Below are 54989 nucleotides of genomic sequence, written 5' to 3'. Positions count from 1 at the left end.
AGAAATGAAATGTTTCAAAGTGGAAATGTAATTTTAAAATTGTCTGTTCACATTTCCTACCATATAGCGAACACCGGACGAACTAAATATAAAAAATGATGTTTAACCAGCAGTTAACCTTTTTCTTAAATCACCGCTAACAGCTAGGCTCACAAAGAGGAAATATCTCGAAAACTTATGATCCGATTTTGATTATCTTTGTTTTAAAATTCAGCTTACAAAACACACAATCAAAAATATATAAACATGTGTTCACGACTTTATTTAATGGTTTAGGATCTTTAGCGTAAAATACTATATAATGCCTTTCTAAAATGCCGAAATTATCACCTTTGATCACGAATAACCGTTAGGGCGTAATTTTATTTAAATGTGTAAAATATACCAAATTAAAATACAGTTCCTGCAGAGTAAAATGGTGCTTTCTAAATTGAAATATCTTTATTGGTTTACCAGATAAGGATGAAATAGAAAACCAGGCGCGCATGGGATGGCGGCCATTTTTGACCGCCATTTTGAGGATGAAGCTCATATGGGATATTTTGGGACTTTTGAGATTTTATTGTATTTGGCACAAAGAGCAAATCCTAAAAATTTCAGCTTCCCGAGAAAATTAGGTTTTCGCGATCCAGTAGTAGATATATTTCCTTTTTTTGAAGTCGGTTAAAAACGGCTAAAAGATACAAAACTAAGATATTACAGAAAATAAGAGGCTCAAAAAATCTGGTGAAACTACATATAAAGCAAATTAAGGATGCATACAATTTCTTACATTTGCAAAAATAAGATCCAATACAAAATTGAAGCTTAAAATAGTTTCGTAGTCTTTATGAGAAAAGTGAACGCAAGTATGTAAAATACATAATTAAATAAAGCGACGCAAAAGTCGGGAATTGAAACCATGGAAATCGACAATGCTAGTAGGAATAAAAACGCAAAACTGTAACAGTCTTCTAATGAAGCTTTCTGTTTGTTTCAGTCAGCTAAATAGCGACAGAAGAGAAATAGTGAGAAATCCAATTTCAACATACATGATGATGGCTCTGACAACAGCAAATAAATTATTTCGTTGGGTACTTCAGTATCTGTGGTAATAATACACAAATAACATAAACGATGGATTTGATACTAGCTCTCCTTCAAGTCCAACGCCACACCGCAATACTGTACGTAACCCTCTTACCAAATTCTGAGAAATAGGAAGTGTATTAGACGCAAAACATAGAGGCAAACATCTGCATCTGTTTTCATAAGAGGTATCCGTTGTTGAAGAGTTGCGAGAAAGGAACTACAAATCACATGCGCAATACCTTCAGTACTTTCAAAACTTTTTTGTCACAGAAGGTGAGAATATATTTGATATAAAGTTCTTTAGTGATGAGGCATTTCCATATAATATCTGGCTATGCTACAACATGAGGTTATAAATACACACGCTACATAAATGCTACTACGCATGCTACTACTGCTACATAAATGTAACAATTCATTGGATATTTTATTGAGAATGAGTGCACAATGCCCAGGTATTCATAGCATTACTCGAGTGTGGTTTTGAGAACCTCATTATCTCCTGACATCTAGCCTGTACGGTTCCCTGACCTCACTTCACCAGACATTTCCTATGGGATTATCTGAGGGGGTTGTGGGTTCCTGTCACCACGGCATGGCGCGTCCTCAGGTTGCGGATCGAGGAGAAGGCCTCTAGATATAGAGGTTAGCTGCGAATATACTGAATAAGCAGTCGCGGACAGACGACTAGGAGTGGTCCTCCAGCTTGGGGGTTTGGGTAAGGCTAACACCCTCATCCTGTAAAAAAAGGTACTTGTTCAGAAACATTCACAAAAGCCTCGGACAAGGACTGATAACTTGGCACGACATCAGCAAAAGAAAATGGACATGAGATTTGGAACATGGAATATTAGGAGTCTTTATAGGGCAGGCGCGTTAAAATCTGTAACGAGTGAGTTAGAGAAATACAGGATGGACTTAGTAGGAGTTCAGGAAGTTAGGTGGGAAGGAAATGGATCTGAGAATTCCGGAAATTTTACGTTCTTTTACGGGGAAGGAAATAAAAATCACCAGTTAGGAACAGGGATTTTCGTTCACAAACGAATATTACCAGCAATTAAACGGGTTGAATTTGTTACTGACAGACTTTCTTTTATTACTCTTAAGGGACGGTGGTGTGATATTATCGTTTTAAATGTACATGCTCCAACTGAAGATAAGGGTGACGATATAAAAGATAGTTTTTACGAAGAAGTGGAACGGATATTTGACCAACTCCCGCAATACCATATGAAGATTCTATTAGGGGATTTCAATGCGAAGGTAGGACGAGAGGATATTTTCAAACCGATTATAGGGAACGAAAGTTTGCATAAGGAAAGTAATGATAACGGTGTTAGACTCGTGAACTTTGCAACATCCAAAAACCTAATCGTGAAGAGTACAAAATTCCCACATCGCGACGTTCATAAATATACTTGGACATCACCAGACGGAAAAACACATAATCAAATTGATCACGTTTTAGTAAATAGAAGAAGACAATCTAGCATAATTGACCTCCGGTCGTTTAGAGGGGCTGATTGTGACACTGATCACTACTTGGTAGCAGCGATAATACGGGAGAGATTATCGTTGAATAAAGGTAATACTCAATGTCCGAAAACGGAGAGATTTAATTTTAAAAAATTAGAAGAGAGCCAGGTAAGAGAGGAATACCAGATTGAAGTATCGAATAGATTCTCGGTTTTAGAAGACTCGGAGTGCACTAGTGTTGAGGATACTTGGATTCAAATTAGAGATAGCATTAAAAGTTCAGCAATAGAAAAATTGGGACACGCGGAAATACGTAGGAACAAACCATGGTTCGACCAAGAATGCATTAAACTAGCAGAGAAGAGAAAACAGGCAAAATTACGGTGGCTACAAAATCCGAATGAAATAATTACACAAAATTTCGCAGATATCAGGCGGGAAACTTCCAAAACTTTTAAAACAAAGAAACGGTATTTTTTCAAAGCTAAAATTAAGGAACTTGAAGATAATAGTAAAAATAAAAATATTCGGGACATGTATAAGGGGATCAGCGAATTTAAGAAAGGCTATCAACCTCGTGCTTATATATTAAAGAAATCTGACGGGACAGTTCTCACTGATACGGATAGCCTCTTAAATAGATGGAAAGATTTCTTTGACGATTTGCTGAACACGCAGCCAAAAACTAATGTGCGTGGAGAAAAGGAGATACACACCGCAGAACCGTATATTCCAGAACCCAATCGAATAGAAGTGGAAGCCGCTATAAAGAAATTAAAGAAACACAAATCTCCGGGTGTAGATGAAATTCCGGCTGAGTTAATTTTAGCTGGAGGCGAAAAATTGTGGAACAAGATACACAAACTCATTCTCCTTATCTGGAACAAGGAAGAATTGCCACAAGAGTGGAAAGAGTCAATCATTGTTCCAATTCACAAGAAAGGCGACAAAACTGACTGTAATAATTATCGAGGCATTTCTCTTCTGTCAACATCCTATAAAATCCTTTCAAATATTCTGTTATCAAGATTGACCCCATACGCAGATGAAATTATTGGAGATTATCAGTGCGGATTTAGACGAAATCGATCAACTATCGACCAAATATTTACCATTCGCCAAATACTCGAAAAGAAGTGGGAATACAATACCCCGGTACATCAACTATTTATTGATTTTAGAAAGGCTTACGACTCGGTTAGGAGAGAAACATTATACAACGTTCTTACAGAGCTTGGAATACCGAGAAAGCTAATTAGATTAATTAAGATATCTTTAAGTGAATCCCAAAGTAAAGTCCGGGTAGGAAAATTTTTGTCCACGAGCTTCCACGTCGAAAATGGCCTGAAACAAGGAGATGCGTTGTCGCCATTATTATTTAACTTTGTGCTGGAATACGCCATAAAGAAAATCAAAGATAGCAACCAGGGCCTAGAGTTGAACGGCATTTACCAGGTTATGGCCATATGCTGATGATGTAAATTTAATAGGGAATGATAGGAGAACAGTAGAAATAAATGCAGAGATATTATTAAACGCTTGCAGGGACATGGGTTTAGAAGTAAATGCAGAGAAAACTAAATACATGGAAGTGCGTCGGGACCGTAATACGGCAAATTGTGGAGGCGTTAAAATATTAAATAATACTTTTGATAAAGTGGATACTTTCAAATATTTAGGATCAATATTAACAGATGAAAATCATATTCACGAAGAAATTAAATGTCGACTAAAAGCAGGGAATTCGTGTTATTATTCGGTTCAAAATCTCTTGTCGTCGCGAATTCTGTCGAGGAATTTGAAGCTTAAAATATATAAAACGATAATCATGCCTGTTGTTCTGTATGGTTGCGAAACATGGCCGCTTACTCTGAGGGAAGAACATAGACTGAAAGTATTTGAGAACAGGATCCTGAGAAGAATATTCGGACCCAAGAGGAACGAGAATGGGGAATGGCGAAAGCTTCATAACGAGGAACTACATAGTTTATACGGTTTACCCAACATTGTTAGGGTCGTCAAGTCTAGGAGGCTTAGGTGGGCAGGTCATGTAGCTAGAATGGAAGAAAGTAGAAACGCTTTCAAAGTCTTGACTGGTAGACCCATAGGAAAACGACCATTAGGAAGACCTAGGCGCAGATGGGAGGATAATATTAAGATGGATCTCGCAGAGATAGGAATACAAAGTAGAAACTGGATCCAATTAGCTAAGGATAGAAGTCAGTGGAGAGCTATTGTGAACGCGGCACTGAACCTCCGGGTTCCATAGGCCATAGAGTTAGTTAGTTTTTATCTGAGGGGGTATATTTATGAGTACAATCCAAAGAGATTGTGTTACTTTAGTTGGCCATGTTTGATGTAATATCATCTTCGATGTTTGTAATATGGTCCACCATGCCAAGTTTAATGAAAATTTAATCAATTTAATTTTCTACAATTATTCTTAATGTAATGTAATGTAATGTAATATTATTAAATAACTTACCTTTTACATAAAACAAAGAATATGAGGCATAAATACACTTAAAAGCTTTGGAATATCCAAAACCGATACTTACATTAATATCTCATAACGCTGCAACAAAATCTTTACTGCAGGGTAGAAGTTTTAGTGATAATTTCATGAGAGTGCAACGATAAGAAAGACAATTATAAGTACATCAAAATTCAAAATATAACAAATATATTTACTCTCCGTGATGCTAGGTGATATTCTAGTATTATGCTTACAACAGATTACTTAAAATTTCTTTGACAAAATAATTGCTTTTAAGTCAACTGATCATTAGGTAAATGATAATAAAAACATTAAGAATAATAACTACATAAATGTGATATACTTAAAAATGTTTTATTTCTTTTGAACATGAGTGAAAATGATTACAATAATTTACATTGATTGATGTTTCTAGGAGACAATATTTTCAACTCCATTTTGAAACAAAATAAGAAGTATTGTCTTAGGACATACTTTCATGATTTGTACTATCATTTAATTGTTTAGATGAGGCTTCAACAAGACGAAGAACTTCTAAGATCCTGAAAAGAATACGAGTAAATATATTTAGTATTAATAAATGTTACATTCATATTGACATTTTATTGAGAAAAATGCTACTTAGGATAAGAATACGGTAGTCTTAACCTTTCCCCACTTTTCGAAAAATAGCCCTTAATTTTACAATGGCACCTACCTAAATCGTTTTATTGAGTCAAAAACAATATATTAACTTCATTTAGAGCAATTGTCTAATTCTCATTCCTGGTCTAATGGCTGTCACGCATTTCTCGAATGCACGAGACCGCGGGTTCGATTCTCGGTGGCAGAACATCGAATCCACTACATTGATATTTTGTCCTATATAGCCTAGGTGGTGACAATACATCTACGAAAATACAAATTAAGCAATCAATGGAAATTGTGGGGAAAAGTCGTTTCCCCACACGCTTTCAAATTAATTTTATCAAAGACAAGCCCAATCTAGAAGTAGCTTTATGGTACATAAAATTTGAAGATCTACTCCGCCCCCATTTCGTGGAAAGCGTTAGCCAATCAAAAATATTATATGAAAAGAAAATAGTTTGTTATTTCCTCCTCCAATTATTGTAGTATTTGTTACCTAACGGTATTCCTTAATTAATCATTCTCGGAATTCTATGAATATCGGTAAAAGGTCAGTAAAACGAAAGTGACTAGGTAAGTTTTGGATTGCAGAGACAATGAAAGTTTCATTACTACAATTGCACGCGTAACACTAGATACGGAATTTCAGTTTGTGAAGACCTAGGTAAAAGAGTAATGTAATATAATTAAACTTTAAAAGAAATATCTCACAGCAAATGCTGTACGATAGAAGAATAAATACAAGATCGACATACCTTTTAATCTTTACATAGTGCAGTAGCTTGTGTCTACGTTTGCTGGCCAATCGCAGATATTTTGGTATGGATTAAACACAAGACCAGCAGAGCATTGAACAACAGTTGGGTTACCTTCGACGCACCAGATGTACTGTGGAAAGAGATAAATATGACAATTATAGTTACTGAAATATATATTCTGCTTCTTTTCTTTTTAAAAAATTTTCCAAAGTGTGTTTATTTTGGAATAAGCATAAATCTCTCTTAGCTGCTTTAGTTGCTAGTGCATGGGTTATTGGTGCATAAGATCCTGAGTTCAATTTCCGAGGGTCAAGCCTTACAATTTGAACGCAGAACAATGGTTCGGATTCCATCTCAAACTTTACATTCACATCTCACATAGCTCGATGCTCAGAAGAGACTTACTTAAATAAACAAAAAAAATATTGCGTGCGAAAACTAATATTCTATAATGTTTCAGCTTACATCATATGTTTAATGATACATTTTTGTTGTTTTATTTATAGGTGATCATAATGTATGAGAAAATGTATACTTCAGGATCTTAGGGTGCCTAATTTATTTATTACGTGTTTGTGAAAAGTGTCCTTTACTTTTAAATTATCTATAATATACGAAAAATAACATTCCAATTACTTTGACTTGTAAATTGGATTTTTTGTTTACTTATAAAGAGCGTTGAACCCAGCAATTTATAAATTTCTACTTGTTCAGGAAACATGAAACATGCATATACATGAACATTTCTGTATTTAACGTGCTTCTTAAAGACGTTGAATTTCTGTATAAAGTTACAAACATATGCCTAGAATAATAGAGCACTTATCCTGCCTGGGTTGCCAAATTAATTGAAGTAAATAATAAACCTAAACTCTTCGACATTATAGCTCAACTATGACGACCAGACTAATTGCTAGATGATGTTTGGCATGGTGGAAAGACTACAAGGTGGTTGCATGCGCATGTCGCCTGGAGCGCTGTCGTGGCTGTGACGTCATCTGGTTTGCAAGAGACAACGGGAAACGGCGCGGCTTTAAGTGACAAGTGGAAATTCTTTGTTACTTTGTTCTTTTAAATGATATCGAGAATGCCTAACTGTGCAGTGTACGGCTGCAGTAATTATTACAGAAAAACTAAGGGAACTAATATAAAATACTTTAGCTTTCCTCAAAAAGACGGGGAATGTGTCCAGAAATGGATTTTAGCTTGCAGGCGACAGAAAAAAATAAACCTAAAATATGGTAAGTTTTACATAAAAGTAATAAATAAATGCAATGTTAAATGAAATTATAAAAAAGCTATTTCATTACGGTATGTAGTTTCTTTTTAGTATTAATAGTATGTAATAATAGTATATAAGGCTACAGTAGCTTGTGTTGATTCTGCATACAAAAATCCAATAGTACGATTTATAAAGACGAACTTTGAGGCAAGACCCAGATTCAAAATCATGAGGGAGGGGAACCGCCAGAGGTGATCATTTCTATCATCATTTCCTTCTACATAAGATATTGAAATAAAATTCTCCCCACAGAGGCAGGCATGTAACTCGAGAACGGAGGCACAATGATCTAGGAGGCTTACCTCCATCGAGTTACCCAAATGGAGAGCATTGAACGCGTTAAAGTAGTTCAGGTCCCATTTCGTTCTGAAGGTCTGCATTCCCTGTAGCCTCGGTGCTAAAACGGGACGTTGCACTTCAAATTAACTAACGAATGGAAGGTTCGTAATAACGATTAACGGTTACAAAGATATGTTACAATGTATTAGATCAAGAGAACGAAGTATCCACCTAACATGCCAGGGCGACATTGTCGGGACATTTTTACACTCAGATTTTGAAATTGTTGTTCATTTTAATCATAACTTTGGATAATTTACTTTGGATACATATTTAGGGGTTCCCTCCAAAATTACAAAATTAAGAATGATTGCAGTAAATTTTAAAATATGATAGATTCTCAACCAATCAAGGAAGCACAGTGGCTCAGTGGCAGAAGGCTCACCTCTGGTGCAAGGGGTACTGGTGCGCTTCTTGGTCAAGTGAGTTTCTGGTGGACAACATCGTGTCCGTGAGTTTCTCCGGGTACTCCCGCATTCTCATTCTACCAAATTCCACAAAATCACTCACTTGCATTTATCTTTTGTCTTCTTTACCCACGGGACAGAAAAGAGAAAACTTATCAAGAAACTTAAGAAAATTATGTAATTTTATGGTTCATATGTTTTCTAGTCTAGCTGTAACACCCCTACATCGTCTTCACCTACGCCTAGTACTTTGTTTCTTGCTTGAAATAGTCATGTTGCAATTTCTTTGTTTGAGGTGCTTTGTATATACATATTTATTTCTATATATTTTTAGAACACAATAGTATATGTAACGTTTTATTTCGTACAAATGTTTAATAATACAGTTTGTTATGGCGTAAATTTTGATACTAATATTCAGAGAACTGTCAGTTTCACCAAACCTTTTGTTCAGATACAAATTCTATAAATAAACGATCAGCGATTTCAAATAAGATGATTTTTTTTTATAAATCAAAAATAAAAACGATGTTTAAAACATTAAAAACGATGTTTAAAATATTAAATACGTGCGTCCTTGCTCAATAAAGTTTTTAATGTCCCCTGAGATTCTGACGAAACTTACATGGAAGCAATCTCTTTAAAAAAAAAAAAAAAAAAAAAAGGAAAACTGTCCAAGCCTAAGGAAAATATCCGTACGAGCATTTCTGTTTACGAAAACCATGAATTCTCTCTTGAGATATTCTCAAAATTTATGTGGGGTCATCAGTAAAGAGTTCTCTTTCAAGTAAAATAATAATAATAGTAACTCAAAACCGATCAATGTGTTACGAAAATATACTTGAGCATACATAAATATATAATAATGAAATGCATTAACGACACACTGTATTATAGATTATTCAGGCTTATACGTAGTCGAGTGTATTACTTCAGATGTTTAAAAATTAAAGAAAGAAAGAAAGAAAAGAAAAAGCAGAAAATGTAGTGACTAATATTGGCTTGTTCAAGCTTCAAAGTTGTTTAATAAATTTATGAACTGATATTGCTGTTTCTTTTGTTATTGTAAATATCTTCCTTTGAATTCACTTAGCTTAAGCAATGTTTACATTACGTTTATATAGTTATTGTTTGTACTAAAATTTTTACTTCGTTGAAGATCACTATAAATAGAAGAGAAGTTTGCGTGTAAGATACCAGCGAGCAGGCGCTTTTTAAAAGTTTATCTGACTCTCGCTGGCCACGTCTGAGACCAAGATGACGTCATGCGCCAGAGCGACAAGAATGTAGCACTGCATTGCATCCACCTTGTAATCTTTCCACCACGATGTTTATTTTTATCGCCGTTATTACTAAGTTCCTAACCTGAAGTTCGTTATATCTTGATTGAAGTAGATTTTTATTTGTTTCACAGCACTGAATTTAATTTGAAAAATCTCTATAATGAGTTCAACTCTAAACCACACGCTTACTAGCTATCCGACTGTCTGAGCATGTAAATCATAAATAAATAAATAATAGTATTATGACAATTTTGTTCCTTATATATCCCGTTTTCTCTACAATTCTTATACACAAAACTGTATATTAACTGTATTCGAACATATTCAATGCTAAACTTACTGATTGTATCTAAATGAGTGGAATATCTCTAATTTTAAAAATTAATCTACATCGGTGTCAACTTAGATTACTATTTTTTTTTATTTCAATAGTTCAGATGATTTATTTCAAGATCGATTTAGGTATATAGGTGAAAAGTTTGTCAATGACTATGTTACTTACTTCATTGCACTTAGCTGTAGGGAAGAAGTTGCCTTTGCTGCAATCTGCGTCATCAGGATCTACAGGGATAATGGGGCCACGTGTGGTTGTTGGAACGTTGGGGTCAGGTGTTGTTTTAGGCGAAGTTGGCGGAGGTTTCCACCAGGTAGGCTGAAAGAGAAAAAGTAGTATAAATAAAGCAAAGTTCACAAATTTCTTAAATTATATTAAGTAACAGAAAATAATGAAGAATCACCAATAAAGCAAAGAAGAACGTAGTTTCAACGCCATTTGGCCATGTATTGTTGAGGAAAATTGCGTTTACCGACAATCTAGAAAATTAATAATGGTAATTTATATTATTTTCTCGTTTTCTTCATTATAAAACATATGTATCTGACACTGTTTATCATTTTTAAGGATCTGGCTTCTTTGCACTGACTATCTAAATACCTTAAATCGGTTTATTGACATGTACAGTACAAGTGAATAAGTAGATAAAGATGTTACAATTACTCAATTCTTGTGTACATGGCATTCTTAATTATAATTTTAATTTTATCCACTTGGTCAAAGCTTCTTTGGTTTCAATTTTTCCCATACCCCATTTAGAAATTCAAGTGGGAAGACTACCACCCAACTCTTCTTTACTGGTTTCGTAGCCTTGGTCATTTCCTCTAGATCTCCTTTTGTGTATCATCAAGACCTAGTCTTACCACAAAACACACAGAAAACAAAAAAAATGTATCTGCTTATATATATTTTTTCAATTTTTTCAATTGAAAAAATTTTATATTGTGTAAGTTACTAATCATGATGTATTATGGTATTGAAGCTGGCTAAATATGTTTCATGATATAGTGGTATACCCAGTAAGTTTTTGTATAGGGTTGATTGGTTAATTATTACGCGTTACATACTTTGTAATAATGTTAGCTCTGCGTTTGTAACATAATGTGTTCTCAGAATTTGTGTATAGTTTCCACGAATTATCTGTTATATCTTACTAATCTTCTCTTGGACCTTTCGATTTTCGGATGCTTCATACATTATTTGTTAGACTGTATTTACCATCAATGTTAGGTTTATGTCACTTGATAATAACTTTGTGAACTATAATGTATTTGTTGCAAAATTTCCAATGTTTAATAAACAGAATTAGCTAATTTTTGACAACTTTTTTTTGCTTTGTACACTATCTTAAGTAAATATGTTTTAGTCAGTAAGCTGTTACTAACTCCAAAGTCTTAACTTTAATACTATTGTAAGGCAAATTATATTATATTTATATTTATTTTACATTGTAGATACATGGAGGTACGTACATTCCGCTTTCTATTTTAGAAGAAGCTTGAAACAGACTATCTGCCGGTACGTTCTCAAGATTACTTTCGGCCACCAAAATGAACTATCCCCCTGTATAATCTGTAAAAAATACCTCATCTTCGCCACTATATATTTACTACGCCACTATCAGCAGTTTTTACATTTACTTTTGAGTTTAACTTATGTTTGACAACAGTCTGCGGCCAGTTCTTGAATCAGTTCGCGTGTTTACCTGTTTATCTATATTAGCAAAGAACACTAACTTCGTAAGAAGACTGACCTCTCCATGAAGAGGAACATCTGCTAGTTTCCTGATCTTGTAAATAATACAGAATAATGCGTCAAAGAATACGATTTGTTAATCTACAGTTAACATTGCTTCTGTTAATGTTCCCTAGTGCCTACAGGTCTGTTCGTTAAACAAAATATACTATGCGTGCTCTACGATTTCAGTTAAAATTTGAAATCCAATAGAATTGAAGTAAATAATGTTGTTGATAGGCACTTACTTTTGGAGTTGTAGTGACTGGAGGAGAGACAGGGACTTGGTAGTCCTTGAGTTCATTGTAGATGACTTGCATCAGAGGATGGTTGCCTTGACCACATCGGTTGTTGAAGTCATCGTTGTCAATGGCCCACACCATGGCTCCCAGGTATTTCTTTTCTTTGATAAAGTCCATCTTGATCTTTACACTGTCTTGATCTTCATAGCCAACCCATTGGTCGCCTGTCAACGAAAAAGAATACACTGAGAAAAATGCATAATCCAGTCGGCATGTAAATGCTGTTTTTACCAGGTTACGCGCGTCACCACATTAAGTAATGCTGTTTCATCCGTAGTACGATCTACACCACCGTCCAGCGAAAATTTTGTATTGTGGGACCACCATTTCAAATCTAGAATTAACGCCATATCCATTCCGACGGTGGTAACTTACGTATATAATGTTGTTACCACCTTCCTACGAGTGTCCCCTCTTGGTTCTTTCTAAATCTGTGACTCCCTACCTTACGAGAGTAATAGTTTTTAACACGAAATCAATCATGTGAATAAAATTATCCAATCACAGCGAGTCTAGTTCGACGCCGAACTCCAGACTTGGCATGGTGTTCCCACCTGCTGTACTTTTATACATGAAATTACATTATTTAAGGAGCGCATCCGCGTAAATACGATGTATCCATAATGAAATCCTAGTCCTTTTTTTCTCAGTGTAGCATAAATTATTGTTATAACAAGTATCCGTATCACACGCTTATCTCAACCCAGGTAGCCTAGTGACTAGATCGCTCGTGTTTAGTGCATATGGCACTAGATTCGAATGCCCTATGAACATTATGGAACTTTGGATTCCATCACAATATGTGCCTCTATGTTTCAGATGGTCTTGCTGGTGGGAGAGCTAAACTTTAACAAGCAAACATTTATCTTTATAATTACATTATAATATTTCAATGCTAAAACACAAATGCATGCAGATAAGCTCTCTCCTAATAAAATAGATTGAATTTTCCCTTTCATGTAGGAGACTCACAATGGTAACTTGTGTGGTTCAGATATCACGATATAAACTGTAGATATACACCTCATAAAGCTTGGATGCTAATTATGGATGCTTAACTCCAAACAGCTGCATGTAAACGTGAAACGTAAGTGTAGTACATGTAGCATAAATTTGGGTATCAACCAAACGGAGATAGTGCCAAAAGGGGAACTCAGAGAAATTGGTTGATATTTAAAAGGGGAACTCAGAGAAATCTGACAATCCGGATTCAAGTGCAATTTATACTTGAAAAGAAGCTTTAAGATCACTTCATGCTCCCAATACCCTACAAATATTCCTCTTTTAACATCAATCAATGGCGGTCCTCAGAGGTCTTTTTAAGAAAGTAAAATATAATACAGTAATAGTAAACAGGATTGTAGATTAAAAAATCAGAAATAAAGTAGTTCATTTATACTAGAAAGATCGTTCTTAAGAGTAACTTTGTTGATGTAGAATAATTCTTGTGAACTATAGTAATTGATAATATGGAATAAAGTAGACTACATCGTGAGATTGATATCTTAAAAATTAGATCAATAATGACAAAAGAAAGGTTTTCAGTACAACGGGAACAGCTTCCTATATTTGTGACATATTTATTGCTGTCACTTTGTTTCTTTTCCCCTTCTCTCAAAATAAACTAGTAGGAGCAGCCATTCTACAAATGCGTTTTTCTTCTAATTATATATCAAATGCGTTTTGTCTTGTCTCAATGAAACACAAGACACAATGCATTCTACCTAGTCTTACCAGAAATACTGCCCCAAAGTTTTAAGTACATTGACCCAAAATTATTAGAGATATTTTAACATCCTAATAACATGAGTTACATAGATGCATTATGAACCAAAATCACAAATAATTATTCAAAATGACCACCATTAGCATGCACACAGTCGTTATGTCTTTGTGGTCACTCATTAATTGCATTTCGCAACACATTAACTGGAAAATCTGAAACTGTTTTTCCGAAGAGAACGCTTTAAACTTTCAATATTGGGATATCTCTTCTTGCATGCCATCTTCTAAAGCTTGGACCACAATTTGTACTCCAAAGGGTTTAGGTTCGGATTTGCAGAAAGTCAATCTGAAGTGAAATGAAGTCCGTAACATTTGCTGGGTTTTCCGTGCCTTGTGTGCTGGGCTGAGTCCTGCTGGAAGCTCCAGTTCTGACCATGCAAGAGGGTGTTGGTGAGATTCTTGACTAGTCTCTCAAGCACTGTCTCCTGTACATTTTGGCTGACGTTTTGACCTCCTTTTCACAGAAATGGAGGTCCGTTGTGCCCTCGTATCTCACACCCACCATACCATCACTGAGGCAGGATGCTTAACCTTCTGGATCGATTAATCCTTTCCACCAGCTTTTCTGGAGAATGTGGCATATATCTTGTCAGTTTGGGCATTGACAGCCTCCTCAACACTGAAAATCTTTTCATCAGTAATGGTTCCCATTTCCTATGTGACGCTTAAGTAAGCGCTTTGCTTCTAGGAGTCTCTGGCTCTTCAGTTCATTTGTCACCCTCAAAAATTAGGACGGTATTTATGGTAAGAATAGATACATATGAAATCTGACACAATAATTTACTTTTCGTTTGTTGCAAGTTTTGAAAGATACGTTTCCCTTTAACCTTTCTTAAACACTTTGAATATCATATCGTCAAGTCTTTGAATATCGACTTGAAATCAACTATATTCTGGAACATAAAGAGAAACAAACTTTACAGTACACTTTTTGATCTGAAACACCTTTTGTTAAACTACATAGTTGTTGAATATGTAATTGTATATTATTCACTTAGTATAAAAATATCTTTTAAAAAATGCCTATAAATTTCTTGTAATTAACACTTACCTTTAGCTGCAAAAGGAACCATACCAACATCGTCGTATCGAAGGGTCCAATTTTCTTCATTTTTCAAAGCATAGCAAATCTGTAAGAAGAACATAGGAATATATAGCATATAGCATATGTATGAGAGATTGATAAATTGATGACAAATTGACAATTGAGAGATTGCATAAAATTTCAAATGATCGGGATTAGCGAATTTGTAATTTCTTGCTAGTATGATTTTCATTACTAGTACATTCGGAACCTCAGAACTTTGTTAAAAATACTGTTTTAATACAGAATTTATAAAGAAACTATAATTAATATGCCACTAGATTGAAATATTAGCAGTGTTCCCAGACATTACAGCGAATTCACATGGTGATAGTTACTAAACTAAATAGTAGTTACTAAACTAAATAGTCCATTCCATATGGAAAGAAAAACTATATTTTCTAATAATTCTAATTATTATATATCAATTTGAACACAGTGTGATAAGCACATCATTTGATAATTTGTATGTACTTTTGTTCACAAAAACCTGAGCATCAAGTATTCTGTGGCCATAGTCTCGGAACCATTTGTAAACAAGTTATTTCAAAAAAGGAAACAATTTGACTTCAAATGAAGATCTCTGTGGCCAAAGATCAGATTTATTTTGTTGAATTTCGTCTATGCTTTGAAAAAAACTGTAGGTTTACAAATAGGGGATGGTGGCGAGTTGTTTAGTGTGATTCAGATTCATAGAAGAAGAAGAAGAAATCCATCAATGAGACTGAAATTTAAAACAGTAGAAGATAATGATAAATGCTCATCTGTTTCAAAAAAGAGGCAAAAATTGATTAATGTGATTCAGATTCATAAAAGGAGATAGGTATTGATGGATGTCAATCAGGTTCAAAGAAGAGGAACAAATTGATTAATATGATTCAGATTCATAAAAGGAGAAATGCATTGATGAATGTCAGTCTGTTTCAAAAGAAAAACCCTGAAATTGACTAATGTGATTCAGATTAATAAACTGGGAAATGTATTAATGAAGGTCAATCTGTTTCAAAAAAGAAGTAGAAATTGATTAATGTGATTCAGATTCATAAAAGGGAGAAATGTACTGATGAATGTCAACCACATTCAAAGAAGAGGAAGAAATTGACGAATATGAATCATATTGATAGAAGATAAGGACAATAGATGAATCTGAATCACACTTAAACAAGACAAAGATCCTTCTGGTGCACTTACCTCCATGTAGGTCAAAGTACCCCAAGCCTGTGAGATAGGTCCTGGTTTTCCACCACCATTTCCTTCATCCTGCCATTTTCTGATTGGAGCACCCAATTCAATGTTGTCAGCATTTCCCAAAGTGTATGTACGTCCGTAGAAAGCAATTCCTACGACCAATTTATCAGCTGGACAGCCGAAATCTTGCCACAGTTGCATGCCGTCATTCTGTCAAGGAAGAAAAAAATGAAGTGTCGAATATTATATCAAGACATATATATATATATATATATATATATATATATATATATATATATAAGTACAGTAGCGACTTTGAAAGATGTTATGATGAGAATGTGCGTTAGTGTTAGAAGTAGGCTATGAATGTCGTCATTAGTAGAAGACAAGCAACAATAGACAAAATCTGCTATTCTCTGTTCCATCTTACTTCTAAACTACTATAAACAAAGCCGTGTGCAGTTAAAGGACGCTTATTTGTTGCTGAATTACTGACGCATGTATTCTAATGAAAAGTAGTTCATCACCATATGCACATATTTATTTTTGTCTATCTTTCTGTAAGCGTAAGAGCGAAGCATCACTAGTCACTAAGGTTTATAAACAACAAATGCTACAAACAGTTTTGTTTACTTCCGTTTAGAAGAAAGAGGGTATAAAGAATAGTTAATAATGATTTTTATTACATATACAGTATGCTTTCAGAATTTTGAAAAAGGATAATCACATTAACAAACTAACCCTAGTTTAAAAAAGAAGTTAGTCCCCATTTTCTCGGAAACTGAGATTTACACACATTCATATCACTTTATTCAATTCAATGAGTCCCATCATTGATATATGTCTCATGATTTTTTACATGCTAGAACTTACGATTTGGAGTGGCTATTGTTGAAGAGACATGCGCAGCACCAGACGATCTGATGCTGGTAATATTTGTAAAACAAAACTTAAAGACATATCACATATAGTGATGCATCATCAACATTTTTCCATTCTTAACTTACTTACACAAGCAGTACCCTACTTGTGCATAAATTATTTATAAATGCTCACATGAAATTTTCAAAGCTTTAGTCGGCCTAAAATAAACAACGTTTTTTTTTTCTGCAGACTTAAAAATTATGTAAATTTGTGTTACATAGCTTGATATTACTTACCACATTTAGAAATTCGTAGGCATATTGATCCAATCCTGGTCGTTTGTACAGTGGAGTGTGTACATCAGCGAATCCAGTCCAGGCGCCACGTAGATCGTATGTCATGGCATGAATAGCGTCCAAAAGCCTAAAAGAAATTATCAAAATGCATAAATGTTATTCAAAGAACTGCATTCAACTCTCAGAAGTTGAAGTTATCAGAATGTATAAATACAAAGCTAAGAAATGAATTCAATTTCCTGGAACTGAAGTTGAAGTTATCAAAATGTGTAAATACAATACTAAAAACTGAATTCAACGAGATTGCTTTTAGTTACGTGATATGTAATTAACTCCTTGATTTTGATTGACGTTATTAATACTACCGTATATACAGGGTGTTTCAAAACAACACCGAGAAAGTTTGGGAGGTGATTCCTGACACCAAGATAAGACAAAAAGTATAGACCAACTTGGGTGCACAAATGCTTCCTTTCGGAGTTATAGGCTGCCGAAAACATGAAAAACTGAACTTTAAAGGTCCCTACCGTAGTCGGGTCAAGACTTCACTTAGAAACTAGTATGTGCCCTATCCAAATATCCACGTATCAGAATCCTCTGGTACTTCCGCAACAATTTTTATAGTGGTAGTTAATGAGTACTTCAGATTATATGCCTGTAGCAAACCTCCCTCTATAAAACTTGTTGCGTGAGTACCTTAGGATTCTGGAGCATGTATTTTTGGATAGCACACATATTAGTTCCTAAGTGAAGTCTTTACCCGACTACGGTAGGTCCCATAGTTTTGGAGCTATGGACCTTTAAAGTTCAGTTTTTCATGTTTTCGACAGCCTATTACTCCGAAAGGAAGCATTTGTGCACCCAGGATGGTCTATACTTTTTGTCTTATCTTGGTGTCAGGAATCATCTCCCAAACATTTTCGATGTTGTTTTCAAACACCCTGTATTTCTGAACCCAAGACTAGCTCTTTTATTATTTTTGTTTAGCTCAATTTCGTGAACAAAAATACAGTCATCTTGCTTTCGCGATATTATTATGATGTGGAGTTTTTCTTTATTGAATAGAAGCAGGACCTTCCATTAAACTCTAACTCTACCCACTTCCTAGCCTTTCGCTTTAGCCTTGAATGTTCGTAGATTCAATAATTCTTTCCAGAGAGAACTAAGAAGAGAGGTTGGTTTCTGATTTGATTTTTGGTATCCCCGGTCAAGTAAATTTGTGGTGGACAACATCGTGTCAGTGTTTTTTTTAGGATACTTCCGTTTCCTTCCACTTTCTCATTCCACCAATTCCTCTATCATCATTTATTTTTCTTAATCATCGTCTCCCTTATCCTAAAGGGCATAATCAAGGGACATTAAAATGAAAAATTTTATTTGATTTTTTTAAATTTTTAGTATAGTTTCAGGGTGGTTCGCATAGGGTGGATCATGGGGGTCCGGACCTACCTCCCAAAATCTCGAATTTTCTGGAAATGTAGTCTAATTTTAGGGCTGATTTTACAAATTTTAATATAATTTGTCCTTATATTGAATTTAGATCACTTCCGAAAAAAGACTTGGACCCCTCCCGAAATATATTCCTGCGTACGTGCCTGTGTAGCTTTAAAATGTTCTGAAAATATACCCAGTATGTGCTGTAGATGTATTTTTTTTAGTAATCCTTTGTTAAAAATATGAGGGTCGTCTTGGATTCAGAAATATAGTAGTAGTTATTTTATTTCTAGACCAGAGTACAATATTTTGTACTTCTATCAGTTCTTTAATTTGTATTATGATGAGGATCAAACCAGAAAATTCTGTGATCTATGATGCATTAAACATGAATGTACATCAAGGACTTCCAAAACTTACATATAAAATACACCTAAGCCCAGTTTATTAGAAATAAGTCATTAAATTAAGTCTTTATTGGTAATTTTACAATAGACACTCAAATTGCTTTGGATCAGTTTTGTACCGTAATTCGTTCGCGGGAAATAAAACTGACATTGCCCACTTGGAAAACCTTGACTCAGCATTTCTACCCATTTATTTAAATAAATCTGTGTAGTAATTACTTTCGATTATGCGTTATTTAATTCTCGAGACTTTTTTCGCAAAATAACTAGTAAGCCAAAAATTTTGTTTTATAGGTCAATATCTTTGTACGTAGCTTACTCTAAATAGAAACAACCCTACTGTTATTGTTCGAAGTTTTAAATGTGGAATTAGTAATTCCGAATATATCGGAGCATCTATGTTTCAAATGTGGTACTTTTTCTTCAGGTACAATACATAGTAATTTACCACTCTTATATTATCGTTTGTTATCAGATAAGAGATATGTAATGTAAGTTTCAACTCCTCTAAACCTTTAAAGAATACATTTTTACTTACTGACAAAGTTCGGGAACATGATATCCGTCCTGCAGCCGAAATTTAGCCACTGGCACGGCAGCTGTGAGCTCCCAACCTTTACCCTTCGCGTCGAATGCCTCTCTCAGTTCTTGGACAAGGGATAGATAGTTGTCTCTATCAGCCATACTACCTCCTCTGTCCTGGGCTCCAGGATATTCCCAGTCAAGGTCAAAGCCATCGAAATTGTATTGGTCCAAAAACTCTGGAAATTATTTAAATAAATTTATATGTTTACGTAGTTTTATATACTAATCAATCTTAATATGTATTACAAAATGTTTAGTGGTATACGTTCAAACACTGATGTACTGAGTGAGCTCGAAACTCCTGCAATTATTTCTGCATTAGCGATTGTTTTCTTACTGCACCTTGCCTGGCATGTTTTCTGTGCATATTAATATAATTCCATATTCTTTTACTTTAATGCTCGTACGTTTTCTTTATTCATTTTCTTTTTGCGCCATATAAAATTTTCAGTTTCTTCTGCCGTAACCTAAACCAATAATGTATTTAAGATTTCATCTTTTTGTTGGTAATTTGAAGTGGTATTTCTTTCATGGCATTTCCTGATGCAATACATGATAGTAACCAAATACTGATGCCTTCGTTAAACCACCTTACCAACCAATTAATCAATTTTATATTAAAGTGAGTTTCTTCTCTAGTAACTGTATTTCTTGGAGTTTTTCAGTTGTTGTACGATTTGCTTACAAAACTCCAAACTTCGATATATTACACAAATTAACTTATTAAACTCTCAAATTTTACACAAATCGCTAAATCAATATCATATGCATAGCAATAGTTTCTCTTTACAACTGTTTTAATCGGCATGAAATGATATGTTCTTGAAAATGATCCATTTTTTTTGGCAATTTCTAAAATTTAGTAGGGTGGGCCAATGTACTCCTCCCGAAATTTAAGATGTAAGCGAAGGCTTCCATATCTTATGAAAGGGGATGAACCCCTTTACACACATATATAACCATATAAGGTAATAAACCCTCATGAAAGAGGATAAATTAGGTCAAAAACCTCAAACATTTGAATTTTTGGCAATTTTTTATTCATGAAAGGGAACAAAATGGACAGCCCAAATTTACAGAGGTGCATACCCCAGTCCTATGCTACCATACCAAAATTTTAGTTTCTTTAATTTCCAAAATTTAAGGGAGGTGGTCCTAGGTACCCCAGCCAAAGTGGACCAAGGAACCCCTACATGGCATTGACTCCTATAACTTCATACCACGTGATCAGGTCATGTGACGTTCCTCAGCCAATCAGAGCCGAGTGCGATCAGCTGGCCCACTTACTACTTTTAGCAATGCTTTGTCCTTACAACTGTTCTAATTGGGATAAAACTACCTCCTTATTTCAGTTTACGATAACGTTATCTCCTATTAATCTTTTTGTTATTAATTATATGTGTTTGTCCTTTCTTTTTTCTTTATTCAGTGGTATGTTGTATGCCTTCCTAAATGAGTTTATATAACCATATATAGTTTCTTACCTACGACACTTTTCACAAAGGTATCTCGCCTCTCCTTGGAAGAGACCAATTCTGAATATTTCTTTCCTCCTTCAGCCCATCCACCAACGGCAATGGTTGTCTTAAGGCCTGGAAACTTCTTCTTGAGGCCAGTGAATTGAGAATAACCACCTGGTTTACCACCTTGATCCAAGTCACGCTTACAAGATAAAATAAAAATAACAATATTATTTTTTCTTATCTTAAAATACTTGCTATTGCAGATAAAACGCATTGATCTCAACGTTAGTTCTTATCTCCTTCATTTTGATGCAGTACTTTAATATTATACTAAATAAAGAAAAATTTCTTACGATGTGTCCAAAATTGAACCTTGAATCTGAGGATAACGTATATATTCCCTGAAAGGGTTTATAAAGCGAGTTCCAAAACAGGTTTCAATTCCTTGCCTGTAAGTGACCCCACTCTTCAGGCTGGGCACTTGACCTATGTGCCCTATACAGTGGAGTCTCGTTAATTCGAACTTGTATAATTCGAAATATTGGATAATTCGAACAGAAGTCCATTCCCCTTGAAAACTGTATTGAAAACAAAAGTAAAAATTCGTGGATAAATCGAACTTTTGAACCTAAGTTTTGGATAATTCGAAGTAAATACAGTTGAAAATTTTTAATGTTGAACAGATGTAAACAGAGAAATACAGTTTTAACGTGTTTTCAGTTATCCAGATGCAGCCATAGGGAAGAGTAATACAAATGATAAATAGAAAATCTATGTAATGATAAAGATGAAGGTGAGTTGGGGAAGAAGTAAAGATAGAGAACGTGTGCCAATCTCATCTTGTTTCAGAATTGGTTGAAAATTTAAGATGAATTATTGATAAAGTCAACTAAATGTTATTAATACTGTATTCCATGCAATACATGAAATTCAAGATTTATTGACCGTACAGAAACAATCAAATTTAAACAAATGAGGTTTACGACTTCTTTAAAGTGAGAACAGAATATTCAAATTATTACTGGTATTTAATTGTTTGGGCTATTCAATGTATGTTGTAGTGTTGTACGTAAATATATTTTCCATTGTACACGTAGTTTTAATTATGTGGAGTCAATGTCGTTTGTTAGTTTGCGGTATTCGATCATGCAAATAATAACCTGCTTTAAAGGTAAGGTCTACACCATATGAATATGTTTTTGATGCACAGTACTTTGATTCGTTTGTTGTTATATATGTGAAAATGAATGTTGTTGGATAATTCGAATTTTGGATAATTCGAAGTTTTTTCGTGTCTCCTTGGACTTCGAATTAAAAAGAGTCCACTGTATATCAAAGTACTTTGCATGACTACTAGTAGATTAAGAATATAATATACACTACCCAATTATATCCTGTATCAAGGTAATAAAACCAAATAGCGATTATTTCTCTATAAATATTCTATATTACTGAACCTCACTATCACAACGTAGAGTGATCGTGAGGCAGTGTGAGTTATGTGGTCCTCACACCTTAAAAACAAAGGCCAAATCCTGGCAGCACCATCTTGCCAGGACCGTGACATGTCAGTTACATAGCTCTCACACATAGCCAAAAACAAAAGCCAAGCTCCGGAAAACAACATCCAGCTGGAGCTCTCTTCCCTCTCATTACCCTGGCCTTGTCGTGACTAGAGGGCTTCAACCCTGGACGGTGACCAATCCGGTTTATATAGCTACAAAGAAAGAGCTGTTCGGATTGAGTAAATGAGCTCAAATTGCCACCACGACTAGTTTTCTCCTAATTAGTGTCTTAAACTCTACTCAAAGTTTTTGTACCGTGTGGCCTACCAAATAACTCGTCTAGATGAGCAGTTGACGAATATATAATGAACGTACTGATCTGACAACGTATGTAGGTGAAATCGAGGAAAATATAGAAATTAAAATACACTGAATGTGTCTAACCATAACAATGAGTCACATTAGTTGTGATACCAAATGACTTACTGTCAACTTTATAGGTCCACTAATATAGGATATTTATAGTGAATAAATTTTTTTTTGTTTTATTACCTTGGTATATGATATAATTAGATAGTGCATATTATATTCTTAATCTAATAGTCATGCGGAACACTTTGATATATAGGATATATAGGCCAAGTTGTCCTACATATTTCCAACCTTGAAGGGGCGGGGTCACTTTCGGGCAAGGAATTGAAACCTGTTGTGCAACTTGCACGACAAACCGTTTCAGGACATGTATAGGTTGTCCCCAGATTCACGGTTCAACCATGAACTCATCCCTGGTTAGAATTATTGATTCGCTCATCTCATCCCAGCTGAAATATGTAGTTTAAGTCATTCCTTAGCTTATTATTACAAAGAACTGTCTTTTCCTAAGATAATGCAACACTAAAGAGTTCTCATTTGCTAGCAGCGCTTAAAGGAAATTTTAACTGTCGACTTCAAACTACTTTATGGAAATCAGTATTTAAACCGGAAGTACTAATAAATTTCAAGCACTTCCGGTTTCAGTAGAGTGTTGCACGTGATGATGATATGTTCTTTTAAGATGCTAAATCGGGTGCAGAAAACCACTTGTCACTATGTTACCGTTTCTGTTCTATAACGATCAACATTGAAATCGGAAATAGTTGTTTTCTAGCACTTCTGGTTTGAATAGATGGTTAACGGAATAGATAAAACCTATAGATTGCAAGAAACAGCATCTTGATATCACTGTTTTTGCACTGATATCTCTCAAGAGACGGACGGACGAACATACAGTATAAGACATCCATATTTATGTACTGCATAGTTTGAATGTCTATTAATATTCTGGTAGAATTGAGTTAGCACATAATAGGATCCTATGGCTTTCTTTCCTTTCTGCAACGATGAACCTTAAGTCATAGAATAAAACAAAAATTGATTCGAAATTCTTTTTCTCGGATCACCTTACACATTTTTGGCTTACGTTATCTATCTTTCAACTGTTTTTATTTATTTATTTAAAATAACTGAACATCTATATATCTGAAATATTATGTGTCTGTACATAAAACCATTAGTTTAATCATACCACAGTAAGGGTTTGTCTTCTTGACTATAAGAAGTCAAATTGCCTTATAGCGAAGGAATATTGACTAGCGGATATTTATGAAGTAAAAACTGTAATAATTTAGTTCTTGTATAAATGGCATAGATCGCTAACATTAATTCTTTATCTATTGGATATTCAATGCTCCTGTGGAAAACAACTGGCTACCCTACCTCTGAGCTAGGACTTGGTGAACTTGTCTTACCCACGCAGGATGAATGGCCTAGAATTTTCCATCGGACAAGAAAATTTTACAATAAAAAGGCAATACAATTTACGGATAACGTCCTTAAGTTCTAAAGAATGGAAGTCCTGGACAAAATATAAGCATGAGTGCTAAATTTAAGGTTTCTGTGGTTTAGAAATTCTGTGCTTTAAGACTTTTATATCTAAATGATAATAAGGAACTGCATAATTTATACCGTTTACCTAACATTGTTAGGATCATCAAGTCTAGGAGGCTCAGGTGGCCAGAATGGAAGAAAGTGGGAACACTTTCAAAGTTTTAACTGGAAGTTCAATCAGAAAACGACCATTGGGAAGACCTAGGCGCACATGGGAAGACAATATTAAAATGTAGCTCGTAGAAATAGGAATACAAAGTAGATATTGGATCCAGTTGGCTAAGGAATAAAGGGAAGATTTTTTGTGGACATGGCGTTGAACCTCCGAGTTCCATAGGTCATAGAGTTAGTTAGCTTTAGTATCTAAGTGATCCTGCGAATTGTGTATCTAGATGATTATTAGTATTTCTGCGCTTTAGGTCTTAGGCAGTTTAAGACTTATGCAGCAAGAAGAATATTAGAACATTTCTCTTCATCATTTTTAGAACTTGTGCGCGCACAGTTTAGAGCTTGTACACTTTAGAACTTCTGCTTCATCTCCCAATTTACATCTACTTACCTCAGGATCCAAAACCATCACCTCCCACGTGACATTGCTAACTCCAACAAAGGAGTAGATGACATGATTGCAGAGATCTCCTGGAATGTTGTCCACGTCATAGATTCCTTCTTCTGGCCTATAAACAGCCCAGTTGCTGAAGTAACAAGTTCTACGCGCTGTCCGATCTCCGACAGCTGGAATATATATATTTAAATTCGTTATAGTATTAAGTGATATATCTACTATCGTGTAATTCAGTCAAGTGAAGGTATTAAGTGGAACAAACCGATTGTAGTAATAATAATACCAAAGAAAATATCCAATTCATAAAAAGTGGAACAAACCGATTGTAGTAATAATAATACCAAAGAAATTATCCAATTCATAATATGTTTTACAATTATGATCTGACAATGAGTATTTCAGTTTTAGATAATATATCCTAAACTAGAACTTGAGCGAATCATTTCCAAGAAATAAACACTGTGCTAATTCAAATAAAGTGAATGAATCTCTGAAAATAATCGGATCAGCTTAAATTGCTTATTTAACGGATAGTTCAAAAGAGCTCGACAGAAGAAAATATGTTCTGTGTTTTTTGAATGCTGAAAGCAGATACGTATATAATAAGAATATTGATTCGTTAGTGTAATGAAAGTTTAAAGGCCCTTTGCAACACTAAGGTTATTTGAGCCATGATACTGGAATATTTAGGCATAACGTGGAATCCGAAGCTTATGAAGTCTTAACGAGAATCGAACCCAGATCTCTAAGACGTTAACAATAGCCACGACAAATCTAACAACATAGATCTATTGTTTACTAATTATTATCTGTATTAAGTAGGGTACTTTTGATGATGGCCCAAACTTAACAGTGAACTTAGCTTTCACTCCGTGGATACGTCTCTGTTGTCCATGATTCTCACTACGATGAGACACGATGCCTCAGTGGTAGGGGATTTACCTCTGGTGCTTAGGGTCTGTGGTTCGATCCTGACTCAAATAAATTTGTAGTGGACAACATCGTGTTCGTGGATTTCCTCGGGGATACTCTCTTCTCCTCTCACATTCTTATTCTACTATACTAATTCTTCTATCATCATTCACTTGCATTGATCATCCGTCCCCCTTAGCAATAACAGCATAATCATGATACGTTAAACTGAAAGGCGAATGATTTCATTTTCAATTCTTGTTACGAGAAATTGATGGTACCAGTTGTTGATTTTCTGCCCACAAGAGTGATAAGACATACCAGAAACAGATTTGTTCCTCCAATTAGTTACGGTACAAAAACGTTACATGCTTGAATAATGTCACTGCCTCATAACGAAAATGTGTGTTATGTCTTGTACCCACCGAAATTAAATAACCAATAATTTTGTTACAGAAAGCTATTTTCGTTACGTTACAGTTACGTTAAGTTATCCATCCCTGAAATAAACTAGAGTTGTTTACTAACCTTCACTTGTAGCGGTGTTGGGCACAATGGCAGCGACAGTCAGCGATAGAAGAGTCGCCAAAACAACGATGGAAAGAGTAGACTTCATTTTGCGTCGGTTGTTCTGAAAAACAAGAATCACTTTATGTTAATACATTTCTGACATCCATACTCAGTTTATTTGTAACGCAAAACCTTGTACTGAGCCCCATTCCGTAAGTATAAACTTATGTTGGAGGTTTCCATCTTCTCATTTCTGACTAACTTTTTGCTGTCAATTTACAGTAGGAGGTCGATAATCCGAACGTCAAAAATCCGAAATGTTAAAAATCAGAACGCGGTCCCAAGAAGTTATATATCTATATATCTATATCTATATCTATATCTATATCTATATCTATATCTATCTATCTATCTATCTATCTATCTATCTATCTATCTATATATATATATATATATATATATATATATATATATATATATATATATATATATATATATATATATATATATATATATATATATATCGGGTGTTGCAAAATAAGTGTTACAACTCTTGGGAGGTGACTCTTGCCACTGAGACAAGAAAAAAAGTTCTCTTGAACTTTCGGCTATCGGACATAGTTTCGGATCTACAAAGTGCCGAAAGCATGGGAAAATGACTTTCGGATGCCAATAGTTCGGAAACTATTCAACGTAAAGAGGGCGGGTAAAAAATTCACTGAAGAAGTCATACCTGCTGTGTTGAATTTTGCATGTTTCACAATCCTATCACACACGCGCAAGGGATTCCCCAAAGGAACGTAGGGAGTCCCGGATAATCTGCCAAATGAAAATTGGTCTAAATGGATATGAATTGATAGGGTTTCTATCAGGTAACAATAATTCGTTTATATTAAGTCGATATCTGGAACAAATACAAAATGGCGGACACCTTCATGCCCGTTGTGTGTGGTTGCGTAATCACCAGATACGGATGCTGACCAACAGTGACGTTCTGAGTATTAAGTGTAGCCAATTTGTACTCAAATGATCCAGAAAGACATCTGGAGTGTCGGTAGAGTACAACAGATGAAGCAGGGTGATTCATATGTGTGGAAACACTTAATGAAAAATGCCCAGATATGCACTCATACTCAGTAAACGTAAGTTGAAAGTGTCGGAAATGTAATGGAATAGCATCAAGAACATGAAAGCCATTGCCAATTCACCAATAATATTCCATCAATCCGATGCAATATGATGTGCACGGTTGCATACCGATAAGGATGCAACAACTGAGGCCAAGTTGAAATTGTGCAAGGGGATTCACTAAGAAAGTGTGTAAATTAAACGAATGTCACTAGTGGGATTGCATGATCGATATTGAAATGTGGCCAATGTGTGTGTAGATAACATGTAGCTAATGGATAAATGTCAACGTGTCTCACTACTGCTGGAACACCGTCCCATGTGCGAAAACTAGGAAAATAACGTTGTACTTTCTGCTATTACATCTGGTGTACTTTTTGGTAGAACGTAACTAGAACACGATTGCATCAATGTCCCTCTTTGTTTGGAACCTTGTCCCACAGTCGACACATATGAAAAGAAATCTCTTAATTCATGGTTCAAATTTTGATAGAGCGTGTTAATAACAAACTTGTATCATGTCCCACGTCTTCTGGGACATACGACGTACTCGAAATGTAGAGAAAAACCTCAAGAAATTCACATCTTACACACAGTGCTCATGCCAAGACAAAGACGAAAATGAACCAATTTGGCACATGTAACACTACTGCTAGAATATCACACATATGGAAAATAAAACGACATGAGAAATAGGAAGAAACGTCTCAAAGCTCTGATTGTTTACAGCTGTGCAGTAGGAGTAACAAAATGGAACAGACAAGCATGTCGGGAGGCTGTACAAGAGCGCTTGCTAAACAAAGTGGGTCTCCTCAAAGAAATGAATACAGAGAAAGTGAAGCTCCCACGAAGCCTCAGGGCTAGAGCGCTTGCTTTCACTCGCGTGCTCGCAGTTTCCAATCTTACTGGGAGCCCACGTCCTTAGATTCAGATCCGAGTAGTTATTTTCCTATTTTTCGCATGTGGGACGGTGTCCCAGCAGTACTGGGATATGTTGACATTTGTCCATTAGCTACATATCGATATCAACACACACATTGGCCACATTTCAATATCGATCATGCGATCCCACTAGTGATTCATTTAGTTTATCCAGTTTCTTGCACAATTTCAACTTGGCCTCAGTTGTTGTATCCTTATTGGTATGCAACCTTGCGCATCATATTGCATCCGTTTGAGGGAATATAATTGGCGAATTGGCAATGACTCTCATGTTCTTGACGCTAATCCTTACATTTCCGACGCTTTGAACTCACGTTTACTGAGTATGAGTGCATATCTGGACACTTTTCGTCGTTTCCAGAAATGTGAATCACCCAGCTTCATCTGTTGTGCTCTACCGACACTCCAGATGTCTTTCTGGATCATTTGAGTACAAATTCGTTACACTTAATACTCAGAACGTCACTGTTGGTCAGCATCCGTATCTGGTGATTATGCAACCACACACAACGGGCATGAAGGTGTCCGCCATTTTGTATTTGTTCCAGATATCGACTTAATATAAACGAATTATTGTTACCTGATAGAAACCCTATCAATTCATATTCATTTAGACCAATTTTCATTTGGCAGATTATCCGGGACTCCCTACGTTTCTTTGGGGAATCCCTTGCGCGTGTGTGATAGGATTGTGAAACATGCAAAATTCAATACAGCAGGTATGACTTCTTCAGTGAATTTTTTACCCGCCCTCTTTACGTTGAATAGTTTCCGAACTATTGGCGTCCGAAAGTCATTTTCCCACGCTTTCGGCACCTTGTAGATCCGAAACTATGTCCGATAGCCGAAAGTTCAAGAGAACTTTTTTTCTTGTCTTAGTGGCAAGAGTCACCTCCCAAGAGTTGTAACACTTATTTTGCAACACCCGATATATATATATATATATATATATATATATATATATATATATATATATATATATATATATATATTGTCTTAGCGCTAGCGATAAACAAACAATAAGGTTGTCCGTCGGCATTGTGTGAAGTCAGTGATTTTACAAAAGCTCATTCATATGTAATTGTTTGTCATATACGTTTTTATATTTATTTCCCCTTTGGCCTATACAAGTTAAGTTTCAAGTGTGAGTTACAAGAACAGTGTAATTTAGTGTACGAGCAGGTTCTTCAGAAACATTAAATGTAAGTGGCCTTACGTACGGTATTGTAATTACTGTATGTACTGTATAACGACTGTATCGGTAAAAGAGCATACCGTACAGTATATTTAAGCCTAAATAACATTTTCTTGGTCATTTTCGAAAATCTGAACAATTTGAAAATCCGAACTAGCTGTGGTCCCAATTAGTTCGGATTTTCGACTTCCTACTGTATTTTATATCTTACACGTATATTTCAGTTTGTCTTGTAAGGAAGAAATATCACCTAACTCTAACCTCACTGGTTTACCTATTTCCGTGAATAAATCAGTCAACCTTCCCCGTATTTTTCAGTCGGTATGTCTCTCATTTTGTCAAAAGTGTATTTCCTTTCTTCCCGTTTACATCCACTTATTTTCACTACTTGAAACTCTAAACCTGCAATATGAGCGGGAAAATTTGCACTAGGGTATTGCGGAACTGTATCATTGTCATAAATTGGTAATTGAAAATGATTGAGTTTGTAGCATATTTAGAGTATGCGATAATAATAATAATATTATTATTAATAATACTAAATCCATGGTTTTCGTTCCCTTTTGAATGGTAGATACACACAAACATGACAGCATATAATATAAATACACATCATTCAGGGGCGGAAAGTTTCGAGGGGCGGTAAAATCTGCCATATCTATACTATTTAAAAAATATATTTCTTGTTGGAAATATACATCATGATGATGGTAGTTAAATTTACTAAGCTGACTTTTTATTTGAATACTACATTCATAAATCATGTTTAGGTTTTCATTATTTTGTCACATGGACAGTGGTAAAGCAAATGGTCAAAGAAATCTCAGCATAGATTGCTTGATTGTTGACAAATTCAAGAACTCAATTCTCGAACAGTATCGGACACCTGTTCTATTTAGTTAATCGCAGTTGTCATATGAAAACTAGTCTTGTCTTTGTCACAAACAAGTGCCTTATCATTGAAAGTGGAAACAAGTTCTTTTCTTAATTTTTTAACACATGTAGGAGAAAAATCAAGACATAAAGATAAAATAGCTAGTTGCACTGGAATTGCAAATTAATAGCCCCTATATTGAGATTGAAACTCGATATTGAATTTTCACCTCCGGTGCTTGGGGTCCCTGGTTCGATCCCAGCTCGCGCCGTGTGGACTTTGTGGTGGACAAACACCGTGCTCGTGGGTTTTCTCGGGGTTCTCCCGTTTCCTCCCACTTTCTTCATTCCACCATTTCACTCATTTCTCATTATCACCGTCTCCTTTAGCCTAACCGGCATAATCGTGGGACGTAAAACTCAAAGATTTCATTTCGATATTGAATTTTATAGAAAAGGATTACAATCTTTCCACTGCAAGTGTGTTTGCTTAATCTTTCACTAACATAATGGATTATTATTTAAAGAAAAAACAGACACAATGAGTTTGTATTTCTAGTGTTTAGGCCCTTCTGAATGCGAGTGCTCTTTCCCTCGCCCTCATTATTCATACTTAAAATAATGTCTTTTAAGATTTTTTTTGGAGAAAGGGGGTGGCAAATTATGCCATTGCGCGGGCGGCAAGTTGCTTAGGGCCGGCCCTGGGTGCTATTCGGTACTATTCATTAAGTGAGCCAAAGCTTGCTCTATTTTGGTACAAAATGACACTAAAATTAGCTGTGTAAGTAGTTTGTATAAATTTGTATGAATTTACAAAGATATGAAATCCTTTTTTGAAGCGCCCTACAGTTGTACGCACTCTACTTCCTTTTAAATAGGTACATTCACAATTGAATTTACTATTTTTAATATATATAATTATACCGTCTAATGAATTTGTATATAGTAATAGAGTACTACTTACGTGGAGCCTGTCTCCTAGTGACTCCAGTGAAAGGTAGACTAACAGTACGTAACGAACACTTTTTATACCGTCTTTATCTAAAAATCTCAATCACTTAGGTGCATTTCAACAAGGTGAATGTTATCTTGAGAGCTCTTAAGATCTACAAGTGTCAGTTGATGTTATAAAAGACCTAATTTTACTCTGATTTTCAAAAGATGTTTTCTTGATTTTTGCGTAGCGTCAATAGTATATAACCTTATCAGGTATCAATGTCAGATTGATAGATATTGAATTATAATTATATTACCTCAATGTCTTTCTTTTCTTCTCTTGTTCAAAAAGGTAAAGTAGGTACTCCACATTATTATTATTCTATTAGAGAAAATTTTTCCAATTGTAGTTCGTCTTTCGGATAAACAAAAACAAGAAATGAAATCATCAACTCAAACAAGTTTAGTTTTAGTTGCTACATGTTAAATTAGATCATGTAAAAGTAATCTTAATTATAATTACAAGTTGAGTCATATACATTAACTCGTAATCAGTTTGTTAAATACATTTTGGCCTTGAGATTTTTCAGTTCAAATTCCAAGGACATTTTGTTAATCACCTTTGATATTATTTTGACGTGATCCTTTAATTGAGCACATTAATGTAAGACGTTCAAATTCACTCATTTTGCCTTCCTTGGTCTACTTCAGTTATTAACAGCCATTGTAAGGTTCTATCAGGCCTCCGACATGATTCGAAATCTGGCAAAAGAAAAGAAGAGAAGGGTTACTTCCAAAGAATTGTATTAGAAAGAGATTGGCAAATGTTGCTGTAACTTCACTTGTATGTACTCCTGCTCCTTTTTAAAGGTACATTCACAATTGAAATTATTTTAAAAAATATATCGTCTAATAAATTTGTATATGGTAATAGAGTACTACTTATACTGAGCCTGTCTCCTGAGAATCAGTGTATCCCAGTTTTCATCAGGTTATGAGAAACTTAAGACATTAATAGGACTTACAATTACAAACGTTCTGAAAAAAATGTACCATTGTCATCATCATCATCATAGGTATTCCGCCATTATTGCCATTGTTCGTCAGGTCATTTGCTGCAACTGAGAAGCTTCTATGCTCCACAATCTTTCGATAGCCTATTCATCTTCACGTAAGATTTTTCTGTTTTGATATCGTCGATCTATGTAGCTTCCTTCTTCAGCTCCCTCTTTTTCCTGCATCCGTACTCTCTATAACGTCCCTTATGATACCGTTTCTTCTTATCCAATGTCCCAACCAGTTTCTCTTCCTCTTCTTAATAATGTCTAACATTGTTCCTTTCTGCCCTACTGTTTCTAATACCATCTCATTCGTTTTCCGCTCGACCCAACTAATTCTCTCCATTCTTCTCCACACCCACATTTCGAAGGCTTCCAGTCGTTTCTCATCATTTTTGTGTAATGTCCATGTTTCTGACCCATACAGCACAATACTCCACAGGAAACATTTTATGAGGTTTCTCTTTTTTAACTCTTTATTCAAGCTCCCACAAAATAGTTCTTTCTATCTCCTAAAGGTTTCTTTCGCAATTCCTATTCTTGCTTTTATTTCACGTTCATATTTTATATCATTACTAATAATACTACCCAGGTATTTAAAACTAGTCACTTGTTCTGTTTTCTACCCTCCTACTTCTATATTTGACGCCGATCCCTTCGTTCCAATGACCATGGTTTTTGACTTCCTAACATTTATTTTCATCCCATATTCTTTACAGCCCTTCCTCAAGTTTTCTAACATCTTATTGATTTTGTCTTCAGATTCTGCAACAAGCGCCATACCACCTGCAAACAGTATACGTCTAATCACTCTACCTTCTACTGAAATGCCGTCTTGATTTTGTAAACTCTTTTTCACTATCTCTTCTAGATACATATTAAATAATGTGGGCTAGAGAAAAGCATTCCTCTCAAAAATTCCCTTCCAATTGCACTCTTCTCTGTCATTTCCTCCCCTATTCTAACACTTACTTGTTGGTTCTTCTCTGTCATTTCCTCCCCTATTCTAACACTTACTTGTTGGTTCATATATAAGTTTCTTATGAGTCTTTGATCATTCCATTCCAACCCAATATTCTTTAGAACTTCCAACAACAATTCCGAATTCACGCGGTCAAGAGCCTTTTCTATATCAATAAATACAACATACACCTCTTTCCCTTTTTCTATAAACCTTTCACAGATCACTCTTAATAATCCAATTGCATCTCTTGTACCCTTACCTCTCCTGAACCCAAACTGTTTCTCCTCAACTTTTACATTTGTTCTTCCATATAACCTTCTGTTCAAAATTCGAAGCAAAACTTTTGCTGCATGGAAATATGCGACTAATAGTTCTATAATCCACACATCTCTTTGGGTTCGATTTCTTAGTCATCGGTATCATGATCATCTTCAGAAAGTATTTTGGCCACTCTCCTGTCTCATATATTTCATTGCAGTGTCGGAACAATTCTTTCTTTCCCTTGTCTCCCGTATTCGTAATGAATTCGAATGATATACTATCTATCCCGCTTGCCTTTCCATTCTTAATCTCGGATATAGCTTTGTCAAACTCATCCCGAAGAATACTAAACCCTTTATCGTTCTCGCTTACTTCATTTTCTACTTCAACCTCTATACTACACTGTTTATCCCTACTCTCATATAATTCCTCAACATATTCTTTCCATCTTCTTAAGACTTCACTTCTATCGCTGACTACCTTCCCATTCTCATTTTCTGCTGACATCGTAATACCCGCTTGCCTTCTCTGCAGTTCCACAGATTTTACCTCCTCGTACATTTTCTCATATTTCCCAATATCTTTCTAATTCTTCTATGTCCTCGCATTTTCTTTTGTAAATGTACCATTGTTGTTTTCAATAAATTATTTGGTCTCATAAAGTTTTTTTTTTCTTTTGCCCTCCCCTTAAAGAAGTTTCTCCATCACTAGTCTACTTTATAAATGTCGTTGAAAATCCCTTCATTACTATCCTTACTACTTCATTATTATATTCGTCGACTACATAGAGACAAGAGGGCAATATAACCCAAAAAACTCATAGCTATGAACATTTCTCTCAAAAACCCCTCTAAGACAGCTCGTCAATGAGGAAAATGGCCTATGTATTGTAAGTATGTTTCTTTAGATAAGTATCCAATGTTATTCTCTGTCAATAGCTATTCTTTGAGGCCAAGGGAGCATCCACAGGGAGAATCCACCAGGTGCGGACCCCACTTCCCCACACACACACACCAAACTTTCTAACCCCACATATACCACATTCGTACACTTTCTCAATAAAACTATACTTGTTTAACAGGGAAATGATTGATGAAGCATGAAAATTTGATTTTTCACTTCATCTGTATTCTTTCTCTTATAAAAACAATCTAGTTCTATCATTATTTTTCTTGAAAATATAGGTGGAAGTATTTTACAATTACTTATCGTCTTTCCGGGTGCAGAATAATACCCATTGAATACTACATAGACATAGTGGCTTGTACTATTGGACCTACCCCTCTCAAAGCTTGGAGCCTCCCAAGAAAAATTCCTGCATGCGCGCCTATTTGAGGCTAAGTTAAGATATATTTATTGGAGTAGTCTGTGTCTTCATAGCCTCTGCATAGGATATAAAGGATATAAAGGAAAAGTCAGATGTCATAAGTGCCTGTCATTCATGTTCCAAGGTATCCCTGCCAAATTTCAGGGACTGCTTCTTTTTAGGACCCATTTGTGCCTCTACAAATTTGAAAAGTGTGTGGCTGTAGAGCTCCAAGTCACTATGGAAAATTGTTCGTAGTTTATAGCTTTGTTTAAATATAATAAATAGCATCATAAAGATGTATTTTTGGTCATATACAGGGTTTTCCGGCAAAAAAACATTGCAATAAGTGATCTAGACTTCAATATAAAAAGAAAGCTTGTCTAGAACTATGGGTCAGAAAAGCCTAATTGCAAACATGGAATTAATTTAAGATAATTTGTGAAACTAGTCGTAGGTTGGCTACACTGAATAAAACAATTATATACTTCACACTGCAAAGTTTACTATGGAGCACTCTATTAGAATGTAAAAGTGTTCCAGACGGTTTACCTTTTTGCAACGATGTATAACAATGAAAAAGTATGAAGTTCGGCGATTTATTCCCGAAACACACTGTATATGCATTGTCTACCTATCTATATAAATTAAAATGAAAGTGACTAGGTTTGTGACTTAATAACTCTTGAACCACACGACCGATCTCGATCAAATTTTCAACATAGATTTTTTTTTTTAATGTTTTTTGTCATTTCACTTTGACAGTGCAAGTTAGGGGATGGGGAGTTGGGGAGACACATAAAAGTGATCAAAAATGACCGATATTAGTACCTAATCCATAGTTTTCGGAGTCGTTGAGATGAACAGTGACACTTTCGATGCCGTTTAAATCCAAACTCAGCCTCGCAACTTGGAGAGGGGGAGGTGGAGATACATAAAAGTGATCGAAAACGACCGATATCAGAGAGCGCTTTAGTAATGGTAAGAAGTGACTGAGACTGACTAACGTTACATATTACTAATTTTTCTTATTTTAACCCAGCGAAGTGGGTAATGAACGCTAGTTTTTAATAATACTCTGCATTTTTTATATATATTAATACATCGTTTACTTAGGCTAAGTAGTCTTTCTACAGCTTCTATATACAATACGCTCCTGTTATATATTTGGTTTGCCTATAACCAATTCTTTAGGATTCTTCTTGGTGTCTCCGTCAATCATTATGTCCTCCTTGTTTCTTTCGTTTCCCTTAGATTTTCATCAACATTATTTTCCTGCAATCACAGTTTATAGGGACCGAAGTGTTGTAATTTATACAACCAACCCTCCTTAATTTGAACTTGGATAATTCGAAATATTGAATATAATTCGAACAAAAAAGTTCATTCCTATCAAGAACGCTTATAAATAGTGTCTAATGAAGCCAAGTGGTTAGTTAGCGAAGCTCTCACTATAATAAATTGGTTTTCTATGATCAGTGATTAGTTTATTTAAAATTATAAGCCTAATATGTTTACTAATATGTGGCCAAATTAACATTGGCCAAGCTAACATTGAAAAAAAAATCATAATCTTTGATCTCTGTTTGTTGCACGAAGATGTGATTGATTGAAATTTAATTGGTGTTCATTCCGGTCCCAATAATATCTCGAACAAATGCGACTTGTGACAATTTCGATTACCGGTATGTGGAATCTTTAGATAATTAATTGCAATCATTTTCTTTCGAAGTTTGTAGACGTCCCATAGTAAGCTCGACATTCACATATGAAGTCATGTCGGTTTCTTGTTGCATGACTTTGGGAAGAAATTTCCTCCCAGTCCTACGACTGCTTAGCAATTCATTTTAGCGTTTATTCTAGCAATAGAATTAACTTAATATCTTGCAAAAATTGGGATAGTTTTGGAACTGAGGTGCCAACACAAAGTTATCCTAATCTAACTGAAAATAACGTAACCTAAACTAGCATAACCTAACCTCAGCTAATATAACCTAACCTAACCTAATCTGAATCAACAAAAAGTACAGAAAATATGCCAAGAAAATAAGAAATTTTAACTCAAAAAAATTTGTCCCCCCTCCCCCAAATCCAAAAATATGCTCAAAAATAAATAATATAAACTTGGTAGTATTTACTCTTTTGTTGATAGATAAATTGTTTTGTTTCACCGTCAAAGCTATTTGCAGTAAATTTTAATATCTTACCTTACCGATCAATTCCTTTAGTAATAAGTATATTTTATATAGGTCTCTGCTTAAATATTGAAATTGTCCAGATCTTTTACGTTCGGAAATTCCTCTCCAGCTCCTTAATTATATTGAAATTTATCTTTACGATGAACTAACTACTTTGTTGAAAGTGTTTCTTTCTTTCTTTCTTTCTTCTTCACTATTAATAGTGTTTCCATAAGTTCCCATATATCTTCTTCAGTTGAAGGAATATTTCGAGCAATACACATAATAATCGTCTATAAATATTACTTTTCTATATAAAGATATCTTCTTCAACATGATTGAATACACTTAGATTTATTTTATTTTATTTTATTTTATTTTATTTTATTTTATTTTATTTTATTTTTTATATTCCTTCTTATGTTTCTACCCAATTTTCTGTTTGTTTCTTTTCTTTTTTCTTTTTTTTAATAAACTTATGCCATTATGTTAGAGATGCAAGGGCTAGGAAAAAACCCGGCTTTTTTGGAAAAAAAACTCGGTTTTTTCTGCTTCGCTTTTTTGCTTGGGAAATTTTGGGCTTTTTTCAAAATACTGCTTTAAATTGATAAAACAGACTTTGTATCGCTTCTCTATAACACAAAAAATTATTTAATTAGTGGTTGATGCTGATAATAATATAAAACATCGAAAATAAACTATGAATTTCGAAAAAAGTATTTCAAATAATTTTTCTTCAACATATTTACATTATGAATTCCACAGGATTAACCAATGTATATAATAAGAATTTTTTAACCTCCTATATACAAAAAGTAAGCAGAGTTGGCAAGAACCGTGGTTGTTTTTGAAAATGCCAAAAATCCGTTTTTGGGGGGATGTTTAAACCAGGCTTTTTTGGTTTAAACACGGCTTTTTTGATTTAGATTTTTTGCTTTATGTATTTATATTACATATTCACAGAAATAAGTTTGTTCCGCCTTGGTGTTATTATGCAACAGCGGGGTTATGCCGGAAGAACTCCCATAAGCTTAAAGAAGTCCGGTCAGTAAATTTTTTAAATTGAGAATCTCCCACCCTAGCGATTGGGAAAATCCCGTCATTACTTCAAATGTAAGACAATAACGGGAAAATCCTGTTATTGCTTTGCATGTAAAATTTAAAGGTCAACGTACCATAATCAGTACGCTAAAACTGAGGTATTAAATTACAAATTTAGTCCGTAGATATCATTGAAAGTCCAATCCAAGCTAATGTTAGAAGCTACGTAGGCAATCGATAAATTTTTCCAATTTCTATCAATATTTAAGCAATCTCGGCTTCTTTATAAAACAACACGCATTTAGGAATGCAGAAATATACAATTTGGTTTGTTTCGTATATTTAGGCTTAACATCCTTACGAAATACCGAGGTTATCAAGAAGACTTTCGCTTAAACTGACATCCGAACCGCTACTTGGGTTACGCATGAAAGAAGATTTGTGGTTCGACCGAGAATTGAACATGCGACACCTTGATTAAAAGGTGAAGGGGAAATAAAACTATTGCAGGTGGTTTGATATCTGGAAACGTCACCATGAAGTTCACACGATTCGCATTTTTCATTCTTTTTATTTTTGTGGTTTAAACCAGTTATTAAAAAAAAGTTGGTGTAAACCAGCCAACCCTAAAAGTAAACACTTCTTTTAAAAGAATATACAAATAACTAGCAAAATAGTATGTAGTATTTTTACTTCAAAATATTCCATACCCTCTTTTTGAAACAAAATAAAATTAAAATAAAACATAAGAGAAATACTTAGATTTATATGATACACTTAAAGGCTGCACATCTAGAGCTTTTGGTTCTGTATATTCTTGAAATTCTACAGTTAAGTTTTATAGAACCACCATCACAGTTTACCCAATCCTCAAGTTTTCTGAATTTTTAACAAGAGGGATTCAACATATCATTACGGAACTACCCCCCCCCAAAAAAAAAAGGACTACGGAATATATTTAAGTTAAGCTAAATACAACTGCACAACAAACGTGACTGAGTGATTAGCTTTTGCGCTTCTATCGGGAAGTCCGGGATTCAACCAGCATTCGACCATTCTGACAAAGCTTTTCTTCATTCCATCTGTGAATGTAGAAATAGTGCGTATACTGTGAGTTGGGCGATTTCCTTTCTTATTGTTTTTAAATCGTTATTATTACTAATTACCAGCAGTGATGGTTTTGCGAAGGTTAGGGGGGCGGTCTTTCGGACTGAAGCCCGTTCCCCAAAGTTACGGAATGTCTGCAACAAACGAAATATCTATTATTTATGCCTTTACTCATAAACTTTAAGCTCCCGTCAAATAAAAATTACGAATGTTTAAAAAAACTAAACATTAATAAGAAAAACCCTTCCCAAAATACTTTCTAAATCCGCCACTGATTCTCAGTATAAAATGATTTTTAAAGCTGTATCCGGAAGATTATTGCTAAACATATAAACGAAACGAAATATTAGATATGCCTGTACTCATAAACTTCAAGCACCTCCCAAATAAAATTAGGACTTTTTAGGAAACGAAACAATCAGAAAAGCCCCTCCTAAAGTACTTTTCTAAATCCGCTACTGATTATTTGTATAAAGTGGTATTCAAGGTTGTGTCCGGAAAATTATTGCTAAATCACTTCACAGCTACAGTATAACAGAAATGTGGAAGTACGGTTTGACGGATATATTGAAAAACGTACGCTTTGACCGATAAATAGAAAAATGGGCAAGTTTAACTTTTGCGCTAGAAGCTAGAGTACTAAAAGCTCTTAGAAATGAAACACGGATGACAAACTAGAGAAGAAAAAAGATGTCGATAACTCAAAAGTTAAAATAAAGTTAAATAGCCTCTAAAATTACCCTCAAATACTACATTCTTCATGTTAAGTTTAATTCGTAAAACATGTGCTCCATCCATCTTGATGGTGAATTTTAGAGCGAAATATCACATTCAGGTCATGGAATTCTTATCTAACTATAGAATATACTATAAAAAGGCTATTTAGATAGAAAAATCATGAAGTTGAAAAAAGCCAAAATTTCCAAAATTCTCGTTTTTTTCCCAAAAAAGCCGGCTTTTTATGTGAAAAAAACCATCGATTCAAAAAAGCCGGCTTTTTTGCATCTCTACATTATGTAAAATAAATTTAATCATATACCTAATTGCCTTAAAATTATATGTTATCATGATATATTTATAGGAAAAGGGACCCATACCTAGAATGTTATTTAGGGCCATATGCATAGTTATTCTGCGGGCTACTTAGGGGCTACGTACGGGACACGTTATAATTTGCGTTGCAGAGTTCTCCCGCAGGGTCAAACAAGCCCGCAACCTCCCCGTAAGTCAAGGGAAAGGCTAGGGGTGCTTCAACGCACCCTTTGCTAGCCCGTAGCAGTTTCTGTTGCTGTATAAAATGCATATGCTCCGTGCTGACAAAATATTTGAGTATGTTAATGAGTTTACCGAATTCGTTGAGTTGATTAAGCTATAATAAATGACATATTTTGATGCCAACCAGTTTAAAAATATATACCAATTCCTGAAAGAAGATTACAGGATATTTTGCTTTCGCTCGTACAAATATTGAATACAAGGTCATAGAATGGACTAACAACTTCTACCTGAAATAAAATAAACGAGAGATACTTGTTGTTACAGTATTGGTACTGAAGTAAATTTTAGATGCTAGCGGCTGCATCCACTTCCATTTTAGATTCGATTGTAGAATAGCTTCAGAATTGATTCTAGGGGTCCAGTGGTGATTTCAAGGATCGGCCGGGGGAGGGGAAGAAATTTTTCCCCGAGAACCATGACATTCCCTCAGGACCACATAGCCTATCGTGCTCAATGTGAATTCTCAGTATTTTCGTTACTAATACATTTCATCCGCAGTATATTGAAATCGCCACAAAAAAAAAAAAAAAAAAAGGAATCATCACTGATGGGGAAAATTGACTCAATAGTTACACATATTTCATCGTGAAAATGTTATTCTAATGTGTTTTACATCCTTCTCCCTGTTGGTGTTTTCCTACATTTCTCAGTTAGCATAGGTAAACTTGAGGAGCGCTAACTTCCCTTTTTTTTTCACTAATGATCTAACGTCTTCTGCATTCTTGGTTTCTTACCTGACCACCAGCTGCGTACACATTTATAATATGCTTGCAAACTTATATATTATAAATAAATAAGTGCGAAAAACCATGCCCAGCACAGGATAAGTTTGCATTTATTCCGATTCCAAGCTGGGCACAATTTCAGGGATCACGCATGATTTTGTCCGCGGAAGCAGGCACATTAGTGTTGGTGATATGCGTATAAGGAAAGACAAGTGGAAATCATCGAACTCCTGTTTATCAACGCGCTGTAATTGCTCAAAGTATGCATCGGTTCACGTGATTATGGAAACAGTGTTAAGAAGTATGGCTCATAATTATGCAATTATAATGGAAAACTAGGTTCTAGTGACCACCTACTACAGATAGATGCATATTTTTTATACTAATTTGATCATTATTCGATTAAACAGTTCTATCAAATTTTGACACATTTCTTACATTTTCAGGTTAGGTTAGAGCTTTGTATTTCTTTTAGCAAAGTATGTCTATATGAAGAGCTCCATTACTACTTGCAGATTAACTTCAGGAGGGCTCAGTATAAATACAGTGTGGGCGTATAACATAAAAACTACAGTACATAAGATACGAATCAATCTGTGCTATGTCGCTAAAAGCACGAATGCTTCCTAACTGAGTTATGGTAGGAGCGCATCAGGCGACTCCGAGTGATAGTGAGCGAGTGGGTCCATAGGGAGCAGGCGCGTCAGCGATGGGGGTACACGTATATACGAGGATAGTGGAAGAGCACACTTACACATACAATACTTTCATTATCACTTAAATCATTTCAATATGCTGCCATTGTTGGTAATTATTTATATTTACTCTTTCATTCCTTCACGAAAAATGTAGGGCTTCACATCGTATTTTACCTATAAATTTTCTATTTCGTAAAAGTATCTGCTCGAGTGAACCCCTAATTCGTTTACACACCATCGCAAACGCCCGTTCCCTACGGATGGACCTCGACTGTAGCTCTCCAGCTTCACCTTGGCATTAAACCGTAGTAGATGTAAAAAAATGCTTGTAATAAGCAGCTTGCAAAGTTTGGTGCGTGGTTTTGAGACGTCTGGCTTTCACTATATGTATGTATGTCTTATACAATTGTACGCAATTAGATGATAACACTCTAGGAATAAGTAGATAAGAAGTTTTACGCTATTTGCATGGAATATCCCCCAAACATACTGTATTTAGAGACATAACTTTTATGTTCTCCTAAGGTTAACTTTTACTGGCAAATTGTTTAGAAAATACATTCACAAAAATATTATGATCTGATTTTGTCCAAAAAAATTACATTGTATATGTAATTTATTTCTAGTGGGATCTCTATTGTAAAGCTACAGCCTCACACGTTTTCTAGCTACATATCCATATTTCTTTTTGCGAGTTAACAGACTTTACCTGAAAATTAAAAAAGAAATGTATTGCTAATCTACACCGATATTTTTCCGCTTTTCTATATCACTTTATAACTATTTTCAAGTTAACAGACTTTGTATGAAAATTAAAAAAAAAGAAAGAACTGTATTCCTAATCTACACCATTATTTTTCCGCCTTGGCAAGAACAAAGTTCAGAACATTTATTTCATTTTTTTGATATAGCATACGTTGTATCCATGCAGTTGCTGCTTCGATGTTAATTCTTTATCATAGTAGAATTGAGTTTCGGACAATGTTGCCAACAAGTTGATACAAAAAGTCGCTAAAGAGAAGATGAAATGACTCCAATTTTGGGTGAAAAGTCGCTAAAAAATATTCGTGGAATTTTGCCTCTTTATATATATATATATATATATATATATATATATATATATATATATATATGAGGCGTATAGTTTCTAAATCCGCCATCTCCAATTTTCAAAAAAAATGAGGTAAGTAGATTTACTGGTATTCCTTTCCATGCCCTACATGATGGTGAAAAGAGTTGTTTGAAATGTCGCCACCTCCACCCTCAATTACTGCTTTAAAGTTCAGGGTATTCTTCAAAAGCCGCCATCTACACTCAGCAGTGTGTTTGTAAACCCCATCATCTCGATTCTATTCTATTCTATGCTATGAATTGAAGACCGACGTTAATGAAAAAAAGTTGCAAGATGTTGTTCAACTCCTAACGAAACACTTCGGGGAGAATTGGCGTGCTAATTCAAACTTAGCCATTTATGTTGATGCTGAAAAGAGACTGACTGCTTCAACAGAAGAAAGTGTAGATGAAGATTAGGCTGAATGCCAGTGTTTCGAACATGATTCTGATGAGAACTATATCTGAAAACAGTGTAAAGATCACTTTCAATCCTTTTCTTGTTGGTAAAGGTGGCATTTATTCCGAAGTTCCCATCCTGTTATGTCAGGCTATGTTAGGTTAGGTTAGGTCCCAATGGGTTAGATTAGGTTAGTGAGGTGAGGTTAAGTAAGCTTATGTTATGTTAGGAGACGATATTTCTAAACGGGCTGGGAACTTCGGAACTTGACCCGTAAATGTAGCTAACGTACTATGATTATAGCTTCATTTCTTTTTTACTTGTTTGTGCACATTATAATGTCACCCAACAAGTTAATATCGTTGTTTAGATTCAGTTTATCTCCATCTACTGCTCTGTTCTGAAATAGTTATCAGAAATTATAATAGTAATGACTTGGAAGCAAATAAACCCCAAAAAACTTAAGTACGTTTGTTTCAAAGTCCTCCATCTCCAAAAGTTGTTTTCAAAATCCGCCATCTCCAAACTGCTATCTGCAATAACCGAGAAATGAGATGAGAGAGATTTTTGTCATTTGGTAGTTATAATGAATGTCCAGAAAGCAATAAAGTATTTATAAAAAGAAAATTTTATCTCACATAATCTCTGAGTTATCAGTTTTTCCTGTTTTTCTCGAAACCGTTTATGAAGGAGATGGCGGATTTAGAAACCAGTGGTGCCCACCCCCCCTTATGTCCATGACGCACCCCCCCCCAATTGTCTATCCGTAGGTGTTCTTCCATGAAAAAATCTTCTTTTCGATTAATTTTACCCCCCCCCCATCAAACATATTTATATAGATTTTTAACCCCCCCCTAATATTTCAATGACGCAGTTTGCGTCATAGCCCCCCCCCTTGTGGGCACCCCTGTAGAAACTATACGCCTCATATAGTGTGTGTAAGATACGTGATCAATTCAAGCCATAGTACTACCTACGCTACAAGAACGTATATGAAAGACTCATATATCTTTTTTTAACTTTATGATCATTTTTCCTTCAACGAAATCAAAAGTGACTTTAGAGAAACGAACAAAAAGGTCTAAAAAAAAAAAACTTACTTCATTTCTACTCACACTTCTACAGATAATCTGTTTGCTATCGGTAATGTATCATTTGTGCCTCTAAACGGAAGCTCTGTAAACCAAAGGACATTAAAAGCTGGAGTTGGTCCCCGTTAGAAGGTAAGAGATAGCAGCAATCAAAGCGGGAATATAGAGATAAATGTTATGTACTTTCCCAGCTCGTCAACATCTGCACTGATTCAAATAAGGAAAAGGAAAATAAACATATCTGAACTGATTCGAGCTAATAGTACTTATTTTAGGACAACTTGTTCGTAGACAAAAGTCGCTAGATTTGTAAGTAAGTCGCCAAATCGTCATTCCAAAATCACCAAAAAAGTCGCTAATCGGAAAAATTATTTTTTGTCGCTATCCTGGAAGGCGAATCCCCTAGATTTAGCGACTTTTCCCCCAAATTGGCAACACTGGTTTCGGAGTTCTACCTTCAACTTTTTTTTGACAAAATTTTAGCCTCGCTCGAGGTGTACTAGACCAATCAGCTCTCAGTGTTAACCGTACCTGAAGGATCACTTTGGAAGCTTTATGCATTGCACAGTCAAGGAGAAGGTTGAGGAAGCCCACAGGTACGGTTCGTCTAGGGGACCCTTACGTGGTCGACTATGCATATGGCCCTTAATTTCTGAAGAAAGAGGCTTCTATTTGATTGTAAAAAATTGCATTCAAATAGAATATGATCCAGTGTACCTATACCCTTATCGCACCAACAATGGTATCTTTTTTTTAAATTTGAAATAACTTGGCTAGAGTAAGTGCAGTACCAAAAAGTATTCTATAATATATTACTATTTCTTTTCATGACCAACTGTGTATAAAATCTCTGGGTTTACGGGTGTGATTTCCAATTGTTTCCCAATAAAGGTGTCCTGGACCAGATTTGTTATTTTGTTGCCAACGTGATTTAGCAATTGAAAAATGTCGATCAAGAATGTAAAAATAATTTTGGTAAGGATTTTTTATATAACTTGGTTTTCCTTCTTTACATGCACTCTTTGCAGCGATATCAATAAGGTCCCCATGTTCTAGGTCTATGTGAGAGCGAAGAAAATAAAAATGTATAGAGAATTCTTTTTCTTTCAGCTTTTGAAATAAATGTTTTATATTTAGGATTAACCATGTTACGCTTGCATTCCAATTAATGCTCTTTAAATGCTTGTAGTACACTGAGGGAATCTGTACAGATGCAAGATAGAATTAGGTTTTGTTGTTTTATATATAATAAGGCTTGGCGGATGGCAAAAGCTTTTGCTTCAAAAATAGATAATGATAAAGGTAGTTTATATCTTAAAATTATGTTTTGTGATGGAATGAATATTGCAGCTCCCACTGAAGAATCTAGATATTTAGATGCGTCTGTATAAATCAAAACTGTATTAGGTAGTAATTTTTGAATTTGTTCTGTCCAAATGTTTTTGTATATTTTGTTTCGTAATACTGGATTATCTATTTTAAAGAAATTTGGGTAATAGTATACATGAGAACCCCCTGTCTTCCGTGCGCGAGGATACTTCATATTATATATTTATACGTTACCAAATTAAATCACTGCGTTGTCTTCATTATATGTGCTTAACATTCTATTTTTACTTTCTAGAATAAATTTTGTTGATTTCGATTCGAAAAATGTTAAATATTTTTAAATTTATATCATGATGCAGACCAAAATCCTTGTTGCATATAATGTAATGCGCTATAGCATATAAAGTACAAGGGCAAATAGGTACGTTCTTTTTTATTTTCGTATCAGTGGATAAGTAAATGAAAGTGGGTTTGTTACCCCCTTTCTAAGTTCGTAGATACTCAATGAATAATCCCTAAAAGTATGAGCGTCCAGCTTCTTCTGGAACTCAGACGGTCTTACGTATACTATATCCGAAATTTGGAATATTAGTTTGAATACTGACTAGATTCGTTGTATACTGCCATGTAAAACAAGGAATAAGAGGTACTTTATGGATGAAAGGTTTTAGATATTTTAAACTACTATATGCTTGATGATTGTTGAAAGTGGAAAGATTGCAACATATTCTACAGTTTAGTTGTCTTCCTTCTTTCGTTTCAGAATGAGCTTGTGTTCAGAAGCCGTAGCAGTTTCTGCCTACTTCATTAATTATGCATAACTACCTACAATTAGAAACTTGAAAACAAAGAATAAATAAATAATATCAACAGAATCAACAAAATAAATTATTTATCTAAAATATAACTTATTTTAAGTAAATCAGCTGATAAATAAAATTAGAAATATATTCAACGACATTTATGATAGCTATACATTCTGCTGAGTGTGCGGTATCTCACTGAAAATTAATCTTATGTATATGATTGTGACAACTGGGACCAACTCGTTAATCATCTTATATGTTTGTATCAAATTCAGGATTAGTATTTTATAGTTAGGCTAAAAACTACCGAAGACAGTTGAGTGGGAACATTACCTACAGAAAGGTATAGAACAAGCTGATACATAGCTAAGAGAAATACGGCAGCACAATATTTGTAGACTGAAATCCATGCTAAGTGTCCAAATGAAAATGTTGAGTGAAAATACCAGCTCTTACTTTAGTACTGGTGGAACGTATACCCACGCGCATTCTTCTGGCGATTATTTGAACTACTTCCACCAAGAATGTTATAAATAGAGGATCTGCCCATATGTACATTCATCCTCTTAAATCGATGAAGCCAAAAAACAACCGAGCATAGACACGTCTGATTGGCTACTCTCGTTTCCGCCATCGTCTGATTGGCTACTTTCGTTTCCGCCATGATTGTTGGCTCAAAACATTGCGATCCTATTGGGCGGAGTGGGCAGAATAGGGGTGGTGAAACTCTGACGTATGGCTTCAAGATTTTGTTGTAGGGGCAGATCCTCTATTTTATAAGATCCTTGACTTCTACAGTGAATACTAGATAGCCCGTTGTTCAGTGAACAGTGTTAGGCACATAGGCCATATCTTGAAATTAAATCGAACTTCTCTATTTTTGGCACTTAGCACGGATTTTATTTTCAGTCTACGTTTGTTATGTATTTTGCTTATGTCCTTTGTGAGTCCCAGGTATGTGATATGCTTATGCCCAGATGTTCAAAGCAGACTTTGAAACAGCCATCATATTAGCATTAAGAGAAGTGTTTCAGTTAATGAATATAGAACGGCTGCTTTCTTCACATGAAGATGTGATGACGGAGAACGATGCACAACGTAGGCGTTGTCCTTAAATATAATAGTTGAGGCCCGGATGTGTATGTAAAAACATATTTCTTTTTCGAACTTGTACAAGCCCAAAACAAAGCTTATTATCCGAATTAAGAGTCTGCAAGTGTAAATTACAAATTTTATTTCACATAAAAATACATATTTTCTGAAAAAAAGTTATGTAAATAAATATTTTGGACATTTTTGTAATACTCGTAAATACATATTTTTAATAATTTTCCGTTGTTTTACCCTAAATTTCACAACAAATTTTTCTTTTCTTTCTCTCGAAAAGGAATAAGGACAAGAATAGGCTACATAATGACATCATGATATGACTCCTGTATATAAACAATTCCGAGCTCCGAAATTCTCTTACCAAATATACGAACTTAACTCCTCCAGATGAGTCAACGCTTCCGAAAAACTATCTACCCAAGTGCTATGAAGAAACATTAATACACATTTGCTCCGTATGTAAAAATCGGAAAATTTTGGGTGAGCATTGATGCAACTAGTGATTCTGTAAGTGTTAGAAAAGTGGAAAATGTTATAGTAGGTGTATTGGTACTGAAAAATTACGAAACAACTTCCAAACATTTCCTGCTAGACTTTAAAGAACTTCCAGTCACGAATCATGTGACAATTGTCAGGCTGTTCAATGAATCTTTACACATTTGTGGCCGAATGGTGTGAAATATGACAATGTTTTCCTTTTCCTGATGGTGCTTCTTATATGAGGAAAGCTGGTGAAGCTCTTTCTGTGTGCTACCTTAATATGACTCAATTGACGTGTGTCGTACATACCCTACATCTATTGTGTGAAAAAATCCGAACGCTTTATCCTAAAGTAGACAAGTTAATACACTATTAAAAATACTTTCTTAAATCTGAGAAACTGTTTCCTATCTGTGCACCGAGAATATCTTTTCTTAGAAACAAGAGTTTGAAACTCTCATTAATGAAAAATTAAGAAAAGTAAATGAGGTTGTATAAAGCGAAATGAGAAAGGCATTTCACAAGCCCCTGGGAAATTGACCACCGTGCACCGTGAGCCCACGGTCTTTTACGACCTCCATTTTAGGGGTGTATTCATTCTCTTTTATGACCACTTTTAAGGGGGTGTATTCGTTCTCTTTTACGAGCCCATTTTAGGGGGTGAACTCATTCCCTTTTATGAGCATATTTTCCAACACGAACACACAGCAGAACAGATAACAGATAAGAATATGAAACATAGAAGGGGTGTATTCGTTATCTTTTATGAGCATATTTTCCAACACGAACAGATAGAAGAGCACATAAAACTACAACCTCCATTTTAATGGGTGTATTCATTCTCCAACCCTTACGAACACATAGCAGATCAGATAATACATAAGACTACGTAACATAACGAACATACAGAAGAGCAAATTGAACTCATTCCCTTTTTCAACCCCTATTTTAACATAGCAGATAGCACAGCTAATAAAAGAGCATGGCGTATTTTCCAACCCCTACGAACATAGAGAAGAGAAGATAACACATAACATAGAAGGGATGTATTCGTTTTCCAACCCCTATTTTAACATAGCATAGAATACATGGAGACTATGAACAGATAACAAACACAACCACCTCCATTTTAGGGGTGTATTCATTCTCTTTTATGAGCATATTTTCCAACCCTTATTTCAACATGACAGAGACTACGAAACATGGCGGACATAGCACAGGGGGTGTATTCATTTTCTCCACCCCTAATTGAACATAGCAGAACTAGTAAAAGAGTATGACTTATTTTTCAACCTTAATTGAAGACAGCAGAGAATAGATAATATTCAACCCCTATTGGAACATAGCAGTGAATACATAAAACATAGAAGAAGTTACATAAGACTACGGGGGTGTATTCCATAGCAGAGAATGGGGGTGTATTCGTTTTGGATTCCACCCTTATTTGAACTTCGTTACCTCTTACGAGCATATTTTAGGGGTGTACTCGTTTTAATGTAACATAGCAGTGGGCCTATTTTTCCACCCTTATTTGAGCATAGTCCATTTTTAGGGTGAACTCGTTTTCAACCCCTATTTCAACATGACAGAGACTACGAAACATAGCAGAGGTGAACACACAGCAGATACATAAGACTTGTTCCACCCCTATTTGAACCCATGGTCTTTTAGGGGTGAACTCGTTCCCTTTTCCAACCCTTATTTTAACATAACAGAGAATACACTGAGACTATGAACATACAGCACAACAGATAATACATAGCACAGCTAATAAAAGAACATGGCTTATTTTCCAGCAACATATAGCAGACATAAGACTACGGAGGGAGGGTGTATTTGAACATAACAGATAATACATTCGAACTCTATAGCAAAGATTCTTTTAAGGAGTGAACTTGTTCTAACCTATATTTGAACATAGCAGAGATGATTATTTAAAGAATGCGAAACTTCCGTGTTTTGTTATCAGTTACATAATAACTTCCGCCATATGTAGATAATTCTCATTACGTCATTCATCCGGATTTTAAAAAACATTGACCTAGTTTTCTCTTTAACAGACAATAACTTGTCATTCAACGATAGGAATCCCTGAACGTAATGTAATCAATCACAAAGGTATAAAAAAAGAGGGGAATTCCCGAGGATGACTCATACTATTGCGCAATATGACGCAATGCTGGTCAGACAGGTATAAAAGACTGACCGACATGTTTTTTTGTAATCACTTCATGTTTACCGTGTGAAACGTAAAGTTCAGATATTTTTTGTGTGTGTGCGTTTATATTATTAGTGTGGTTTATTAATAGTGTGGTTTTGTTTTCTTTTGTAAGTAAGACATTTTATAATAATACTATTAATATTATATTATAAAAACTCAGTTCAAAATTATTATAGTAACTTTGAAGAGTTAGTTTTAAAAAAATGGCAACAAAAAAGGTCAAATCAAATATTATCAATTCTGATACTCTATTTAATAATAATTTAAAAAATTTTATTTTAAAATGTGATACTGATTTAAATGAGGATAGTGGATGTTTTTTAAAGAATAAAAGAAAAGACTGTTTAGATATATTAAAACAGGAACAAGATAATTCAGCATTTAAAGTAAATTTTTCGTTGGCTACAACTTTTGTAAAACCAGTAGATTTAGAAACATGTCGATTCTTTGTAAATAGTGGTAACGAAATTATTTTACCGAGTACAGATGTGAATTCTATAATAGAAAAACTATTTAATAAAATTTTAGTTGAACAAGAAAATAGAGCAATTAAGAAATCAGGGTGGTCTTTATGTTCTGAACCAAACCATCACTTAGAAATTAAAATCAGTAAATATGATCCTCTTTCTGCTTCTTCTTTTATAAAATTACCTAAATGGATTTTATCCAAAAAGAATTGTGTTTTAAATATTCAAAATAACGATAATAGATGTTTTATGTACTGCATTCTAGCTGCGTTGCATCCCGCAAAAGATAATCCACATCGTGTGAATAATTACATACAATATAGTAATACTTTATTACCATTATTTGAAAAAACCAATATAAAGTTTCCCGTCGAAGTAGAACACATAAGCAAATTTGAACATATGTATAATTCCGTATTTCCTAAAGAACAAATTTCCATTAATATATATGGCATTAACTATGATCATGAAACTATTTTCCCGTTACGTATAAGCGAAAACACATGTGTAGATAAACGTATAGATTTACTGTATTGTGAAGAAAATTGCAACAGTCATTATTGTTTAATAAAAAATATCAATGCGTTATTGAAGAGTCATAAAGAGAAAACTTATGTAAAATTGCCTCAATGGATTTTATCCACAAAATGTGTTTTAAATATTCAAAATAACGATAATAGAAGTTTTATGTATAGTATTCTAGCTGCGTTGCATCCCGCAAAAGAAAATCCAAATCGTGTGAATAATTACATACAATATAGTAATACTTTATTACCGTTATTTGAAAAATTTCCAGTCAAAATAGCACACATAAGCAAATTTGAACATATGTATAATTCCGTATTTCCTAAGGAACAAATTTCCATTAATATATATGGCATTAACTATGATCATGAAACTATTTTCCCGTTACGTATAAGCGAAAACACAGCTGTAGGTAAACATATTGATTTATTATATTTAAACTCTCATTATTGTTTAATTACAAATTTAAATGGTTTAGTCAGACATCAGTTAGGTAGTCATCAAACATTTATTTGTAGACGATGTTTAATATCTTTTTATAACAAATCAAAATTAGATGAACATGACAAATTATGTAAAGAACACACTCCAACCAAAATTAACATGCCGAAACAAGGAGAAGTTTTAAAATTTCGAAAATTGAAATTATTATTACAGAATGATGTGATAATAATTGCAGATATGGAAAGTTTATTAAAACCTATAAATAAACAAAGTGGATCTCATACAATACAAATTCACCAACATATACCATGCAGTTTTGGTTATATTGTATGTTGGAGTAACAACTATATGAAATCAGATTTAGTTATTTATCGGGGAGAAAATGTATCGATGAAGTTTATGTCTGCTATGGAGAATGAATTAAGAAAAATCATAAACATATTAGATCAAGAAAAACCATTAATACCATTAAATAGTTCTCAGTTACAGGAGTTTAACCTATCCACTGAATGCTCAGTTTGTGATAGTAAATATACGAGTAACAATAGAAAAGTTAAACATCATAACCATTTAACTGGTCAATTTATTGCCACGGTGTGCAACAAGTGTAATTTACAAATTAAGCGTCAAAGTAATTTTATCCCTGTCTTCTTCCATAATTTGTCTGGGTATGATGCACATTTATTTGTGAAAGAATTAGGTTGCACCCCTGGAAATATTTTTGTAATTGCTGAAAGCACTGAGAAATACATAACATTCTCTAAGCACTTTAATTTTAATGGTAGACCTATCGAGTTACGTTTTGTAGACTTATTTAAATTACTACCGTATAGTCTCGAAAATTTGGTGTCAAAATTAAAACCTGAGCAATTTGTCTATACAAAGCAATATTTTTCTGATGAAAAGTTTCCTTTAATTCTCAGTAAGGGGATTTATTTTTATGAATATATAACAAATTTAGATACATTTAAAGAAACTGAATTTCCTGAAAGAGAGGCGTTTAGTAGCAAATTGAATGGAACACAAATTTCCGAGACTGATTATCAATATGCAAAACTAATTTGGCGTGTGTTTAAATGTGAAAATTTAGGGGACTACCACGATCTATATTTAAAATGTGATGTACTTCTCACAGCAGATGTGTTGGAGAATTTTAGAAAGACATGTTTAAATGCTTTTTGTATTGATCCGATTAATTGTTTTACTGCACCTGGGTTGGCATGGCAAGCCATGTTATATAGAACAAAAATTGAACTTGAACTTTTATCAGATATCAATATGTATATGTTTGTAGAAAAATCGATTCGCGGAGGTATTACTCAAGCTGTGTTAAGATATGCCAAAGCTAATAATCCTTACGTACATGATTTTGATGCGGAAAAAGAAAAATCTTATTTACTGTATATTGACATGAACAATCTGTACGGACTATCAATGATTGACTATTTACCATATGGTGGTTTTCGGTGGGAGTATAAAATTGACAATTGGCAAGACAAACATAAAATTATCAATTGGCCCACGGATAGTGAATGGGGATTTTTTCTAGAAGTGGATTTAGAGTATCCAAATTATTTACACGAATACCATTCTGATTTTACGTGTGCTCCAACTAATGAAGTTCCACCGAATGGTAAATATTCAAAATTACTATTGACACTTAAATCGAAATCGAATTATATCTTGCATTATAGAATATTACAATTTTATCTAAAACAAGGTTTAATATTAGTAAAAGTACATAAAATATTATGGTTTCGTCAATCTAAATGGCTTGCATCTTATATTCAGGAAAATACTCAACGCCGTGCAACTGCTACAATTGAATTTGAAAAAGATTTCTATAAGTTATTAAATAATTCTGTATACGGAAAGACAATGGAGAATGTACGAAAACGAATTGATATAAAATTAATTAACAATGAAAAAAGTGTAAAAAATTAGTAGCGCAAAATCAGTTTGAAAATTGGGTAAAATTGGCTGATAATTTGGCATTGTTTCATATGGTAAAAAAATCGGTAACCCTTAATAAACCAATTTACGTAGGAGCGACAGTTTTAGAATTATCAAAATTAGCTATATATAACATCCATTATAATATAATGAAACCGCGATATGGAGATAAAATTAGAATTGCATATATGGATACTGACTCTTTCATTTACCAAATTAAAACTAACAATATTTATAACGATATAAAAGATATGAATGAGTATTTTGACACCTCAAATTATCCTGAAAATAATTCTTTATATAGCACACAAAATAAACACGTTTTGGGTAAAATGAAAAACGAATTAGGTGGAGTTCCTATGATTGAATATGTTGGGTTACGAGCAAAAAATTATGCTATAAAAACTGGTGAAAATAAAGAATTGAAAAAATGTAAAGGGATCAAGAAAAATATAGTTAAAGAACAAATTACGTTTGACGATTATAAATCATGTATATTTAAAAACGAAACGATTCATAAAACACAATTTGAAATTAAAAGTAAATACCATAATTTAACAACAAATCAGGTAAGAAAATTAGCATTAGATCCGTATGATGACAAAAGAAAAATTTTAAATTGTAATATACACACTGTTCCTTGGGGTATTATAATAATAAAGATGTAAAATGTACGATTTGTATATTGTAAATACGATATAATTTTTTTTGGATATATTAGTATTAAAAA

The 54989-nt window shown here is 34.4% G+C and overlaps 1 protein-coding gene across 2 annotated transcripts; it reads right to left on the bottom strand.

Moving 5' to 3' along the window:
* Window positions 1-5377: 5377 nt before the first annotated feature.
* On the bottom strand, window positions 5378-32436 carry LOC145680360 (endochitinase-like). Of its 2 annotated transcripts, none has more exons than XM_081750771.1 (12): window positions 32329-32436; window positions 26653-26755; window positions 25207-25382; window positions 21238-21415; window positions 19707-19929; window positions 17328-17454; window positions 16171-16377; window positions 14947-15025; window positions 12057-12274; window positions 10243-10392; window positions 6427-6559; window positions 5378-5586 (listed from the first exon to the last, which is right to left on the bottom strand). In XM_081750771.1, exons 2-11 carry the CDS (start codon window positions 26738-26740, stop codon window positions 6437-6439), a joined length of 1569 nt encoding a protein of 522 aa, XP_081606897.1. In that variant the 5' UTR covers window positions 26741-26755; window positions 32329-32436; the 3' UTR covers window positions 5378-5586; window positions 6427-6436. The 2 variants fall into 2 exon arrangements, with proteins under 2 accessions (XP_081606897.1, XP_081606896.1); XM_081750770.1 differs by lacking the exon at window positions 32329-32436 and adding an exon at window positions 31737-31892.
* Between the last annotated feature and the right edge of the window lie 22553 nt (window positions 32437-54989).

The sequence above is a fragment of the Thermobia domestica genome, chromosome 3, assembly GCF_964235325.1.
Source record: "Thermobia domestica chromosome 3, izTheDome1.hap1.1, whole genome shotgun sequence".
Classification (NCBI taxonomy): Eukaryota; Metazoa; Arthropoda; class Insecta; order Zygentoma; family Lepismatidae; genus Thermobia; species Thermobia domestica.
This window is presented reverse-complemented; position numbering and strand designations above follow the sequence as displayed.

Coding starts and splice junctions, on each gene's coding strand:
- LOC145680360 (XM_081750771.1), bottom strand. CDS start 26,740: ATGAAGTCTACTCTTTCCATCGTTGTTTTGGCGACTCTTCTATCGCTG. Junction 10,393..12,056: donor CAGTCACTACAACTCCAAAA/GTAAGTGCCTAT, acceptor TTTCTCTTTCAG/CCTACCTGGTGGAAACCTCC. Junction 6,560..10,242: donor CTACAGCTAAGTGCAATGAA/GTAAGTAACATA, acceptor CTCTTTCCACAG/TACATCTGGTGCGTCGAAGG.